This window comes from Taudactylus pleione, unplaced genomic scaffold (assembly GCF_031769625.1).
Source record: "Taudactylus pleione unplaced genomic scaffold, aTauple2 ptg000136l, whole genome shotgun sequence".
NCBI lineage: Eukaryota > Metazoa > Chordata > Amphibia > Anura > Myobatrachidae > Taudactylus > Taudactylus pleione.
In genome coordinates this window covers 7,286,502-7,358,590 of record NW_028284538.1, presented here as the reverse complement: position 1 = coordinate 7,358,590, position 72,089 = coordinate 7,286,502, and the positions used below count along the sequence as shown (strand labels likewise).

At 44.5% G+C, this 72,089-nt stretch overlaps 1 protein-coding gene and 1 pseudogene across 1 annotated transcript; both read right to left on the bottom strand.

Annotated features, from left to right (window-relative positions):
• Positions 1 to 43,964: 43,964 nt before the first annotated feature.
• Positions 43,965 to 59,352, bottom strand: LOC148522950 (membrane-spanning 4-domains subfamily A member 4D-like). Its single transcript, XM_088473589.1, has 6 exons — positions 59,013 to 59,352; positions 55,674 to 55,784; positions 54,379 to 54,435; positions 50,595 to 50,705; positions 47,369 to 47,491; positions 43,965 to 44,296 (listed from the first exon to the last, which is right to left on the bottom strand). Exons 1-6 carry the CDS (start codon positions 59,280 to 59,282, stop codon positions 44,144 to 44,146), a joined length of 825 nt encoding a protein of 274 aa, XP_088329715.1. The 5' UTR covers positions 59,283 to 59,352; the 3' UTR covers positions 43,965 to 44,143.
• A 10,290-nt stretch (positions 59,353 to 69,642) lies between these two features.
• On the bottom strand, positions 69,643 to 70,732 carry LOC148522949 (uncharacterized; annotated as a pseudogene).
• Positions 70,733 to 72,089: the final 1,357 nt, after the last annotated feature.

Sequence of the window (72,089 nt, the reverse complement as noted above, 5' to 3'; positions counted from 1 at the left end):
ACAAACAAAAAATACAATAAATAAGGAATGGCGGTGGTTCAGGGGGTAATTCACCATAAACAAAACTTAGCCATATATGGATAGACAAAATCTGCACATATACAGTATGAATATAAACACGCAAACAGTTGAACATAATCTCAATAGGGTAGTACTGAACGAACAGTCAGGCTATACATAGATATAGATACATATTATAATCCTTATAATATAACCTCAGCAAAATATAACTAAAACAAACCTCTATAGAGACATGAAAATAACAGGCAAATTTAGTTACAAAAACAAATAGCGAGATATCAATATTAAGTATCCATAATGGGGGGATTCCTCAAAAGTTGAGGGTCCACACCATGAAACCATAAAAACAATCCAACAGTAAACCTTCAGAGGGACTGAGGTTTCAGACGTCGGAGTGGAGGATTTGGAAGATGCAGGAACAGTAGACCATTCTGATGGAGGGGGTCGCTGAGTCGTTGTCTGTCGAGGTCTTTGGGGGAAGAGGGGCGGAGGGTGTAGGAGCAAGCTCTTCAGGTTTATACCCAGTGTTGGAAGAAGAGGTTGAGCCTCAAGGAGAGATCGAGCCACATGTAGCTGGTTTTGATGCCATATTAGAATGCGGAAGGGGTAACCCCAATGTTATGTTGTGGCAGCAAAGCAGGTTGGTGAGAGGTTTAAAGTCCCTACATTTAGCAAGAGTCAAGGGGGAAACATCCTGGAAAATCTGGAGAGTTGTATCCCTGAAGGTGACCGAAGGAAGCTTGCGGGCCTCCTCTCATTATAGTCTCTTTAGCTGTAAAGTAAAGCATACATAGAATAACATCTCGAGGGTGAGACGAAGATTGAGAGCGCGGTTTGAGTGCACGATGGACCCGATCGAGAAGCAGATGACTTTCCGGGTACAGGGAGATAGCTGCATAAAAACATAAACATAGAGCTCAAGATGGGGGAGTTTGACGTCTTCAGGAATACATCTGATGCATAAATTATGTCAGGTTCTGTTATCTTGGCCTTCTTGGAGCTGAGCAACATCATGGCATAGCTGTGCGAGGTTGGCATCATAAGACTGTTGGGATGTAGCCACCTCCTCGACTCCACGTTCCAGTTGGCCTGTTCTAGAACCAATAGTGGAGATTTCTGCTTGCATGGTATGGAGGCCCTGAACAAATTTTGTGACATCTTTGAGTTCCTTAAACAGGATAAGGAAATCTCTGCGAGCAATAGGAGAAAGCTCGTCTTCTTCTGAGTCTGAGTTAGAGTGGTCAGGAGCTGAATCTGGTGTGGCTTCCTTAGGGTAAGATAATGTGCTTATGTTTTGGGAGATATGGTGTGAGTTCACCTGCAGAAGATTTCTTCCCTCTAGACATTTGGGGACGTAGGGATACAAAAAAAAGGTAAAAGAATGTAAAAATCAAAAACTCCATGTTTACTTATTAGGGGTGGGAGGAGGTTTCAGTCAGTCAATATTGCAGCCACCCAGATGGGAATCCCAAATGTGAAGGCTCAAATCAGGTAGTATTGACAGCATGGAGTGTACAGGGCAGGGGCACACAATCAACTCAGGGTGACATAATAAAGTTGTGGCACCACAGGTCCCAGGAGTAACTGGAGAGGCAGAAGACAGGCAAGTACTTACTGTGATCTGTAGTAATGAATGGTCCAGAGGGTGCAGGGATGTCAGGGGCTCCAACTGTCAGCGTTCTGTAGCTGCCCAAGGTGACCAGCATACAAGGGGAGAGGCTAGCAGAAGAGAGGGAGCCCAGCTTCTATGTAGAAGAGGGAAGATCTCTGGCAATCCAGACAGCTAGCAGCAGAGGACCAGGAGGGAGGCAGCCAGAGCAGATGGGCCTGATGATGATTTGCCACTTCATCATCGGATGTCTACAGGGGTCCCTTAGGGGTATATGCTGCTATATCAGGGTCCCCAGCCAGCCAGTGAGGGGGCAGAAAGGTTGCGGCAAAGTCCAGTGGCAACCGAGTCAGTGCCGATCCATGGAGCACCAAAAACAAGGCCGGGGCTGCTGGAGGCGGTGTAGACCGCAGTGACTCCGGTGCCGTAAGTCACTCCCAGAGCTTGGACAAGGGTTCAGCAAAATCACAGGAGACCAGACAGGAGAAGAAGACCCACAAGGACAGTGGGAGTCAGCAGGAACAGGGCATATTAGAGGAGACTCCGGGGAGCAGCAGGGAAGAACACCCACCCTATTTGGCAGTTAGGCCATGCCCAGAAGGGGGCCATTTTAATACCAAAGTATGTCCGGGAAAAATACAGTATATTGAAGTAGGTTTTCCCTGGAAGTTATGGACATTTTAGCATGTATACTATAGCTGATATTTAACAAGAGATGTGCGCAGACCCCCATGTTTTAGTTTTGGTTTTGGCAAAACCACCCTCAAATGTTATGGTTTTGGCTTTTGCAAAACCACACTCAAGTGTTTTGGTTCAGATTCGGTTTTGATTTGAATTTCTTTAACATTATTTAAAAAAAGCTAAAATCGTGTAATATGGACATGTTTACACGCAATGTAAAACTCAAAATTTGCTTTTTAAATCCAAGTTCGGAACTTACCAGGACTCAGTCCGAATCGGAACCCCCAAAGTGATCCAAGCCTGGACTCGATTTGACTCGGAAACCCCAAAGTTTGAGTGGGTTCGGTTTTCAGGAAAACCAAATTGCACATCTCTACATTTAACTGTAGATTATGGAGTAATAATAGCAGTGGCATAAAAGTGTAGAAGACTTGGCATTATCCACGTTAGTTACGCGATCAGTAACGTGTGCCTACAGTGGGTGGACAGTCCAAGGTTAGATCATAGAGGTCACCACTAATTACTTCAATTAACCTGGATTCAAGTTGGATCACTGTGCTGCATGTTGAGACACTATCTGATGCTAGAAACTTTAAGGGACTGATTCAGAGTCACATGCTGCTGCGAACACTTTAGCTTCTTTTTCAGTAGTCGTGGCTTTATCATAATCCTAGTAAAAGCTTTTCTCCTCATATACAAGTGTTGGTCTGTATGTGCTAGAACTGGGACACCCACTTTGTGTGCCTTTAGACGTAACAATCCCACTAAGATTGTGGATCTCCATACATTTGAATAGCCACCTCCCAGTCACCACCTAGGAATGCCCAATACTTTCCTGAAATCATGCATCTCACTCATTACTGCACCTCTATACAAGGGATGAGCGGGTCCAGTTCTCACCCGAATTTTGGGGATCCGGGGCGATCCGAGCAACAGCTCAGATCTCCCTGCCTTCCCCAGATCCCCACTCCGAGGCAAAACATTGCGATCCACCACCAGCACCCATGCACTGCCGATACCATCAGGACCCCCACACTAAGGACACCGCTGGCACCCACACTCTGCCGACACTGCCGGCACCCTGCACTGAAGACACTGCGAGCACCCCTGCACTGCTGCTCCACGTACTGAGGAGACCGGCAATCCCACACTGCATTACCGCCCCCCCGCACTGCTGATACTGTCAGCAGACATGTACTGAGGACACTGCTGGCACCCCACTTTGCTGACACTATGCACTGAGGACACTGCCAGCACCCCTGCACTGCTGCCCCACACACTGAGGATATGATCAGTGGCTCCACACTGCAGACACTGCTGGCGCTCCCACACTGAGGACACCACTGGCACCCCTGCACTGCCAACACTGTCAGCACACGTGAACTGAGGACAACCCCCAGTTTTGCTGACACCCTGCACTGAGGACACTGCCAGCACCACCAAATGCCCCAAGTCCTGAGGACACCATCAGCAATCCGACACTGCCGGCACTCACACACTGAGGACACCCCCTGCACTACTGCTCCACGTATTGAGGACGCCGCCAGCAACCCCACACTGCTGCTACTCCCACACTGAGGGCATCTCAGCACAGCCGACCCAGTCAGCACTCCTGTACTGAGGACACCACAGGCACCCCCACTCTGCCAACACTGCCAGCACTATGCACTCAGGACACTGCCAGGACACCCACTCTACCAACACCTCCACACTGCCAACATTGATGGCACTTCCGCATTGAGGACACCACTGGCACCCTTGAATTGAGGACACTGCCAGCATCCCGCACTGCCAACACGGTTGTCACAGTAAGGCCGGGATGTACTAAAGGAAAAATGTAGTAGAAATCCAGTTTTCGGGGTTTTTTTCAAATTTCCATATGTACTAATCCCCGGCCGTACTTTTATCGGTGCAGAGGGTAATGCCAGACAAACGTGGCATTAACCTATAGAAGCCAATGGGCTTTGTACCGCACCCCACTCCTGATGCTTCGCCGCCCTGCTGTCGGCCAGCACTGGCCCCCACTCACCTGCTCTCCATTGTCACCGGCCCACGCTCCTACTGGGGCTTCCTCCTCAGGTGCCCAGAAGAAAGCTCCCGGGGCTTGGAAGGGGCGGAGTCCCACGGAGACCCCATCACCCAGCGTTGGCTGCTTCGCAAAGGGCAGCTCTTATCGCAAGAGCAGTCCTTTGCAATACTAATCACATATGTTAGTACATATGCGATTAGTAAGCTAGCGGTGACTGGTGCAATGGTCACCGCAACTTTAGTATATCCCGGCCTATGTGCACTCATGGTGTATCCAACCCACACTGTATAACACACTGTATCTGTGTTGGAACTTGGAAGCTGAACTGACACATGTTAGTGCCGCCCACTGCTTTCGCTTAGCTTAGTCAGCCATCTAGCTCTATGCAACCTTTTGGCCCTAAACTAGATGAAAAAAAAAAATCAATATTGTGAGGTGGGCAAAACTGATTGGAAATGATTTGAAAAAAATGTTATTGAGGTGAATAATACTGTAGGAACAAAAACAGACCCAAATTATGTGATTTTTGCTGTTTTTATCATTTAAAAAAAAATTAAAAATACAGATCCAAAACCAAAACACAAGATACGCAAGGGCGGTTTTGGCAAAACCAATCCAGATCCAAAACCAGAGGAGATAGAGATCCAAAATCAAAACACGGGTTTCGGTGCACATCTCTACTCTATACACACAATGTGGAATGCATGCATAGTGTGACTTTTCAGCCACTGTACTTAGATGCATGTGCAGGGCTGCCATCAGTAATTGTGGGGTCCAATACTGACAAAATAGGTAGGGCCCCCGCCCCCAAAGGTATGTGGCAGAGGTGGGCAGAGCTGTCGATAAATTTGGTGGAGCTATTTCGGGGTGGGCCATCAATTGGTTTAAAAGTTAAAAAATTCTCAAAGTTGGGGCTGTGGAGCCAGTTGTAAGTGAAGGCTGGTTGGACTAGGGGGCAAAGTGAAAGGAAAGCTGGCTGGACTGGTTGAGGGCAGAGCAGGAGGCTGGCTGGACTAGGGGGGTGCATGGAAAGCTGACTTGACTGGGGGAGGGGCAGGGCAGGTTACACAGGCTGGATGGACTAGGAGGGGGCACAGGGAAGGCTGGCTGGACTGCAAGGTGACAGTGCAGGGAAAGCTGGCTGGAATAGAGAGGGGGCACAGGGCAGGGTCAGCATAACTGGTTTATTCATTAAATGAACACCTGTGGATTTTCCTGAGAGAGTGGGGGCCTGGGTGGCAGCGCCGAGGTGCAGAATGCATGAGCGGTAGGCACTGGTAGGGAGCATCAGCACAGTGGCATTTGAAATATGGAGCTAGCCGCAAGCCAATCACAGCTCGTGGAATGGCAGCCAAACAGCCACTGTGGCCGCTGCTGATTAGCTGCTGTTTTGCGAGCTGTGATTGACTTGCTGCCCGGCAGCCGGCTCCATATTTCAAATGCAGCCGATGGTCTTTTTCCCTGCCAGTCAGTGGCGGAACTAGAGAGTGTTGTGCCCAGGTGCAAGAATATGTTTTGGGCCCCCCTATGCAGTTCCCCCAGTACTGCCCCATATACAGTGCCCCCAGTTGTGGTCCCCCTATGCAGTGCCCACAGTAGTGCCCCTTATACAGTGCCCCCAGAAGTGGTCCCCTCTATGCAGTGCCCCCAGTAGTAGTCCCCCATATGCAGTGCCCCCAGTAGTAGTCCCCTTTATACATTGCAACAGTAGTAGCCCTCTCATGCATTGCCCACAGTAGCAGTTCCCCTTATGCATTGCCCGCAGTAGTAGTCCCCACTATTCAGTGCCCCTAGTAGTAGTCCCACCTATGCAGTGCCCCCAATAGTAGTCCCAACTATGCAGTGCCCCCAGTAGTAGTCCCAACTGTGCAGTGCCCCCAGTAGCAATACCCCCCTATGCTGCATTGCCCCCAGTAGTAGTCCCCCCTATGTTGCATTGCCCTAGTAATAGTCATGCTATGCTGCATTCCCCCAGTAGTAGTCCCCACTATGTTGCATTGCCCCCAGTAGTAGTCTCCCTATGCTGCATTGCCCCCAGTAGTAATCCCGCCTATACTGCATTGCCCCCAGTAGTAATTCTCCCTATGCTTTGTTGCCCCCAGTAGTAATCCCCTCTATGCTGCATTGCATCCAGTAGTAATACCCCCTATGCAGTGATCCCCACGATACCATGCCCCCAGTAGTGCCCCCCCATACTGTGCCCCCAGTAGCAACTCCCCCTATACAGTGCTCCTAGTAGCGGTCACCCCCCTATACAGTGCCCCCAGTAGCACCCCCTTACACACACACACAAAGAAAAAAAAAAAAAAAAAAAAACTTTCCTGAATCCCCGCTCCTGCTGCAACCGCTGCTGTCCGCTCCTCCCATCCTGCTCTGCACTATGGGAGAGACGTCATGCTGCAGTTGAAAAACATGTTAAAAATGTGCGGTTTGGTTCTCCAGAAATCCAAATCTACCCGAATTTCATGAATTTGGACAGATCTTCCTGCGGTTCTGATCTTCCTACGGTTAGGAATTCTTAAATCTTAAATTTCGGGGTTTTGGCTTGCACAAATTACATGATTTTAGCGGTTTATAAAAACATTTTATTACATTTTTTTTTTCTTTTTAAAACCCCAGTTCCAAAACAAAAACAAAAACACTTGAGGGTGGTTTTTCAAAACCAAAACAAGATGAATCTGGATCCAATACCAAAACCATAACACGGGGTTCAGCGCACATCTCCAGTTTACGCACAGTGTTTGTTGATCTGTACATGCACAGGATATGTATTGCACACGTGCAGATCTGTCTGCAGTGATGGTCACACTGTCCCCTAAGCCGCAGCATGTCACCGTTTGGGGGCGGGATGTGGGTAGTGACATACATTGCTACAGAAAACAGGTGGGTGTTGGCCCTGTTTTCTGGGTGTGCTAATGCCAATAGCTGCATCCTTTTATGCAGCTTCACTGGCCCTGGCAGCATGAAAACATCGCCATCATCGGCAGTGTTGATGTTGGAAGCAAGTGGCTGACTTTTTCAGTCCGCAATTGCGTCCAGGTAGTTACCGCCGGGGAACGCAGAGTGAATTTGGACACAGAGAGGTGAAATTTCAGTGGGCATTACTGGGTGGTAACAGTGAGGTTGCTAGCCATACGTGGGCATGTTGCATTCAGCATCTGCAACTTCTTCCGCAGTCGCATTGATGTCGGTGGCCATGTTCAGACAGACATACTGCACCTCCATAGGGCTGGTGCAATGTTTAATGGTGCAACTGATGGTGGTTCTTAATTACATATCGGCGGATTAGGAGTCTCTGTATGAATTCCATTGGCTGCAGTAGTAGCATAAAGATGCAATCGCGCTGTGTAAAAAGCCACCTTTGAATCAGGCCCAGAATGATATGTCTCCCATTCATTCAAACGTAAAAAATATTGTCACACTGTAAGTGGTAGTGTAGTGTGTTATTTTTTTCTTATTCATAAAAAAATCTTGTGACACTAATTGGAAACTTCACAATTTTACGATTAAATAACACAAAGTTAGCAATAAAAAAATGCAACTTTTCACTTCTTACCTTAGTCAAGAATAAATGATTAGTCTACATGCCGACTACAAGACCACAACAAAGTGCTAAATAAAGTGCATAATATATTAAACATAATGACATCACAAACGCCTCAGCTGAGATTCACATAAACATTTTCAAAAGGTGAAAATAGAGGATATGGTTTAAAAAATGGAATAAAGCAGCTAAAACTGCATTATCTGATTATAGTGTCCCTACTCCCTACCCATGGCCCCTCTACCTGAATTTCAGCGTGTCAGAGGGGCAACTCCATGCAACCGTATTCCAGAGTGCAGCTGCTCCTCCTGTAGCCCAGGTCAGAAGATGTGTAGGGGGTGTGGTGATATGGACTAAAATGGAGCTCACATCCACTAATGTGGACAATGAATACCAAATATAACAGGGAGCGCAGCTGTAATTTATACACAACAATGGATGGGATGACAATATAGGCTTAGGTGCTGGTGTAATCTGGGGTGATGTATACATCATCTTCTTCACACAATATTAATTTCTCTGATGGAATCCACCATTACAGGTGCCTCTGTAATTTTTGCACATATTTGCCGGTAAAAGTCTTTCTCGTAGAATTTGTAGTTCATTTTGATGGACATCATCTTTTCCACATTTTGGGGAAGTAGTCTCATATGCCGATCACTGACAAGGTTCCCGGATGTACTGAAAACACAATGGAGGGTGGGCAGCTCAAGTAAGGCAAAACCAGTTTGTGCAAGGGCCTCCAAATTACCTTTTTTTCCTGCCAGTAGTCAAACGGACAGTCTGACATGCCTATTTGGATGCGATCATTAAACATTTTTAAATTGTTCTCAACCATTCTTTGAATTGTGACAGTCTTAGATGGAGTCACGGTAGAGGTGTCATTAATTGTAGGCAATTCTGACCCGACCAGATGTTAAAACTTGGTTGTGTTGACTCAATTGTATCACCAGTGGGTGTTTTGAAAGTTTAATTTTTCCTCAGCAGACGCACTTGCTGGAGAAACTGAAGGAGAAGCCATCGCTCCATCACGTGCCACTTGAGCTGAAAATTTGCTTATCAACAGCTCTTTATATCTCTTCAGATCTGTGTCCATTGGGAAGAAGAAACAACATTTTCATCCCTTCTGGGATGAAAATCCACTCCCAGCAGCATGCATGGCACTCAAGGATTCTCAAGAAAGACACAACATAAGACAAACATTAAATCTAACATCTTGCATTTGCTCTGTTCCGCTTGTCTATCTGTGCTGGTTAAGTGGACAGTGTGTACAATGGCAGTTTGAAGGCCACTAACTAGCTATGTTTTTTTTAATGTCCCTGTACAGGTTGGGAAAAGTTTCAAGTGGAATCTTTACAAAGGATTATTTAACAGTCCATTGTTTTGGGAAAGCACTCTTTCCACTCCTAGCAGCAGAAGCAGGTGCAGGATTCTCAAGAAAGACACAATGTAAGACTTCAAATCTGAAATCTTGCATTTGCTCTGTTCCGCTTGTCCATCTGTGCTGGTTAAGTGGACTGTGGGTACAATGTCCCTGTACAGGTTGGGAATCAAGTGGAATCTTTGCAAAAGATTATTTAACAGTCAATTGTTTTGGAAAGCACTGCTAAAAGTCTTACTGGTCCCCTTCTGGGATGAAAATCGACTCCCAGCAGCAGCAGGCATGGCACTCAAGGATGGATTCTTCTGGGGCAAGGACTGATGTAAATGAGTAAAATATTTTTGTAAATGCCTCCCCTTCACCCTTAAAAATTTACTTTGGAATCAAAAAATTAAAATCAACCCTATCTGTCCCTACCTTCAACTACATTCAAACTCCAACTCCCTCAGGCCTCTTGAATAATAAAAACATTTGTTTCCTAATGTGCCATGTTGGAAGTTGAACTTGGAGTTTGTGACGCCCACTGCTGCCGCTTAGCTTAGTCAGCCAGCTATCATGGTGCAAATTTTGGGCCTAAACAGGATGAAAACAATATTGTGAGCTTTGAGGTGGTCAAATTGACCGAAAATGAGTGGAAATTTTTTTTTTAGAAAAAATACAGATCTAAAACCACAAACAAAAAACAAAACACACAAGGGCAATTTTGGCAAAACCAATCCAGATTCAAAACAAGAGGAGATACAGATCCAAAACCAAAACACGGGGGTTGGCACACTTCTATAGTCACATAACATGGACAACTTTATTGTGTGTTACATCAACTAAATCTTTTTATGTTGACGTCAGAAGGAAAAATGACTAATGTAGTCTACAAGACAATCTTATTATCGCTGTAAATTCAACATTGCTTCCATGCAAAGCCGAGTTGGTCGCTAGTTTGTAATATTTCGCACCTATTAGGCATGTATCTCACACACTGAGGGGCATATTTACTAATGTGAGAGTTTTTAGAAATGGAGATGCTGCCTATAGTAACCATTCAGATTCTAGCTATTATCTTCTAGAAAGTGCTATTTAAATGTTAAGTACAATCCGCATGCTGAAGTCTTCCCTTTGAACTCTGCTAAGTGTGTGTGTTTTCTGTGTGTGGTAGACTCTTGTCAGTGTATGTGTGACCCCCATTTCAGTGACCACCTGTTAGTTGTGTTTGACCTCCATGTCATGTATGACCCCCCAGTTATGTGTGTGATCCAGTCCAGTGTGTGTAACCTCATTGTGCTGTGCAATCATTTACCTCATGCAGCAACCAGTCACAGCCAGTCTGTGGAGTGTGGGAAAGCAGCAGCCGGGCACAGCAGAGATTGGAGCTACCTGAACAGATGAGTTTTTCTGCCCCCCCCCGTGGAAATTTGCCTTGAAAAAAAACCTGCAACTATTTTTTTATCATTTGGATACCATTTGTATCAATAGCACACATTCCCATGGTAATCCAAAAATGGTTGTGAGGTCCATGTGACTTTTTCAGGTAAAACCTTGTGGCCAATTGGATATGTCTCAATGCTTGAAGTGTACCAGTATACCATAGTATGGTATATTGGCACTGCAAGCACTGAGCCGCCAACTGGAGAGGCACCTCCATTGCTATCTCTATATGCTGGGTGCTCTCTGAGATTTTTGTTACCAGCAGGTAAAGTACCAGTCAGCTTCCTCCCTGCAGCCGGAGGTTGGAGCTCACTCCTGATCTCCACCTTCCAGCTCCCACAGTGGGTGTTGCGGAGATGTCATGACATCTCTCCCACAGTGCCGAGCATGAGGAGCTATCAGATGGCGGCAGATGCAGGAGCGGTAAGTACTGATTTTCTGTGTGTGTCTGTATGTCATTATGTGTAAGGGAACCTACTAGTGTGAGCATTGCATAGGGGCACTACTACAAGGAGCACTACTACTGTGGGCAATGTATTGGGGCAAGTCCACAAGGGGCATTGCAACTGTAGGCAATGTATAGGGGACACTATTATTGTGGGCATTGTATGGGGGGCACTACTACTGTGGGTAATGTATAGGGGGCACTACTACAAGGAACACTGTTACTGTGGTCAAATTATAGTGGCACTACTACAAGGGACACTACTACTTTGGGCAATGTATGGGGCACTAGTAAAAGGAGCTCTACTACTGTGGTCAATGTATATTGGGCACTACCACAAGGGGCACTACTACTGTGGGCAATGTTTTTAGGGCACTACTAAAGTGGGTTATGTATAGGTTGCTGCTGGGCAGGGAATGGGATCTTAGAGTGGAGGCAGCCAGGGTTACGCACTGTGCATGTGCCAAAATCAGAAGGGGGCATCCAGGTCAGTGCAGCAGTGTGCAAAATGGCAGCGTAAGTGAGCGGGGGTGTGGTGGTGCAATTGCATCATTGTGGCCCCACCCCCCACTTTACAATGCTGATATTACTGACATTGTAAAGCTGGGGGTGGGACTACAATGACACAATTCGCATCAAATCCCCCCCCCCAGACTGCCCACTTTTACAGCTGCAGGCAGTCTCCCACTGCAGCCCAGCACACAGCAGCATATGCTGGGCTGCTGTGATGTAAGAGGGGGGCAAAGCCAGACCTGGGCACCCACCGAGCCACTCCAGCAAGCCCTGGCCCGGGTAATGGCGCCCTGCTAGGAGCACTACTACAGGGGACACTACTACAGGGAGCATTACTACTGGGGGCACTACTAATGGGGGCATTACCACTGGGGCACTACTAATGGAGGCACTGTATAAGGGGCACCATTCCTGGGGACTCTGCATAAGGGGCACCACTACTTCAGACACTGCATAAGGAGCACCACTACTGTGGGCTCTGCATAAGGGGCACTACCACAGTGGGCATTGCATAAGTGGCACTACTGCTATGGGCATTATGTGTAAGGTGCACGTTAGCTGTAGGCATTGTATAAGGAGCACTTCTACTGTGGGCGGTATGTTTATTAAACAAACACACATACATACATAGTTCAAGTCCCAGTAGCACTCATTAAAAGAGTCAATGAGGGAGTGCACGGTACATATGATAATGGTAGATAGCAGATACAAAGAACCAGCACATCCAGTAAATTAATGCAAAAAAATCTGTATTCAATAGCAGCAGAGAGCGGCAGCATGAGTGATAACAGTCACTGATAGAGTCCAACAAAGGTGAAGTATAACTTGATAATATACTTAATAGATACCAGGGTGGTCACCAAACTGTCAGTATGCATCTCACCGGACCCTAGAGCAGCAAGTCGAGATTAGGCTTGCTGCGCTAGGGTCAAGTGAGATGCATACTGACAGTTTGGTGACCACCCTGGTTTCTATTAAGTATATTATCAAGTTATACTTCACCTTTGTTGGACTCTATCAGTGACTGTTATCACTCATGCTGCCGCTCTCTGCTGCTATTGAATACAGATTTTTTTGCATTAATTTACTGGATGTGCTGGTTCTTCGTATCTGAGATATATATATATATATATATATATATTTATATATTGTGACACAGTCAGGATAGGGGTTCCCCTCCTGGGGTAGATGGACTCCCTCTTTACACACACAGCTGCTGTAGAAACAGGATACAAGTCAGGGGTTCTCAAACAAACTAGTCGGCACCAGTCTTTATTGTGCTAAATGAATATAAACATAAACAAAACATAAACATAAGTCCTAGCATGGCTGGGCACTAGCTACACAGCAGATTCCCTCTCTATAAAAATGGTAGAGCCTATTACCCTCACCATCAATAAAACATGTGCACAATACTTACAAGGATTATCACCAAGTGTCTCTGAACAGGCAAGTCTGCCTGCTCTCACAGGTGTGAGACACTCAGCCACAAACAAACCCAGCTTATATAAGCCATTACCAGCTGCAAGCCCTAATGAGCCGGTTACCAGGCTGGAAGGTCCAAAACCTGGAATGGCCTGTGGATGGAGCCCTCCCTCTCTTCACATCCACACCTGCAGGACCCAAACCAGCTTTTCTCTAAAGCCAACATTTCTAGTCTGTTTTTTTTCCCAAACAGACTTATCCTGGGGGTTTCAGAACACATATGATAGGAACCTAGGATATACATATAAGCCATTCCACACTTCTCCAGTGCTTCTATCAATATATATATATATATATATATATATATACATATATATATATATATATACATATATATATATATATATATACATATATATATATATATATATATATATATATATATATATATATACAGTATATAGCTAACATGTATATATTATATATAACAAACATATATACACAGTAACACATATGTACACATATATACACACTAACGCATACATACACATATATACACTCTAACACATACTGTACATTCACACTAACACATACAGACACATGCTGAAACACATACATACTTATTACTTACAGTTTACACTGCTGATGCACAGTAGGTTGCTAATGGGGGTGGACACCTCGCATCAATAGGCCCTGCCCCCTCCAAAATTATGTGATTTACTGTTGTATGGGGGCGGAGCTTGCCACATTGTGATCACAACCAGATGAGGGGATGGAAAATCAGTCCATGGGGGGGCTAGTGTAGGCTGTGCAGCGGTGTTAGGAGCAGACGCGGGCCCCCTCCCATTCTGCCAGTGTCTGACTCTAGCCCAAGACTCTAGTCCCAGCACTAGGACCACTTTAAGCACTGATAAACGTAATAAGCATTTAGAAAAAAGAAAGAGAAAATAGAAAGAGTAAAGCTATGCTATTCTTAACCATTGCCCCTCCATGTCTCTCCCTTTGCCCTCTCCATTTCTCTCTATTTGTCCTCCATGTCTCACAGTTACTTACCTTTAGTTGTGATCATCATGCCCTGTTTCTCCAGCCTTCTGACCCCTGTGTCTCTCCTGCCCCATATCTCTACTGCCCCATGTCACTTCATTCTCCTGCCCACCATGACTCCAGCATCCTGACCCCTGTTGCCCCCCTGTGTCACTCCAGCCCTGTCATTCCAGCCTCTTGCCCCTTGTGTCACTCCCACCTTTTGTCCCCTGTGTGACTCCAACTTGATGCCCTGTGTCACTTCAGCCTCCAGCCCACTGTGTCACTTCAGCCTCATGTTCCCTATGTCACTCCAGCCTCTTGTCACTCCATCCTCCTGCCCCCTGTGTAATTCCAACATCCTTCCCCCTGTGTCACTCCAGCCCAATGACTCTAGCCTCCTGTATCCTGTGTCACTTCAGCCTCATGCTTTGTGTCACTCCAGCCTGCTGCCACATGTCCTCCAGTCTGTTTCCCAGTGTCACTCCAGTCTCCTGCCCCCTGTCACTCCAGCCTTCTGCCCCCAGTGTCAGTCAAGCTGCCAAATCCCTGTGTCAGTCCAATCCCATCACTCCAGACTTCTGTTCTTTTTGTCACTCCAACCTTGTGCCCCTTGTGTCTCTACAGCCTCCTGACCCTTGTGTCTCACCAGCCTTCTGCACCTTGCATCACTCCAGTCTCATTACTCCAGCTTCCTGTACCCTATGTCACTCTAGCCTCCTGTCCCCTGTGTCACTCCAGCCCCATCACTCCAGACTCCAGTCCTCTGTGTCACTCCAGCCTCAGGCCCATTGTGTCTCTACAGCCCCTGCCCCCATCAGCTGCAGTCCCTAGATACCAGGTAGAGGTGTCCAAAATGCAGAGGAGTGGCTTCCCACTGGAAGCATGCTTTATTCTAATCACAGCACAGACTGGCAGCCCCAGGATGAAAAAACACCTCCACTTGGAACTGCCTGTCTTGTGTGTTTGGCAGTTAGTGCTTCACTGGCTAACTGGGGTTAGAAGATTTTACTGGTGGGCTTGAGCCCAGCACCCCCTAAGTAAAATCCCCACTGTTTAAATCCCTAAATGGTTTATGAAGGTTTGTGACCTCCAGCATACTCTATCACACAACTTATAAATTAACTATAACATTAATAAAAAAAGAACATGAGACATGAAGTATGGTGAAATGGTAATACTTTATTTATAAAAACAGAAAAAAATGTATACTTGTAGTGGCAAAAAAAGGACAGAGAGAATTAGAGCAAACTATCAGTCCACGCAATTATGCAATGATTGCCTCTGGTGCCTACAGTACAGTATATCAGCATAATTCCCACCTCTCCTTCAATTCATGCCCATGACATTCCATCTAGCAAATCTATGTCATTTACCCCCTTGTCCCCCTCTTCCCCCAGGTGGTATCAGTCAAGCCTTTACTGTGAAGGAGAGTATAACTGTTGCACTACTATGGTCACTGATCCTGCTAGGAAGCCAACTTTGTGTGAAAAATAATCTCTAACTTTGACACATGGTAAGAAAGAATCACCAGCAGAGGATGGAACCTACCTTGACAGTCGAGGCTAACAAAACTCACAATATATAGACCAACCTCTTTAGTCATACTTAAATTGGTCCTATAAACATAAATTCAGCAAATCATCTGCTAAAGACCACCATGAGTGGAGTGGCTTGATAGCTTGTGTGAGGATACAGACACTGAGCAGATGAAACCAAAGTGGTGGTTTATTTTTTCATGGTACACAGAAATAGATAATATGCAAGGACAAGAATTAAATACAGCGAATATGCAATATGCAGGTACAGTAGCAGTCCAGAAATAGCAAGTCCCGGCAGAGGATAAAGTTCCACAACAATTCCACGCAAAGCTAGAGACACGCACAGGACTTTCCAATATATACACAGAACCACAGATCCCACACAGCAGTGATAGCAGATTAGTCCATACAGGACTAGTGATGCATTCCACTAAGCACCTTGGCAGAGCTCACCCCTTAACCAAGGTCGGTGACTGCCCCTGCCCTCGGTGACCTCTATTAAAACCTTCCACTTTCCAATGGTGCTCATGACCACCCAGGGGAGTTGCACAGTTTTCTGATTGGTGTAGGTCACTTATCCTGTCACTTTCTCCTACCTCCCCAAGATATAATCTCCCTGATGAACACATGCTGGATTGGCTCTGTGCCGACTGCCAAAGTCCAGGGAGAAACAAAGGGAGGCAAATAGAAGTAACAATGACAGGGTAATTGGATTAAGTCCTGAGTGCCCCCTGCAGAGCTGGAATTTAACCCATGAGGTGATTTTTCTGTGACATTTTTCCACTTGTCTGGCTAGGTCAGCATAACAGATAGATAAAAAAGGCATATGGACAAGGGCTAAACATAAAGGCTAAAAAGTATTACACATTACATTTCCTCAAATTATTACAGTATATAATATACCTGCTAATGCAAAAGTTCAAGTTCTGTAAATGAACACACATATGGGAACATTTACCCAAGCAGATGGATAGGGGGAACAAAAGGGATAAAAAGTGAATTAATCGCTGCAGACAATGAAATGCTGCAGATACATTTTTACCACACATCTCATTTCCTCGCAGCTTGTCATTCCTTTTTTAATAACTTGTAGCATTGGGCAGAGTGGGAGTTGGTGGTGCACCTGGAGGCAAGGATGCTACTCATGGCTGTCCAGACCTATAGGCAACTGACCCTGTCATAAAGGGGCTGGCCCCAGCAGTGATATTTGGCAGACAGACAGCCCAGCTGTCATTGCAGAGTGTCCCACAAAGATTTTAACATCGCTTGATAAGGAAATCTTTTTCTTGCAGGACTAATAGCCTGATTCAGCACCGTATGCAATAGTGATATCGAACTCAGTCAAGTGATTGTTTGCCATTGCACATGTGTACAAGCCACACTGTACATGCACAGTGATCTCATTGTGAATACAGGTGCACAAAGGATTCCATCGCAAAGTGAGGGACAGGCTGTGAGCATTCGGGAGTAGTGACAGGAATGTGGTTAGAAAAACATAGAAGGGCCTGTCCGGTAGAACGCTGTTTTATGGGTGCACATAAATTAGCCACTGCAATTGTATATGCAGCTTGGACACCCACTGCTTGTGATGAGGCTTGCAGGTTCTGCGGCTGGTAAGATCTGCGGTAAATCCTACATGATGGGCCGATGTGCGTCGATGGTGCCGATATTTACGCAGAAGTGCAAAGTTTGACGGATGTGAGAAAGCAGCAGTGGACGTCTTTGCGCTGTCTGAGCTGTGGCAGTCATTAGCATATTTTTGCAGCTGCATTGCATGTAAATTCGCTGTGCAACCACAAATGAGATCAGTACTGAAGGAGGCCCTAAGTTTATAGTTCCCACGAAGACCTAGATTTCCACCTGACTTACAGAAACCGCTGCAAAACTGCAACCAAACCCCCGGGGTTTAGTATAGAATAGAAACTGCCACCAAACCCCCGGGGTTTAAAATAGAATAGAAACCGCCGTCAACCGCCGCTTAGTAAATTTTGCCCTGAGAGTTAAATTTAATCAGATGCTAGCAATTATCTTCTAGAAGGTGCTCGCTAAATATTAAGTAGAATCTGATTGGTTGCTATGGGCAACATCTCTTCTAAAACTCACTTCTAAAAACTCTCACTTTAGTAAATTTACCCCTAAGGAATAAGGATAGACCTTGCATATCTGAAGAAATACTAAATACATTCTTAGCATTTCTTTGCACATTTTGATTTATACAGTTTACTTTGGGCCTGATTCAGCAAGGATCACAACTGCGATTATGCATGCTATTGGCCGATTGTTGCGTTCTGCGTATGCATATGCATCGCAGTGCGCGAGCACGAACACGCCACTGCGATCAGGACTGTGATTGGAGTGACTACGCAGACCCATCGCAGAGTGATTGACAGGAAGTGCCGTGTGTGGGAGGTGATGGGGGGTGGTCGGCAAAAACCAGGCATGCCAGGGTGCATAAATTATCCTCTGCGATGGCAGTGAGCTCTCACTGCATACCGGAAGGTTAGCAATTTCTAAGTAAGGTCTGACCTTGTGCAAGTGTGCATGAGGCTCCAATGGTACTCGATGTACCCAATGGTTTTGCAGTCTTGCTAAACATTACAGATGTGTGTAAGGTAAGGTGGGCGCCCTTTTGTAGCGCTGTGATGGCATAGCGATCGCAATTGGTTAGCATATCATTGTAGCCGTATTGAATTAGGTCCTTTGTCCTTTAAAAAATGCTGCAATCGTTTAGCTACAAAATGATTGCATTTTGCATGATACTACAGCAGCTTTACATACTCAGTGTAGTGGCATGAGACATCATGTGAGTGGAATATAAATAAACACAGGAATGCTTTACGTCATTCTGAGAGCTAAAACCTGTATTTAAAAACTATATTTCTCTGCTTTAAATGTAACACTTCTGATCCGAATGACATTGACAATTAGGGGTGTGCACCAGCCACTTTTCGTGTTTTGTGTTTTGGTTTTGGATCTGGATCTCTCTTCGTGTTTTGGATCTGGATTGGTTTTGCCAAAACCACCCTTCCGTGTTTTGGGTTCTGGGTTTTGTGTTTTGGATCTGTATTTTTTTTTAAAAAAGCATAAAAATAGCTAAAATCACAGAATGTGTTGGTTTTTCTGCTCCTATGCTATTATTAACCTCAATAACCTTAATTTCCACTAATTTCCAGTCTATTCTGAACACCTCACACCTCACAATAGTGTTTTTATGTCCAAAAGGTTGCACCGAGGTAGCTAGATGACTATGCTAAGCGACACGAGTGGGCGGTACAAACACGTGGCCCATCTAGGAGTGATACTGCAGTGGCAGACAGGATGGCAGTTTGAAAAACTAGGCCCCAAACTGTACATAATGCAAAGAAAAAAAAGAGGTGCAAGATGAAATTGTCCTTGGGCCCTCCCACCCACCCTTATGTTGTATAAACAGGACATGCACACTTTAACAAAGCAATCATTTCAGCGCTAGGGTCTGCCACACGACTGTGGCTGAAATGATTGGTTCGTTTGGGCCCCCACAAAACAAGCTGGCAATTAATCTGTCCCTGCACAAACTGGCTCTACGGAGGCAAGATGTCGTCCTCATCCTCCTCATCCACCGATTCCTCACCCTCTTCAGTGTTGTGTACATCCTCATTCTCACAGAGTATTAAACCGTCCCCACTGGAATCCAACACCACAGGTCCCTCTGTACGTTCTGGAGGCTGGTCTCCCTGGAAGAGTTGATAATTCATTTTGATGAACATCATCTTCTCCACATTTTGTGGAAGCAACCTCCTATGCCTTTCGCAGACAAGGTTCCCGGCTGCACTAAACACTCTTTCGGAGTATACACTGGAGGGGGGACAACTCAGGTAAAATAGAGCCAGTTTGTACAGGGGCCTCCAAATTGCCTCTTTTTCCTGCCAGTACAGGTATGGACTGTCTGACATGCCTACTTGGATGCTGTCACCGATGTAATCCTCCACCATTCTGTCAATGGTGACAGTATCATATGTAGTGACAGTAGACATGTCAGAAATTGTTCCCAGGTCCTTCAGTCCAGACAAGATGTCCAAACTTGGTCCTGCCTGCCCTGCATCACTGCCAGCGGGTTGCTTAGGATACCTAAGTTTTTTCCTGGCAGCCCCAGTTGCGGGAGAAAATGAAGAAGGAGCTGTTGACGTGTCACGTTCCGCTTCAGCTGACAGTGTTTTCACCAGCAGGTCTTTGCACCTCTGCAGGCTTGTGTCAGCCAGAAAGAGAGACACCACATAGGCTTTAAACCTAGGATCGAGCACGGTGGCCAAAATGTAGTGGTCTGATTTCAACAGATTGACCACCCTGGAATCCTGACAAAGCGAATGAAGGGCTTCATCCACAAGTCCCACATGCTGAGCGGAATCGCTCCGTCTTAGCTCCTCCTTCACTTTCTCCAGCTGCTTCTGCAAAAGCCTGATGAGGGGATTGACCTGTCTCAAGCTGGCAGTGTCTGAACTGACTTCACGTGTGGCAAGTTAGAAGGGCTGGAGAACCTTGCACAACACGGAAATCATTCTCCACTGCGCTTGAGTCAGGTGCATACCCCCTCCTTTGCCTATGTCATAGGTGGATGTAGAGGCTTGAATGGCCTTTTGCTGCTCCTCCATCCTCTGAAGCATATAGAGGGTTGAGTTCCACTGCGTCACAACCTCTTGCCTCAGGTGATGGTTGGGCAGGTTCAAGAGTGTTTGCTGGCGCTCCAGTCTTCGGCACACAGTCGCTGAATGGCGAAAGTGGCCAGAAATTTTTCGTGCAACCCAAATCGTCTCCTGCACGCCCCTGTCGCTTTTCAGAAAATTCTGCACCACCAAGTTTATTGTGTGAGCAAAACATGGGATGTGCTGGAATTTCCCCGATGTAATGCCCGCACAATATTGGTGGTGTGGTCAGATATCACAAATCCCCAGGAGAGTCTAAGTGGGGTAAGCCACTGGGCGATGATTTCCCTCAGTTTCTCTAAGAGGTTGTCGACGGTGTGCCTCTTACTGAAACCGGTGATACACAGCGTAGCCTGCCTTGGAATGAGCTGGCGTTTCTGAGATGCTGCTACTGGTGACACTGCTGCTGTTGCTGCGTAAGGTGATAAATCTACCCAGTGGGCTGTCACAGTCATATAGTCCTTAGTCTGCCCTGTTCCACTTGTCCACATATCCGTGGTTAAGTGGACATTGGGTACAATGGCATTTTTCAGGACACTGAGGACACTTTTTCTGACGTTTCTGTACAGTCTCGGTATCGCCTGCCTAGTGAAGTGGAATCTAGACGGGATTTGGAACTGGGGACACACTACCTCCATCAATTGTTTAAATCCCACTGCACTAATGGCGGGTACCGGACGCACGTATAACACCAACATAGCAGTCAAGGCCTCAGTTATACGTTTTGCTTCAGGATGACTGCTGTCGTACTTCATCCTCCTCGCTAAGGACTGTTGGAGGGTGAATTGTTTAGTAAAAGTAGTGGTGTTCCAACTTCCTCTCTGGGATGATGAACGACTCCCAGCAGCAGCAACAGCAGCAGTGGCAGCAGGAGGCGTAGCAATGCAGGCTCCTCCGGAGCAATCCCGGATTGGAGAGTCAGTCATGCCAGTGACATGGCCTGCAGGACTACTTCCGATCCTGACTAAGGAGGAAATTGACGAGGAGGGACTTGACGGTGTGGTTTGCAGGCGCTTGGATACAACAGGACAATGGGATTTAGGTGTCCCTGGACTGCTTCCGGTCTTAGCCAAAGTTTCTGAGCTTGACAGTAACTTTTTATGAACGCGCTGCAGGTGCCGTATAAGGGAGGATGTTCCTTGGTGGTTAACGTCCCTACCCCTTCTTTTTTCACCTTTACATATGGTACATATGGCAAGACAGTTGTTGTCCGGATTTGGATAGAAATATTGCCAGACCAAAGAGGTGGAATGTTTGGTCTTCTGCCCAGGTATGACCGTGATGGGCTTTTTCATCCCACGGACAACAACTGTCTCCCCCGGAGACTGATTTAAACAAACCACATCACCATCAGAATCCTCCTCGCCAACTTCCTCCTCAGCGCCAGCTACACCAGTATCCTCATCCTGTTGTACTTCAACAGTGACATCTTCAATTTGCATATCAGCAAGTGGACTGTGGGTGCTCCTTTCAGCACTTGCAGGGGGCGTGCAAATGGTGGAAAGAGCCACCTCTTCCCGTCCAGTGCGGGGAAGGTCAGGCATCACAACCACCACCACACTTGGACTCTCCTTTGGGATTTGTGATATCTTCTTAGAACACACAGTTCTTCGCTGTGCTTTTGCCAGCTTAACTCTTTTGATTTTTTTAGTGGGAGGAGGGCTTCCATCGTCATGTGAAGCTGAACCACTAGTCATGAACATAGGGAAAGACCTTAGCCTTTCCTTGCCACTCCGTGTCATAAATGGTATATTAGCAAGTTTACGTTTCTCTTCAGATGATTTAAATGTTTTTTTCAAGGTCATTTTCCTGAACTTTGTCATTTGGGATTGTATGTGCCCTCTACTATGACATTGGGCATCGGCCTTGGCAGACGACGTTGATGGCATGTTATCGTCTATGTCATGACTAGTGGCAGCAGCTTCAGAACTAGGAGGAAGTGGTTCTTGATCTTTCCCTATTTTATTTTTATCGTAAAAAGTTTGGCCCTCTATTTATGTTATATTGATATATACGTGCGGCTAAGGTGCACACAAACACAGAAAATAATTTTTTATTTTTTTTGTAGACTAGTGCACTTTGTTGGTTACATCACCCTTTAAGAAATGAGCCAGCCGGCCCTTTACTTATGGGACACAGGCGCACGCTTACTTATGGGACACAGGCGCACGCTTGACGCTCCTCCTTTGTTGATGCACGTGCAGCCATAGTGCACACAATTCACAAACAGAGAAATTTTTTTTTAATTTTGTTTGGAGTCCCCTTTGGGGGTTACAGCACCCTTTAGCGGTCAATCCAGCCGGCCATTTATTTATGGGACACAGGCGCACGCTTGGCAATACTTTGTTGATGCACGTGTGGCAACTGCGCACACAATTCACAAACACAAAAAAATATATATTTTTATTTTGTTTGGAGGGCCCTTTGAGGGATACAGCACCCTTTAGCGGTCAATCCAGCCAGCCCTTTATTTATGGGACACAGGCGCACGCTTGGCACTACTTTGTTGATGCACGTGCAGCTACTGCGCACACAATTCACAAACACAAAAAAATATATATTTTTATTTTGTTTGGAGTGCCCTTTGGGGGTTACAGCACCCTTTAGTGGTCAATCCAGCCGGCCCTTTATTTATGGGACACAGGTGCACGCTTGGCACTACTTTGTTGATGCACGTGCGGCTACTGCGCACACAATTCACAAACACAAAAAAATATATTTTTTTATTTAGTTTGGAGTGCCCTTTGGGGGTTACAGCACCCTTTAGCAGTCAATCCAGCCGGCCCTTTATTTATGGGACACAGGCGCACGCTTGGCACTACTTTGTTGATGCACGTGCAGCTACTGCGCACACAATTCACAAACACAAAAAAGTATATTTTTTTATTTTGTTTGGAGTGCCCTTTGGGGGTTACAGCACCCTTTAGTGGTCAATCCAGCCGGCCCTTTATTTATGGGACACAGGCGCACACTTGGCACTACTTTGTTGATGCACGTGCAGCTACTGCGCACACAATTCACAAACACAAAAAAATATTTTTTTTATTTTGTTTGGAGTGCCCTTTGGGGGTTACAGCACCCTTTAACAGACAAGCCAGCTGGCCTTTTACTTATGGGACACAGGCGCACGCTTGGCGCTGCTCCTTTGTTGATGCACGTGCAGCCACAGTGCACACAATTCACAAACACAGAAAAAATATTTTTTTTTTGCACTTGGGGGGAGCACCCCTGATGGACAGAGCACCCCCTGGACAACACTACAGCACCCCTTTAGGACTGGGACACTGCACAGGACTTTGGAGTGGACACAGCCCCTATGGACAACTGACTGCACAACACAGTCCAGCCAGCCCCTATGGACTTTGAAGTAGTGGACACAGCCCCTATGGACAACAGCAGCACAGCACAACACTACTCTGCACTACACTACACTACACTACACTACACAGCCCAGTCAGCCCTAACTCCCACCCTCCCTCTTCACTGTCCACAGCCGAGTGAGAAAATGGTGCCGACGCGGGTACCTTATATAGGATCCAAAACCTGCGAGACCCGGAAGGCGGGATGATGACGTTTTGCCTCGATTTCAGATCCGAGTCAGGTGGGAAATGTCGAGCCTGACTCGGATCGGCCTCGGATCAGGGGGGGTTCGGATTTCAGAAATCCGAACCCGCTCACCCCTATTGAGAATGTAATATTTATACTTTTCCTTTATTATATTTTTTAATAGGTAGAATTTACTTCTGCTTGGTAACCTTTAATAAGATAGTGGTTGACTTCAAAGCTGGGCTCTTATTCGCAAGGTGCCGCCCTTGGAGTTCGGTAAGTGTCCAGTGGACTCGGGTACTGCCGGTTTATTTTTTTCTGAAGACGTGAATGCCAACATGGAACGAAGAGGACCAGAACCAAGGGGTAGGTGAGTATGGAATTTTTTTTTTACAAGTGTTGTGGATGCTACCAGACAAGTTGATTTGAATGGCTACAGGGATTATAGGTGAGTATGCGCGAGTGTGAATGTATTTTTTTATAAAATATATTTTCATTGTGTGTGTGTGTTTGTCCTGTGTGTATTTTAATACTTCTTTTGCTTGTGAACTAGAGGTACCAGTTGGCCCTTAATGCTCCGCATGCTGGTACTTGTGGTTTCCCAAGCATGGGGGAGGCTTACTGGGACCTCTAGTTCTTCTGGAAAAGACAATATTAATAATTATTTTTTTTTTTATAAACAATCAACCCAGCACCCACGGCCCAGGGGTGCTGTGAATTGTCCTGGGCTATCAGCCTAGGCCTGGGGTGCTGTGGCAATTCACCCCCGCTAGAAAGAGTTTGGTGCTGGTTATGGACAATACAGGGGGCGTCCTACTCATTTTGTCCCCTGTATTTCCAGAACCAGGACTGGCTCGCTGAGCCTGGGGCTGGTTGTTGATTATACAGGGGACACTACATTTTTCCCTCCTGCAGTTTCACAACCATGGCGGCTCAGAAAATCCCAAAGCTGGCTGTGCTTTTAGGGGGGAAACCAATGCTGTTTTTATTTTCTTTCACATTTTACTATTTTTTACACACAAAAGCCTTTACGGATCTTACTGATCTATGAAGGCTTCTGTATAACTTACGCCTTGTAATGAAAGTTGCATTACAAGGTCTGAGTTTTCATACAAGTAAACTCACACACACTCGAAAAATGTAATAGCGTTGAACTCACAAGTTCACTGGCTGTTACATTTGGCAAGTAGTGGGACAAACTCAGACCTTTAAATGTGCACAAAGGTCAGAGTTTGTTTCGCACAGAAAACTCAGACCCTATTACATCTCACCCCTGATGATGTTCTTTGCTGTGCTTAGTAATAACGCACACATGATGCAATACCACGCACCAACAGGGGAGTCAAGAAGGGGAATGAATACAAATGACAAATGACTTGTTTAAGTTATCTGGAAAGGGGACCAGGCCAGCTGTGCAGTGTGTCGCAGAGTAATTTTCATACCTTTTAAGTTTTTTGGATGGGTGTAGTCTCGTCCCCATGATTTCACCACGCCTTCCCCTTCATACTGGCCCATCATTTGTCACTATGGCCCTGATGCCTGATATCAGGCATTTGGCTAGATATAGCAAGATATACATACCTCCCAATTTTGGGAAGGATAGATAGTGACTTTCATGCCACGGTATACATTCTGTGCTTTATCATGCTGGGGGCTTGCCCAGTGCTCATCCATTTATGCTGGTGGCATGCACATATCATCTATTCACCTGCTGTGCTATGCAACCTTAAGGGGCTCATTCCACCTTGCCCACCTAACTGCTGCTGTCATCTTCCTCCAGAGGAGCCCAGGACCCAATTTGCAGATCTTTCATAGACCGGGTGGTGATTTACAACAGAAGGACCTTGCGGGCTAACATCCCAAATGTGGCTGTGGTATAGGGGTGGTGGATGATCTGGATGGAGGTTGTCAGGGTCTCACCCTGCAGTACTTGGTGCTCTCATTGGACTGGTCATCAGTGAGCAGGACATCCTTGTTCCAGCAAACTGCTGCCTCTTCACCTGGAGGATGTTTGTGACCCACCTGAATCTTTTTTTTCTGCTGGCCACATATTCAGATGGGGACCCTTTCCAGTCTGCAGATTTCACAGGGCAGTATTTATACTCTTTGCTTGACCCTGCACTGATTGTGAAGCCTCCAAACATTCACACATACTGTATATCATGTTTTGGGTTTGGTAAAACCACCTTCAAGTGTTTTGGTTCAGATTCTGTCTTGATTCGGTTTTGGATTCCTTTAAAATACATAAAAATCTATAAAAACAGTTAAAATTATGTAATTTGGACCTACCGTAAGTAATATTGAGTGTAATGGTGCTTAGGCACAAAATAAATAATATAGAAATAGTACTCCCCTTTTTATCCAGTTGTCTTATATCACAAGATGGGTTCGTATATCAGAGTACATAAAAGAGAAAAAAACACAACAACCAATTGTGTAATCCTGTTTATTAATGGTACTATTAGAGTAAAAAGATTAAGGAATAATGATACCATAATCATCAAGCCCGCCAACAAAGGTGGTGGGGTGGTGGTTATGGACACTGTAAATTACAAAAAGGAAGTAATAAGACAATTGGAAGACAGATTCACATATATAAAGTTAAAAAATGAGGTAAAAGTGAAATTTTTAATCCCTGGACATCCAAAAGTACCAGTCATATATATACTCTCAAAGGTCCATAAGGACCCAGTGAATCCCCCTAGATGTCCTATCATACTGGGGATTGGATCAATGACAGCAAACCTCTCACAATATATAGGCTAGTATCTGCAATCTTTGGTGCCTAAAAATAGATCACATTTGAAAGACGCAGGAGATTTTTTTTAAAAAGTTAGAAAATACTTTTGGATGGAGAGCGCAGACACTAGCTCTCTATATACTATCATGAAGGCAGTCGTTAAATGTTTGGATCAACAGAAATGCAGAGTGAATTACAGGAATTAATTATAAAAGGAAATGCTTATATCCTGCAACATAATTAAGTTTGGCACTAGTTTTACTCCAAGTTATGCCAATATTTCCATGGGACAATGGGAAGAAAATAATGTTTGGCACAAAAACCCATTTGGATCAAACCTTGTGTCCTGGTCACACTATATAGATGACATTTGTTTCATATGGAAGGGTGATGAATCAACTTTGTAAAACTTCTGTGAGTTCCTGAATAACTGTAACATTATATTGTCATTTGACAAGAGTAGAACATCTATTAACTTTCTAGTTGTTACAGTCTATGTGGAAGATAAAGAAATCCGTATGAGAAACTATGGCAAGGAAACAGACTCAAGATTGTACATTACGGCTGAGAGTTGCCATCATGTAAATTGGTTAAACTCAATACCAGGGGGCCAATATAAATGGCTCAAACAAAATTGTACAGATGTAGAAGTGTTTAAAGAACAAGCCACAGAAATTAAAAATGTATCCTTATCATGGAAAGGGTCAGGGAGAAGTTGGCACAGTGTTCACTGAAAGACGTTCCCTGTATGATGTATGACACATTCTCGGAATCCAAAAGGACTCTTGACCTATGAACATTAAGCTGCAGCCCTGGACATTAGCATAGGAGCAATGAGAATTAAGGAATGTCACTTTAAATTCTCGAAGAAGTAGATCGGGAGTATCGATTACCTGGTGACACGGTATACTTATGATTATTGTAATCAGCTATTCTATATAAGGTGACTGGTGTAATGAGTTGATTTAAGCATTCAATTTTGAAGCTCAAGCATGCTGACGCTGCGATGATAGCTGCTGATGTCATTGCTGATTTATTATGCTTTTGCTGAAAATATATAAAGAAGAAACTTATCTTTTGCCTCTTGCATGTTGTACCATTTTGATAATACTAACTGCTCAAATTACAGGACTGTTTTCCTCTTGAACACTGATATTTAATTGTTTGCTAAGATTTTGGCAAATAGGCTAAATGACATTTTACCCTCAGTGATTGATCCAGAACAATGGGATTCGTCCCTCAGAACCAGGGCTTGGACAATACACATAGGACAGCCCAACTTATTCACTGCATCTACTGCTTGTACTTGCCTTCAGTGATTCTAGTTCTTAATATAGAGAAAGCCTTTGACCTGGTTTCCTGCCATTCCTGTTCTCTACCCTTGAGGCAAAATAAAAAGACAATTTTGCACTGTTGTAAATGCACCTAAATTACAGTTACTGTATTTAAAACACATAGATAAAATGTCAAGTTAAAAACATATTCACAGTAACAGATACTTAGGGGCAGATGTATCAAGCTCTAGAAAGTGATAAAGTGGATAAATGAAGAACCAATTAGCTCCTAACTGTCATTTTTCAAAGAAAGCCTGAGGGGTCTATTTACTAAGCAGTGTTAGGAGACAGAGTGAAAAGTGATAAGAAAGTAATAAGGTGCCAGCCAATCATCTCCCAACTGTCATTTTTCAAACACATCCTGTGAGATGGCAGTTAGGAGCTGATTGGCTGGCACCTTATTACTTTGTTATCACTCTTCACTCTGTCTCCTAACACTGCTTAGTAAATAGACTATAATAAGCAGAGTGGTCCACGCTCCAGATTCTAGTGGGTGAGTGTGATGGATGTGCGGGGGAGGGGAGGGGGGAGTGGGGGTTGGGGGTAGGCTAAGGACAAAAAATGAGGGGTATGGTGGTGCTGCACGTGGAACAGGAGTACCGGATCCTGTCGGATTAAGCTGGAGGAAGGGGGTACACGTGCACTCCTAGGTGTATATGTGTGTGGAGGGGGAATGTGGAGTGGGTGGGGGGGAAGAAAAGGGGGGGGAAACGACTGGGGAGGGCGGGATTTGGGGAGGTTTAATGTTGCGGGGGATGGCGTGTGCCGGTGTGTGACTGCAGTGTGGGTTGGTGTATGGTGTGCAATGAAGAGCCAGACACTAGAAATTGAATTCATCCTGTTTATTGGTGAGACACAATGCTCCCCAGGTGGTTCCGTTAGTGGGATTGGGGATGGGAAGCGGGTTCCATTGTCTCCTGGTCAGGAAGTTGGTGGACCCTTTTTGGGGGCTCCTTGCCGTGCGGCCCTTACTTCTGCACGTCCCCTTTGCTGGACCTATGGTCTCAGTCTTAGTGGACCAGGGTGTGTGTTAATGCCAAGGAAGTCCCGTACAGTGACAGTGGCGGCGTCCCGCACTGGTTGTAATGTTACCTACCGGTAGATGTGCTGTCCCTGGTTGGTGCACAGTTGTTATGTTCTCCGGTGTAGGTCCGGTGGTTGTTGGCACCCTGCGAGCCCACAGGGTGTTCCCGGACGAGCGCCCGTCACTGCTCCGAGGGTTGGGATGATGCGGCGGTCCGCGTTTGTAGTTCTGTCCCACCTTGCCGTGGGGTTGATGATGATCACCAATGGTGTGATGATGCAGTAATCTGTGCGGGGGTGTGTATTCTCCAATGTGTTTCGGCCTTAAGCCTTCTTCAAGGAGTAACTGATATATGGACTGAGGAGTGATATATAGGTGGAGGGTGGGTGTGTGGGCGTTCCCAGTGGATTGTGTAACCTACCGGAGCTGAAGGTGCTAATCAGAATGGGATGCAGGTGGGTAGGAGGGGGCAGTGTAGGTGATTGACACGTGAATTGGCTAATCAGTGAGTACATGTGGCTACTCTGCGTGCGGGGGTGTGTGTGTTTGGGCGCGGAGTTAACGCCGCGTGGTGATAGTCGGGCTGCTGGGCAGCAAGCGTTGCCATGGGAGCGTTGGGTCTCCCTCTGACGTCACTTCCCATGTGCGCGCTTTGTCCTAATACATAAAGGCCTGGTGGGTCATGTGGTCCGGGGGTGTGGTGTGCCACATGACGCATGCATACAGATATCCCCCTGCGTCGTTGTGTCACGTGGTGTGGTGCAGCCTATCAGGGAGGGGATTCCCGGTGGCGATACTGTTCACCATGGTGACGCTTTCTATGTCGGGAATGGGACTGAAGCGGGCGCTGGGTGCGGGGTGTGCGATCTGCGCCTATGATGGCGGAACCTTAATGTACATGAACGCTAACACTGAAAAAATTAAATAAACTTTATGAACTTTAATAAGTATTAAATGGTTGGTACGTATTGCTAGGGACCATGAGGTGGGTGTATGGAGATGCTGATCCTTTACTCATGTGTAGTTGGCAGCCCAATTAGAAGTGCAGTAATGGTGGGTGCGCGTGCGGTGGGGTCTGATGTTGGGGATGTTTCAGCACTGATGTTCAGTGTCGACTTAATATAAAAGTTTGTTGTGAGGGGTGGGTTATAACATTATGATGCAGTTAGTGGGGGGGCAATGTACTGGAAGTGTCCTATGTTAGTTGGTGTGGGGATTGCTGCATGATGTGATCTGTCATCATGTGGGTGCCTGTGTCACTTGTTAACTCGTTAAATGATATGTGTGGAGTGGTGGTGTAGTGGTGTTGGGTGCACACAATGTTGGTATGGTGGGATGTGGGTTGCATATGTGGGTCACTATTGTAGTGTCGTGGTGTGAGTGCATTGTTTATAAAATATGTGAGATGGGGTCACAGTAGTCGACCTCTTGCCTAGTGAAGTGATTGGGTGGTCTAGGGTCAGTGGTAGGATATGGGTGTGTTGTTGGATCTGGGGCCTGTCCTTACGGGTTGAGTCTAATGGGCTATCACTGATTTGATTTCATTGTCAAAGTTCAGGCCTTTTGGTGCGAACGTTTGCATGGTGAAGATACATTTGAGTTCTTCTTTATTGAGTCTTTTCAGTAATTTGCCTCTCCAATTCTTGTTAAGTGCTTTGATGCCTATAAAGGTCATGCCTTTTGTGTTGCTGGCGTGTTTTTCTTGGAAGTGCAGAGGGATGTTGTGGGTATCCTTCTTGTTTTTTATGCCTCTGATGTGTTCTGTGATTCTTGTTTTAAGGGGTCTGATAGTACGCCCTATATACTGATGGTTGCATGGACATTGAAGCATGTATATCACGTGACTGGTGTTACATGTTATGTGTTCTCGGATACTATAGATGTTTCCTGTTTGTGATGAAGAAAATGTGGTGCCCTAGTGTTCGGCAGTTGGTACATGTTCTGCAATGGTAGTAACCTTTCTTCAGGGGTTCGTGATGTATGGTGATTTGTGTCAGCGAGGTTGGAGGTATGTGGTTACGAACTAGTTTGTCTTTGATGTTTGGGGCTTTGTGATAAAGTACCTTCGGGTGCATGGGGAGTACCGTGGCCAGTGTTTCATCCTTAAGCAGTAGATTCCAATGTTTGTTGATTACCTGTTTTATCTTAGTGGAACTGGTGTTGTATTGCATTATGAAAGGTATCTCATCCGTGTGTTGTTTTTTGTCAGACTTATAGTGTAGTAGGGGTGAGCGTCCCTCGTTGCCTATTTTGTTCAGGGTATCTTGGAGTGTTTTGCTATCGTACTTCTTGGCTATGAACTGCTCCTTCATTTGGTTCCCTTGTTCGTAGTAGTCTGTTAATTTAGTGCAGTTTCGTCTGATGCATTTGAATTGGCTGTTGGGTATGTTTTGGAGCCAGTTTGGGTGATGTCCACTTTCTGACAGAATGAAACTGTTGACGTCTACTGGTTTGTGAAAGGTCTTGGTGTGTATTTTGTGTTCGTCGATGAAGATATGCAGGTCCAGAAAGTTGACGTCTGTTTTACTGTATTGTGTTGTGAAGTTCAGATGTCTGTCATTGTCACTGATGTGGGCTAGGAAGTCTGTAAGGGTGTTGAGCGGTCCTTGCCATATGCAAAATACGAAGTCTATATACCTCGTCCATAGGACCAGATTCTTCCCGAAGTTATGCCCTGACCAGATGTGAGAGTCCTCCCATCTGCTCATGAAAAGATTGGCATAACTGGGGGCGAATCTGGTTCCCATGGCAGTCCCTGTCACTTGCTGGAAGAAGTTGTTGTCAAACCAGAAGTAGTTGTGTTGTAAAATAAAGTCTATTCCGTGGAGTATGAATTGGGTTTGTGATGGATCTAATGTCGGGTCTTGATTAAGGAAGTATTGAATGCTGTCCAGGCCTTGTGTGTGGTTAATGACGGTGTACAGTGATGTGACGTCGCTGGTCAGAAGCCAGTAATCGTCCTTCCACTCTACCTTGTTGAGGATTTGGAGTATCTTTGTTGTGTCCTGTATGTATGACTGTTGTTTTTTGACGTACGGTTGTAGAAAGTGGTCTAGGTATCGGGAAAGGTTTGCGGTCATGGAGTTGATGCCCGACACTATTGGTCTGCCAGGGGGGTTGGTGGTGTTCTTGTGTATTTTGGGGAGGTAGTAAAATACTGGGATCACGGGGTGTGGGTTGTATATGAAGTCAAATTCCTTTTTGGTTAGGATCCCTGCTGAAAGTCCCGATTGTAAGATGGTGAGTAGTTCGTTATTGTAGGTTTTGGTTGGGTCTTGTGCAAGCATCTTGTATGTTTGTGTGTCTGACAGTAGTCATTGTGCCTCTGTAGTGTAGTCTGCTTAGTTAAGGATGACTAACCCCCCTCCCTTGTCCGCTGGTTTGATGACAAGATGGTTATTTGCTTGTAGTTGTTGTAATGCCTTTTGTTCATTCCGAGTGAGGTTTTTGATGGTTTTCCTATTTGGTGTAGCTATTTTATTAATGTCTTCCATGACTAATGTCTCAAAGGTGTGGACCAGGTGTCCCTTGAGGTGGCTGGGGTAAAATTGGGAGGATGGTTTGAGTGTGGAGTGTTTAAATTTGTCTGCTTCTGTGGGTTGCTTGATGGCCGGTTGAGATAGGTAGTATTTTTTGAGGGTGAGTCTCCTAACAAATCGTTGAAGATCCAGGTATACCTCGAATTTGTTCAACTGTGTGTGAGGTGCATATTTGAGACCTTTCGTAAGTAGTGATGTGTCATCTTTGGATAGGTTGTGCTTACTGAGATTGAAAATGCCTGTAGAGGTTGGTGCTGTGTTCTCTGGCTGGGACTTGCATGTCTTCAGTTTGTCTCCTCCCCTACATCCTCGTCTTGTTTTTTGAGTTTTCTTTTTTGCCTCATAGGTGTTGGGTTTTCTGATGTTGTTTGGCAGGTGAGGTGGCCTGCCTCTAGGTCTAAAAAATGTGTTGCCCATTGGGTGGAGTGTTGGGAATTGGATATCTTGTGTCCTATTGCCGTGGTTGAAGGGGCCGGATCTGGGTGTGTAACTGGTTGCGTATTGTTGCATGTGTAATTCCCTCTTATGGGGTTGATCCACCCTTGCTCAAGTGAAAGTCTGGCTAGGTTGGCGTACTGTGAGCTGTCTGTGTCCTCCTCAATGTCATGTATACTAAATGAGATGTTAGAGCTTGTGACTGAGCTTGAAGGTGAAATGGGGTCTGGTAGTGGGGTTGGGGGGATCGGTGTGGTTGTTGATGTGTTCTTCACTCTGTGTATCTTGGTCATGTATTGCTGGTATGTCAGTTGGAGTTTTGTATATATAGGTAATTCCTGAGTGGTTGTGGTATACAGGTTGAGTCTCCCATATCCGAAATTCTAAAAACCGAAATATTCCAAAAACCGGAATATTTCGGAGCAGCAGTGACGTCATGACGTGACCCGACGTCATGATGTCACTAGTGTCAATGGCCAATGACTAGAAGGTGGGTGTGGCTTCAGAGTCATTTTCTCACCAGAAAATATGAGTCTTCTTCTCCTCCACATGCCGGATCTCCACCACGGTACACTCCAGACAGCACGTCACTCACCGGATCCCCGCGACATCAGACGGACATCCTCGCAGTGACCTCCAGTGACACCTGAAGCACCCGCCGGACCCAATGCACTCGCTGGAAATCCAGTGACAAGCGCCGGACCCCCTGCAGCCTCCTGTTACACAAGCAGCGGCTCCCGCCGGAAATCCCTCTGACACTCGCCAGAGCCCCTGCAGCATACGTCCAGCCTCCTGTTACACCTGCACCACAGGCTGGACCCACTGCAGCACCCGCTGGACCCCCCCGTGACTCCCGCTAGGCCTCCCGTGACACTCCCAGACTCACACAGCAACCTGGCCTCAGGTATTCTGAAAACCGAAAAAACCCAATATCCGAAATGCTCCTGGTCCCGAGCATTTTGGATATGGGAGACTCAAGCTGTACTTGGTATTCTTCAGGGGAAACTTGGTTCTGGTTCCTTTCTTATTGTGTCCAGTCGTTGTTGCATGGGTTTGTGTTTTTACTTCTATTGGTTGTTTGGTTCCTGTCCTTGTCACGTATTATCTTAGACTTTTTACGTTCTATGATGTTTTCCTCTACTTTATTAATTTTGTTCCTAGTAATTGCGACAAGGTTCTTGAATTCTACTTCTTCCTTGTATGGTTCTAGGGAGGTGTCCAGTTTATCGATATCCTTTTCTAGTGTTTTCAGTTCCAGTTTGTGTGTGTCATTGATCAACCTAACAAATCTCTTAGAGCAGTCATGAAGAATGTTGTTCCATTGGTTCATGAATAATGTATTGTCGGTGCTGTGTGAAGGTGATTTGTGTATCAGAAGGCCCTTGGGAATGATGTCATGGTTGTAGTACCATTCTAGGATTTGGGTGTCCCACCAGATTTTCGATTCTCTGGTTATCAGTTGCTCTAATTTGAGATAGGTGTTACAGAATGTGTCGCTGCTGTGTTGTAGTGATGTCCTCTGTTCTAATTCTTGTATGAGTGTATGTGCCCTATCTATCCTATTGGTTCTAAAATCGAAAAGGCCCATGTGTCAGTGTTTGGAGCTAGTGTATTTGTGACAGTGCAAGGTTTCATCGTGTTGTACTATTTTGAACCTGTGTCATTGTCGTCTATGGTTGTTTGCGTGTTCCCACTTTCGTTGGTGCTGCGGATCGTGGTACAAGGTGTGTTCTATAATAAGCAGAGTGGTCCATGCTCCAGATTCTAGTGGGTGAGTGTAATGGATGTGCGAGGGAGGGAGGAGGGGGGGTTGGCTAAGGACAAAAAATTAGGGGTATGGTGGTGCTGCACGTGGAACAGGAGTACCGGATCCTGTCGGATTAAGCTGGAGGAAGGGGGTAACCCCTGAGTGTCTGGTCGACAATCACTTTCCAATGTATCACTTTCTAGAGCTTAATACATCTGCCCCTTAATGTCGCTTAATTGTTCTTAGCCAATCACCGTGAGTGTGTACCTTGTAACATAAATTATAACATTCCGTCAGATGGTCATTGGATCACTGGAAACAAATTGTATACACTTGCACTTGAATAATTGATTAATATGTAGACAATGTCACTGAACATGCTGCTGCATACTAATTCATTATACTCCTGCAGCTTCATGTTGTAGTGGATATTAAAAATATAGATTAAATAAATCCCAATTCCATAGTAGGTCTTATTGGAAGTTCATTTAATTGTGCCTAAAAAATGTTCCTGGTAATTTTCCAAGGCTGAGTGCAAGTTGCAAGTCTCTTCCGGGAGCTGCATTTGTGAACATTCGGCAACTGTTTAAATCACTCCTGTTCCAGAGAACTTCTGTAGCGGTAGCAGCCGTCAGCAGCTGGGATCACACCTTTTGAATTAAAAATACTTTTGGCGCAGCTGAGTGGCATGGGACCTGGCATACCGGGAAGGACTATTTTGAGTGACAGAAGTAACAGTAAGAAAGAACACATCTGTAAGTGTTAATTCTTAAGGTATAAGTGAGTGAAGACACTGGACTCCCCCAATTGTTTCCCCAATTATGTCCATATTAATAATATCACAGATTCTTGGATAGTCATGGACTTGCTCCTGATGAAGGTGCTGGAAAGCATGGAAACGCGTTGAGCTTTAAATGACTACAACATTCAATCACAGGAGAACACAGCCACCGCTGCACCACAGACACTATCGTAGAGAGTGCCCATCATCGCAGCCGCCACCAGAAAAGTGCGGACAACACTGCAGGTCCAGTTGGCATTTTTGGACCAATTGCCTGACTACCAATACCCCCCCCTTCACGGGGGGGAGGGGTCTCTATCTACCTGCATATCCTGGGGCATTAAGTTTTATTGGCAGGCGATGCATATACAGCACAAGGTACCATTTGGTTATAGCTCGGATGTACACAGCTTTTTGAAAGGAGACACTGAATATTACCTACATAGTAAAGGAGACATTCACAGCACCGATTACCATATCAACTTAGATCCCACATGGGCTAATAGAAAATTGTTTTTTTTGTGTATTTTTACACTATTAAATTACTAATACAACTCTGTGGGACTAAGCAGTGAAAGTGTGGAATAGGTGGACCAGTGGAGAAGTTGCCCACAGCTCCTACCTATTATTTTATAGACTGTACTTGTTAAATGTTACTCAAAGCTGATTGGTTGCTATGGGCAACTTCCCCACTGGTCCAATTCTTCACGCTTTTCACTGCGAATGCACAGCCAATTGATTTTCAAACTCTTGGATAGTTCCGACTCAGGCCCTGTATTCCAAGCACCAGATTGCATTGTAAATCATTGTCCAAAATCACAGCTTATATCTAGGCATGACATAGAAGGTTTTCTCATTAATCTGTGTAATGAAAAAGCGGTAATTGCTGACATTCTGTTTTCAATAATTTATTGAAGTTTTACTGATACAGGACTTTGTTCAGAGTTCTACGCTAATCCCGCCATGACTGCGACTTTTTACTAAGCTGCTATGCGAAAATCTGCAAATGATACAGCTGCCAGGAGACATATTGAGACACCGACCTGAAACTTTGCAAATACAAGATCCTGCGTGGAAAGTTGCAGCATCTTTGTAAAATGTTGCAGCATCTGATGCAGATCAGTCTGTCATCAACCTTCTGAGTAAGCCTATGGCTACTAAGGATGGATAACAGAACAAAGGCACCAGTGAAGCTGAATACAAAGCTGTAGTTGCTGGATCCGACACTCCTATAAAAAAGTTGCAACACGTCCGCGGTTTTCTAACCACCCCTCGGTTACCACCTATGACCGCCCACAAATGGCCCATACAGTAACTGTCAATCACTCTGCATCTAAATCCTCAACACGAGCAACATCACAGAGGCACCGGAACTCATGTGCCAACTGTGTAAACATCGGAATAATCAAGCCAACAGTCCTTTGGTAATGCTCTTCGTGCTCTGCTATAGGAATTGCCAGACAGTTTTGGTTTTGTCACTGAATATTAAGGGTCATTCAGGACCAGAATAACAATGGGGCAGATGGAGCTACATATACAGTATGCCACATAAAAATAGGCCCATCATTATGACAGCATGATAGTCACCAGCAGGCCACATAGTCGCCCATAAATCAAAATTTATTTATTTATTATTTATTTTTTATTAAATTTAGTTTCTATTTTCCTCACAAAATTATGCAATTTTTATTTTTTTACAATTTTAGGGAAACATTAGGGCTAAAAGTGTAAAAGTGTACATACCCACACGGAACTGGCCACACCCACACATCACAGGTCACACCCACACTGCACTGGTCACACCCACATGGCACTGGTCACACCCACACATCACTGGTCACACCCACACAGCAATGGTCATAGCTCCTCCACTTCTCATAATAGGCCCTTGAACATTTTTAGTCCCAGGCTCTTATGGCCCTTAACCCAGCCCTGGGGTCATTCTGCAGAATTTGAAACCAAGGTGCAATTATTTATTTATTTATTTTTTAACAATTGTGCTGGAAAACACTTATTCATACTGAAAAAACTGTACTCTCTCTTGTGATGTTTGTGGATTAATAGATCTACAGTAAAAAGGTCAAGAATTTCTAGATAGACACCAGATACAGTCAATAGGTCGACTGGGACAAAAGGCCGACAGGGACAAAAGGGTGACACACTAAAAGTCAACATGTAAGAAGAACATCGACAGGTACAAATGGTTGACATGAACAAAAGGTCGACACAAAATTGGTCGACGCATGATTTTTTTGTTTTCTAGCCCTAATCTTCACCCTAACCCTTCCCTTGGTGTCTAACTCTAACCCTCCCTCCTGGTGCCTAACCCTAACAGTCGGGGTAGGTGCCTGACCCTAACCATCCCTTCTAGTGCCTAACCCTCTGGTAAGTGCCTAATCCTAACCCACCCTCCTAGTGTCTAACCCTAACCTGCCCTTCTAGTGCCTAACCCTAACCCTATGGTAAGTGCCTAACCCTAACACACCCTCCTAGCGCCTAACTCTAACCCTCCAGTAAGTGCCTAACTCTAAACCTAACCCTACAAAAAAATAAAAAAACATGTGTCAACCATTTTTTGTGTCGACCATTTTTTTGTGTCGACCATTTGTTCATGTTGACCATTTGTACCTGTCGACCTTTGTCACTGTCGACCTATTGACTGTCTAACATCTGGTGTTTACCTAGACATTGCCAACATTTTTACTGTAAATTTATCAACAGGATACCCTTGTGGTTAGCTTTATATTTGCACCTTAACAAGAAAAAAGAATTGCGTGCAAATGTATAGTTTGCATTAAATATATTTATGGTATACAATTTATCTGAAAATGATAAAACAATAAGCCTAAAACACTAAGTAACAATAACAATATTAAAAGGACATATGGGCATATGTAAAGATATAAAAATAATAATGTGATCACCCACAAAAAGAAATGTCAATAAATGTGATGCCACCATCGATGATAGACCTCTTAATCAATTTTCCACATAATAATGTCTGATCTGTTATCCAGAACACCAAAAGTGTGTATTGTAACAGTGTAACTTAGAGTGGAGGGTCTCACAATTAGAGATGTGCGTGGACCCCCGTGTTTTGCCTTTGGTTCTGATTAGGGATGTGCAGGCTCGGATTAGTTCGGATTTTCCCGGCAAATTCAGATTTTTCCCACCAAAAATTGGGTCTGAGAAAGAGGCCAAACGTCATCTTTCATGGACAAACATAATCTTTCATGGACTTTTGTCCAGTAATGATGTTGTTTGTCCATGAAAGATGACGTTTTGCCTCTTTCTGAGACCCAATTTTTGTCGGGAAAAATCTGAATTTGGCGGGAAAAATACGAACTAATCCGAGCCTGCACATCCCTAGTTCTAATTCATCATCATGTTTTGGCAAAACCACTCTCATGTATTTTGTTTCGGATTTGGGGCCTGATTCAGTGATGAACAGAATTGGTGAGCGGCACATCAGCGGCTGTGCCGTTTCGTCCATCTAAAATAAAAATGCAGCAGCACCTGTCTAGGAAACCAACACCTCCTTACTGCATCTGCCATCACAGCGCTGTGACTGAAGTCACAGCCTGGGATCACCATTGCAGGTTGTGATGGGCTACGGTAGCTGAAGCTTAATGCAGGCTGACCAGGTCCTGGCAGCTGCGAGGCCAGGAAATATGCTTCCACCAACACAGACCCTGGCCTCGTCAATCCAGAGAGGTGACATGCCCCCAATTTTCAGGAAAGCAGGCCGTTCCCACCCCTGCACCGCCCCCAAACGCTTCTGACTGCAATCAGGTCCTGCACATGTAGTTACCATCGAAGATGTGCGCTATCCAATGTGTTAGCGTACATCTCTGAATCAGCCCCTTTGTTTTGATTTGGTCTTGAATTCTTTAAATATCAATTATTAAAAACTGATTAAAAAAATCTCTAAAAACAGCTACTGTAAAATAATGTAATCTGGACATGTTTGGACAAATTTACACACAATCCAAAACACGAGTTCGGTGTTTAATTCTGAGTTCCGAACTGACAGCAGACCAAAGCCGGGAGTTTGTTCGACTCAGAACACCAAAGTTATTGCGAACTGGGACTTGATTTGACAGGGAACCCCCACGTTTGGGTGTGTTCATTGTGCATGAATATAAATTGCACAGAGAAATCCATCACAGAGTGACAGTGGGGGTGCTGATGGGGGAGTGGCCGTTAAAACACAGACGTGCCTGTCCGTTTGAACTCTGTTGCTTGGGTATGCATAAATTAGCCACTGCGATTGCATATGCAGCTTGAGAGCCCACTGCGTGTGAAGAGACTTGCAGTGTCTGCGGCTGGTCAGACCTGGTGTAAATTCTGCATGACTGGCCGATGGTACCAATGTTTATGCAGGTAAGCGATGTCATATGCATGTGAGAAGGCAGCAGTGGGTGTCTTTATGCCGGCTGTGCTTTGGCAGGAATTAGCATATTTTTGCAGCTGTGTTCCATGCAAAATCACATCTGTGATCACATTAGCGATCACTGCTTAATCTGGCCCATTCAGTGGTAATACTGTGATAGCATAGGGTTACTCAGATGCTCATTGTGTAACCGATGTTCCTGATATATCATCTTTTGTACTTAAGCAGTGGATCTGACATACATCATTAGCATATTTTCGCAAGTGATTGCAACTGCGTCCGCCTGTAAATACTTAAGGCATTTTCAACAGTCACTTACATGACCCATTGCTCAATATTACTCCCTCCTTCCCTCCCCTGCAGTTTATCTAAAAAACTAAATAACAAGAATCATTTTTTTTTTTTTACACAGATCCAGGGAGGGATACATCAAGCACCACATTAGGAATTCGATGCAACCTGCCACTGATTGCATGCATTGCGGAGTTTACTAACCCAGTATGCATGTAAATTAAAGCAAAGAACAGCTCTCCCGATAAGAGCTTTCCTCTGCGGAGTGGGGACTTTCGGTTTTATGTCCTGGGAGTCCTTCTGCTCATTTGCGTCCATCAGCCAGCGCATGTATGAGCTGCAGGGGACTCTGGGAGGGTTCCTATTGGATCCCTCTCAGGGAGGTCTTCAAAAAGAAGCCCATAGGTCATACAGTACTTCCCAACTCTCCCTTATTGTCAGAAAATTCCCCGAAATAGTATCAATCTCCTTGACTCCCTGAATAGTCTAGTAATCTCCCCGATTATGAAGCTGTTATATATATGTTTTTTAAAAAACAGAGATATATATACATTCAAATGGGATCATTAGTATCATCTCCCTGCATTGATTATAAAGCACAATGATCCCTATGGCTACATGATTTTCTGAAAAGTATCATCGTGTATTCAGTAACAAGTAGATCTTACTAAGGGGTCTATTCATGATTATTACATCCTCAGATGGCGAATCTATACACAGGAGAGAGACAGAAAGTTGAGATTTCCATTCTTTATGAATTGCACTCACAACACAAAAGTATGTTAAAGCGATTCATACACAAAGTGGGGGTTACCGCTGGAGAAAGAATATCCTTCTCCACGGTAACCCCCTCTGTGAGTCGCCGAAAGCAGTGAAAAGCCCTGTTTTCAGCTAAACAGGACTTTTCACTGCTTTATGAATAGACCTCTAACTGCTTTAGGGCTTGTTTACATTTGGATGTAAGTCAGGTTTAGGACACGCCTCTCAGATGTAGCAGTACACGCCCACTTTACCGCCATGCTCATAGGTGTTATTTTCACAGTCTCTCTGAAATGCTTTTTCACAAGTAGGCAAGTATGCCATAGGTTTTTATTACGTAACTCCATCTGGAAAGTTTCACTTCTCGGAGCTTGGTGCATATGGGGAATGTGGTAAAATCTCAGAAAACCATTTTTGCAGATGATGCATCCTGCCCTCAGACTCAGTCGCACACAGATATACAAATGTTGCACATTACATTGATCAGTGTAATCTAGCGAAGTAGTTTTGTCACTTCCAGTTGTTTTATTCAAGCAAACAAGATGCACATTTTGAGTGAGAAAGATGCTTGGTGCGGCTAATTATTCTGGGACCTGGTGCGCCGAGACTGGTTATTTGCCGGGACTTCAGCGGCAATATATGAGGATACATCAGTAATATTTTCTCCCCAGAAGCCTAATGGGTGGCTGCAATCAGGCCCGGATTAAGGGCCACATGGACCTGGGGCTGAAAATGTTCAAGGCCTATACTGTGAAGGGGAGGAGCTGTAACAGGTGGTGTTTGGGTGTGCCAGAGCAAAGTGTGTGTGTACACTCCATATACTAGCACCCTACTGTCTCCCTAAATACATAAAAATAGAAAAAATGTATAATTTTGTGAAAAAAATTAGACTATTTTAATACTTTCATTTATTAGTCATTCTAGCACCTGTTACAACCTGTGCAGTTCCTCTTTCCTGCCTGGGGTGTCACTCTCTGCTCTGGTGCTTCTAGCACACAATAAGCTGTATCTCAGCAGTTTGTTGCATCAGCTGAGTGTGCTAGAAGCACCAGCGCAAACACTAATTTATGGATGACTGTTTATCCAGCTAGGCAGCTGGTCATCATTATGCTGATAATGGGCCTATTTTTATGTGAGGCCTGGAGTTGTAGCTCCATCCGCCCCCTATTAAGCTGGCCCTGGTTGCAATATAAGGGGCCCCAGCTAACATCTTGCCTAGGACACTAAATTAGTCGGGACAGGCTCTTTTTTTCATGTTTATGCTCCATATAAATAAATATTAATATTTCTCTGTTCTAGTGCTGTAGTTGACTTGCCAGTTGCCACATGGCAACCAAAAGTTTGAGTGTATTGTGTGACATTTCTGGTGGATTTTTGTGTTTTTCTAAAATTTTTGGGGTATTTTCAAAGAATGCTGAATTTACACAAGCATTTACGGTGATAATACGAGTGAATATGGTGGTGTATTATATGCCTGCACATAGCATATGTCAGTTGGAAGAGGTGATAAGATATTGGGGGCTAGGGATGCAAGAAAATTCTGATACATCCCACCCTTATTCGCCTGCATGCTGAATTTTGATTGCCTGTGTGCAGCATTACTTACCTTCCGGGGCAGCTGTTTTCGGCTAGTCAGGTCCCATGTGACCCAGTTTGCACTGAGCGTCTTTTCAACGTCTTTTTCGCTCGAATGTGCATCTTAGTCTCAATGCAACAAAACTGCTTCATGAGACTGCGCTGATTCATGTGATATGTAATACTGGTACAGCTGCATTTTTTTTCAAGTTTTGTTGTGCTTCATCTGTGACTTTGAGCCTTATTTAAAGATGGACGCAAAAGGCGATAATGCATGCGATTGATCGATTGTGATACGTGACATGCATATAAGCCGCACTGCGTGTGCACAACAACTACAGACGCACAGAGGAATCCATCGCAGAGTGAGTGACAGGCTGTCAGCGTTTGGGAGTGGTGACGGGAAGAGTGGTCTTAGAAACGCAAGCGGGCCTTTCCGTTTAAATGCCATTACATGGGCGTGCATAAATTAGCCACAGTGATTCCATACGCAGCCTGATAGCTCTCTGTGTGCGAGGAGACTGGCAGTGTTTGCATGTGTTAGAAGAGCTCCCAAGGCTACAGCGGTCAGACCTGCCGCAAAGGTAAGATGGCCAACGATGTGCGTCGATCTTACCGATATTTATGCAGGTATGCATCATCGCACGCAGTTAAGAAGACCGCAGTGGGCGTCCTTATGCTTGGGTAAGCTTGGTGACTATTAGTGAATTTTCACCGCTGCATTATTTATGAAAATGCAGCTAAAATCGCATTACCGCCTGAATCAGGCCCTTTGTGCATATTTAAAATTGATTTCTGTGCAGATAAAGTCACAGCCTGCCATCTCTGGTACAGATTGAGTGGTGTTCACTGCATCTGCAATGCCAATAAGACTTAAATTTAAAGCAAAAGTTGCTAAACTATACCACCCGGTGTGGCGCACTTGCGCCAGTCGTCTTGCGCCGTATTGCATATTGAGGATAGATGTATGAGGACACGTCAGCCAATGGGCTGGCCATACCCTTTTAGCAATATATGCTTTTATAATATGGACCTAAGCCATTTTTTTTCCCAGTCTGACATGGTACAGTATTCCAACAATTCAAGGAAATAACCAAACTTCTGAAATGCCAAGATATACTGTACATGAGACTGCAATGGGAGGAATCCCACCACTGCATGTAAACAGGTCCAAATTACATGATGTATCAAATTTTTTTAATCGATTTTTAAGGAATCCAAAACCAAACCAAAACCGAATCCGAACCAACATACTTAAGGGTCGTTTTACCAAAACAAAAACACGATGATGATTTAGGGGTCTATTTACTAAGCAGTGTTAGGAGACAGAGTGAAAAGTGATAAGAAAGTGATAAGGTGCCAGCCAATCAGCTTCCAACTGTCATCTCACAGGCTGTGTTTGAAAAATGACAGTTGGGAGCTGACTGGCTGGCACCTTATCACTTTCTTATCACTTTTCACTCTGTCTCCTAACACTGCTTAGTAATTAGACCCCATAGAACCAAAACCAAAACAGAGGGGTCCGCACACATCTCTAATTCGTACATCATACATGATTAATGTTGCAAAACTAATATATTATATATTATTTGTTTTATAAGCATTATTAATAAAAGTGTTTTATCATGTGAAAAATAAGGTATGTTTTACATGAATTTTGTTTTTGTTAATCTATTGGTCTAGTTTTTTCTTCTCCTTCGACCACGTAAGGTGGTGGAGGTGGTGGTGGTACTTGTTGCGGTTGAAGAAAAGGTGGAGCTGTCGCTGAAAATACCGAAGGCGGCATTGAAATCACAACATCATTCTGTATCACAAACACCTGTAATGGGGAGAGAAAACAGTAAAAACCAAAATAATAAAATCAACAGAGTCTGTACTTCTACATAAACAAATCAAGCATATCAACAACACTATATAATAAATCAATAGCGGGAGGCACTAGGGTGAGGGTTAGGAATCGGATGAGGGCTTAATTTAAAAAACAAAAACGTCGACCATTTTTCTGTCGACCATTAGTGTTTCAACCATTTAGCAGTCGACCTTTTTTCCCTGTTGACCTTTTGAACATGGTGACCTATTGCCTGTCAACTATCTGGTGTCAACCTATTAACTGTTGAACTAGACACTGTCAATCTATTATATCACACCACCTTAACAACAGGCTGGAAGCTTTAATGATTTGAATAATCAAAATATGCAAAAAAAAATTTGCCAGATACACACAAATTTGCAGTAGAATATTGTTAGTGCAGATAGCAAACGTCTTTATATGTTGTACTAATAGAAAAAAAAATAAAACGGAGTGTTACCCCCAACCCCCAAAAGTTAGTGACCCAGTGCTGGTTGTGCAAAATACAGGGGACTAATGACGTAGGGTTCCCCTGTATTTAAGCACAACCAGCACCAGGCTGTGGAAATACAGAAAATATCATCATGATGCATCTTCTGTCTTCTGGCCAGGAAAAGTGATGACAAATTGTTTGTTGTTCATGAAATCGTTCATCGTGCGTACACACGAAACAATGTGTACTAAATCGTGAAAGACAGGTCGAGATCTTTCTGCATGTTGAAGAGATCAAAGACCAGCGGCAACACGCATCGCATTGTTATCATGCCCACACACGGACAGTGGCCCTGATTCAGAGCCGGACGCTCTGACAGAGTGCTCGCTCTGAATCATGGCTGGCCTTCTTGTTTTTTAGAGCGGCCTCCTGGTCGCTCGTATAGGGGTGGGTGACCACCCACAGATATAGCAAACGGCCAGGAAGATGGTCGCGATGGTCAAGACCATCTTGACCATTGAGCTTGCGACGAGACCCTTGTGGTAGGGTCTCCTTGCCGCAAGCCCCAGAGAATTTCGGCTCTAACACTCGTGATGTCAGTGGGGCCGGCCCCAGACGGAGGCGTTCACATGGGAATGCCTTCGTTTGGGCAGCGACTCCACCGGCCCGCCCACCAAAGGGGGCGTGCTGTCACTGAACATCGACAGCACGCCCCCTTTGGTCGGAGACCCAGAGCGGGTATGAATCTTGTGCATGTGCGCACTGGACCACCATCGACCCGCGAGCGAGCGGGTATGAATCAGGCCCAGTGTTTGAACGATTTGTTGTTCCAATCATTTGAAAATATCATTTAAAAAATCGTACAGTGTGTAGGGGCCATATGCTGTATTTGTGGCCTATAAGCATACCTCTCAACTGTCCCGTTTCTGGTGGGACAGTCCTGCAATTCAGGTACTATCCCACCCGCGGGCCATAGTGTCCCGAGGTGGGGGGAAGTTGGGAGAAATCAATATCAGCACTGCTTAGCAGAGCAGCAGGTGAATAGATGCAGTGCGCATGCCCCCTTTATGGATAGGCCACACCCCTTTTTGAGACGAGGCTGTACCAACCACTGAGTCACCAATGTTGGGAGGTATGTATATGCAATAGCAGCCAGTATTTACTCTGCATGCAACATAATAAATGTTTTTTGCTTTGCTCCCATGTAACAGCCTCTCTATATGTTACCAACTTGGTATTATACTCCGCATGTTGCTCTTGTTACAAGCCTCCTTGTGCCATATGCTGCTTTCTAAACCTCTACAGGCTTTATGAACTGAAAAGAATTGTATCTGCTAATTAGAACAGTCACAGATTGAGCTGGAAACACGCTCCCATGCACCAGGGACATGTAGCCATGGACACATTTGGATATCTGGAACAAGATGACATCTAAGTTTCCACCTGTTTGTTACTATCATGTATTCCTGATGACCTAATCTGGGTTTCCCCTGAACCCCAGCAATAACACTTAAAATAGACACAGATTAATGTGTATGATTAAATATTATCTGTACAGCTCTGAGTAATACAGTTGCACAATATAAAGAGGTCTATTTCCTAAGCCTTGGATGGCGATAAGTGAACGGAGATAAAGTACCAGCCAATCAGCTCCTAACTGTCATGTCACAGGTGTTTGAAAAATAACAATTAGGAGCTGGTTGGTTTATACTTCAACTCCGTCCACTTTATCTCCCTCCAAGGCTTAGTAAATAGACCCCTATGATACTGTATGAAAATTTTAAAAAAATAAAAATATCTAACACTGGATCACATTGTTGGGCCTATTCATCAAAGTGCCCCATGTGCCCGCTGTTAATTATGTGCCTGACTTGCAGCAAGTTGCAGCTGCTGATACAATGGTAGGGACCCAAGCTTAAGTATTGTATTCCCAGCTGGGCCATTCATATCCAAGCCCACCACTGAACATATCAACAGTACTGTAAGTCAATAATTGATCTAATAAGACCTTTTTTTAAATGAACTTTCTGTATTATTGACTTTAACATTTACTTATATTGCAGCATATTCAGTTGCGTTTACATACTTTAGCTAAGGAGTCTATGTACAATGGGATCTATTTACTAAGCCTTGAATGGAGATAAAGTAAACGGGGATAAAGTACAAGCCAATCAGCTCCTAACTGCCATGTCACAGGCTGCGTTTGAAAAAATGACTAGCTGGTTAGCTGGTACTTTATCTATATCCAAGGTTTAGTACATAGACCCCTCAGTCTTGGAGAGAGATAAAGTGAACGTAGATAAAGTACCAACCAATCAACTCCTAGCTGTAATTTTACAAACACAGCCTGTAAGTGACAGGTGCTGATTGGTTGGTACTTTATCTCTCTCCACTTTATATCTCTCCAAGACTTAGTATATAGACCCCCTAGTCTGTTGACAGGTATGCATGATCAATCTGTAAAAGAATTATAAAACCATTGGACAGATTCCTAACCCATCTTTCATTGATAAGAATTTTCAATATATAAAGCTTTTTAATTCTTATTGCTAGCTCATTCAGCTTAGAGGGGACACAGAGAACAAGAGGTATGTTTGGCTGCCTCTTACCTGAGGAACAACTGAAGATGCATGATTTAGAGACCGGCACCCAAAGACAGACACGGAAACCGACGAGCAGAATAGCAGAAGATTTGTCAGAAGAAGAATAGAGGCAAAAACATATCCACCAACCTATAGAAAGGAGTGGACCATTATTTTCAGTCATTAGACTTTACTGAGGTAAATGTTTGCACTCAAATAAATTCAATGAATGATTGAGAGATAAAAATGATGTTTGGACAGAGATCATCCGTACAGTATTACTAAAGTTTGCTGATTCCAGGGTTGGAATAAAACTGCTTTCCCAAAGAGTAGGCATAGCATTCAGGGGTCTATGTACTAAGTAGTGTTAAGAGACAGAGTGAAAAGTGATAAGAAAGTGATAAGGTGCCAGCCAATCAGCTCCCAACTGTCATTTTTCAAACACAGCCTGTGAGATGACAGTTGGGAGCTGATTGGCTGGCACCTTATCACTTTCTTATCACTTTTCACTCTGTCTCCTAATACTGCTTAGTAAATAGACCCCTCAAAGTGGTCACAGTAAAAAATACACACATTAGAGCAGTTCATTTGGTGCTATAAATAATTGACCTTTCATTTATTTTGTGAACTTTTCATTTGGGCAATAATTGTTCTAGCAGCATTATTTTGGATGCCTAAACTGAATGTCTATACCTAGACTGTGATGCCTTATCCCAGGTCATAAATCAAATCCACAACTCCACTTCAGGATCCATAATCGCCAACTCACATCAGTAATACATACTTTAATAACTTGGAGCTCCCATAATCATAGCCAAAATAAACTGGTACCCAAGAGTCTTAGGGCCAGATTCAATTAGAGGCGAAAAGTCACGTTTGGCGAAAAGCATTCGCTGATGCAAGCTTTTCGCCACATACCAGCGTATCGAGCTATTCACTTCTCGGACGTTTTTGCATGTGCAAGTACTTCATATGTAAAAACAGGCGGAAAAATATCACCACCCAGAGGCAGGAGAAAAATGCCTAAAAATGTGGGAACTTGGTTTAGAACCCTTTGGACACCCCAATGACTAATTAGGCAAAAACATTTTTAAAAACTATCTAAATTTACATTTGGGTGAAAATATAAAAAGTGTTTGAAAATGGGTATAAAATACTTGGTGTGGTATTTTGGGGTGCTGTTTGAATGGGTATATGTTTTTAGGTTTGCAGGTGGTTGCAGCAGGTGTTTTTTAAAAAGTTTTAAAATGCACTTTAATGAAAAAAAAATACTAGTACCTATTTTAATGTATCCCCAAAATAAATACAATGATTAATTTGACCATAAATAATTTTAAAAATAATTAGTCCACACTTATGCAAATATGCATATAACAACCATTTGACTCTATTTAAGAACCCAAAATACTATTAGGGCTATTAATACACTTCTATAATGATTTCCAGGATCAGTTAGGCTTTTTATGGGGTACAGACTGATTTCCCCCAAAATATGCTGTCCTTTTCCGCTAGTTTCACCATTCGCTGTTTTGCAATTGTATAGGGCGAAAAGCGGGTGCGCGCATTGTGAAAGTAGGCAAAAACTTTGCGTCCCAACAGGCGAATGAGTCAAAAAGATTGCAGCGGCGATTGCTTTTCACCGGCCGCGACTTTTCACCTCTAATTGGATCCGGCCCTTAGGGGTAAATTTACTAAGAGATTGCCCCAATATAAACACACACAGCATCGCAGGTACATGGTGGCTTTTGCCAGTTGTAACACTCAAAATTTACCAAGCATCGTGTTTTGCTGAATCGTGTTTTTCGATGGTGTATGTGATCGTGTTTTCTACCCATGTTCCCTGTATTTCCCTATAGATTCTAAGCTTGTAAGCAGGGCCTTCCTACCTATATATCTGTCTGTTATTACCTAGTTTTGTTGTAGTAATGTTTCCAATTGTAAAGCGCAACAGAATATCCTGCGCTACATAAGAAACTGTTAATAAATAAATAAATAAATAATTCCCGCAGTCAAACATTCCCAAACACACAGCCTGCACATGTCAGTGAGATACGTTCAGGTTACATGTGTGTATTGTGTTAAAAAAAAATGTAAAAAAAAAACGGTGTGGGGTCCCCCCTCCTGAGCATAACCAGACCTGGGCTCTTTAAAACAGCCCTGGTTCAAAATATATGGGGAAAAAATGTGTAGGGGTCCCCCTTTATGTAATGAACCAGGACTGGGCTCCACTAGGCTAGGTGTAATGCCGCAGCAAGGGTACCCTTTCACCAGGTCACGCTGCCAAAGCATTACCACCACAAACTAGTCAGCCCAGGCTGGGAATCTCAAGGGGAGGTGGGGACCCCCCATTAAAGGCCCCCCCTCTCCTGAGCACCCCATGCCTGAGCTGAAACCTGAGGCTCTTACCCATGCACCCGTGGGCGGTGGGTGCATGGGTAATAGTGATAATAATAATAGTGTAATATTGTTTTTTACAGTGAGACTACCGGTCCTATGGGCGTTTCTGGGTGGCAACTCTATAGCAACAATGCAAACATGTACAAGAGAGTCATTTTGTGGTTGTGTTGGGTGTATCATGGGCGTGTTGCCAGAGATGCGTTCTAATCTGAGTCAGGCGTATGCACAGTGGATGCCAAATGCAGATGGATCTCATGCTCCTTGTATGTGGTAAGTGTAAGTAGAGATTATAGCGATGATGGCTGCTATTGTTTTCTCATTTTAAGTGTTCCTGAAAAGTGCAACCCATATCAGATATAGCCAGGATCAGGCTGGCCCACAGGGGCACAGGGGAAATTCCCGGTGGGCCCCACTGCCTTAGAGGTCAGGATCCAGAGTGTGCACTGAAATTATACATTGTTACTCACTTTTAGAGAGGCAGTTACCTGATGGAGCAGGACCACTGAGGACCATGGGTCGTTCAGTACTGAGGTCCCCTATAACATGTAATGTACTTCAATGTGGTATCACCACAGTCACCATCTTGGGCAATGCATTGGTGTTCTCAATCTGGTGCATGCACTATCAGTATTCACTGCATATATTTATAAAGGGGCCCAGACCATTCATACTCCAGTTGTTAGTGTAAATCTCTGTGGTGGGTGGCCACACCCTCTCTGGTAGCCGGATACACCCCTTAAGCATGGGCCACTAACATTGAATTCTCCCGTTGGGCCCTTCATGCCCCAGTCTGACACTCAGTAGTTTCTTTTAGGAAAAACAATATCAAATAAGAAAAACATGGGCTTAAACTTACCATGCTATGGAGATGAAAGCACCTTATGATGTGCAGATCCACACAGGTCAGTATCAGTCCAACAATACTGAATATTGCTGTTATAATGCTCATGGCCAGGGATCCTTTGACCTGTACAGATACAAAGAACAGTAATGTACCCAAAAAGATGTCATTGTCTTCATTAACATACTGAACCTCTCTATATTGGACTGATTCTTAATCTAGACAGGGGCCGTAACCACATCATGGGGTACATTGCCCCTGGTGGGCATTTTTGTTTCCAGGAAAGTATAAAAAAAAAAATTAATTATATTGTAATAAATGAGGCCTGTAAGGGGAGGTGCAGGTCATGTCCTGAAAATGTCCAGCCAGCGGCCATAGATGCAAAACGGGTTGAGGTGATCCTGGGCCTGACCTGCACCTTTTGACATCTGACACCTGAATTGTGATCTGGTTGAACAGATAGGTTATATTACCTTTTTTAATGATGTGATTATATTGTTCATTAAATGTGTGTTTTAAACAAATTACACTATTGGGACCATTTATTTCCATTTTTCAAACAAACTTGGGGTGGCATTGTGGATGTCTGGATTTATTTGATTACTAGTTGGGATACCCGTCATTGCCCGGGCTGGAGAATGGAGCTTAAAGTACATCTGCAGACTTAATTTATTACATTGGAGAGCATGGCATATGAAAATGTGCTTGGAGGACATTAGTAACTATCAGTGCTGGTGCAGTGTGACAGTTGATCCTCCAACTCACTGCTCCTCCTTTGGAGCTCTGCCTGCCCCCCACTGGTACATATCAGCCTGTGCATTCAGATCAGTACAGTGTTAGAAAATGGAAGGCATCCTGAGTGAACTTGCTTAAACAAAAATTTAAAAACAGAGACTCCACGGCCTACCTGGTGGGCAACATGTAGACCTCTATGGCCCTGACAAACTTCAAACATAGCCTAAAACCTAATGTGGATCAAACCACACTATTATGCAATAATTGATGGAGCTAGGTACAAAACTCTGGGCCTGATTCAGACCCGCTCGTGAGCGCTATGCGCTCGCAAGTGGGTCGAAGGTGGCCCAGTGCGCATGCGCACGATGGAGCCGGCTCCGTCATGCACATGCATGAGACCCAGATAGTGACGGGCAAGCCGTTTCTCCGGGTCTCGCTACAAAGGGTAACTCAACATCGACAGCACACCCCCTTTGGTGGGCGGGCCGGGGGCGTGGTTGCCCAGACGGAGGCATGCCCATGGGAATGCCTACCGTCTGGGGCCGGCCCCACTGACATCACAAGTGATGTCACAAGTGATGTCAGTGGGAGTGCTTTCAGCTCTGTTAGAGCTGAAAGCACTCTGGGGCTTGCGGAAACGATACCCTACCACAAGGGTCTCGTCTCAAGCCCGATGGTCGCGATGGTCTTGACCATCGCGACCATCTTCCTGGCTGCTCGCTATAGCTGTGGGTGGACACCCACAGCTATGCGAGCAGCCAGGAGGTCGCTCTGAAAAACAAGAAGGACGGCCCTGATTCAGAGCGAGCGCTCTGTCAGAGCGTCCAGCTCTGAATCAAGCCCTATGTACGTACATAAAGGACATACAGGCAGACGAACACACACACTGTCTCGCTTATTATACAGATATGTTACATTATACATTACATTACATTAATGTATACATTATTGTATTCCCAGGGCTATGATGTATTCACTATATTGCACAGGTTCTCAAACTTGGTTCTCAGGACCCCAAACAGTGCATGTTTTTCAGGTTTCCTCACATAATCACAAGTGAAATAATTAGTTCCACCTGTGGAACTTTTAAAATGTGTCAGTGAATAATAAATACACCTGTGCACCTGCTGGGTGACCTGGAAAACGTGACCTGTGTGGGGCCCTGAGGACCGAGTTTGAGAATCACTGCATTGCTGTTATCAATCTGCTACATTAGCATGCATGTACTATGAGTGTTTACTATATATTTTTAAACTGACCAAGCCCATGCACTCTCTATTGGTTAGTCAAGCCTTGGATGTGGCTGGCCACACCCCCTCAGATGGCTAACCACCCCTTAAGCATAGGTTCCTACCACTGCAAACCCTCAATGGGTTCTTCATGTTACAGCCCAACATGACTGGGGAGAAGGTTAGCAAATTATAACACATAGGGCCGTATTCAATTAGTTTTGCATCCACGATAAAGTTCCGCCAGCCCGACTTTTTTTGCCAACATCGCATGTTTGGATGCAAAAACTTTTTCGTGCACGCCCCCGCTATTCACCGTATTCAATTCCAAACCATGTGAAAACGGCAAGCGCCAAATGTAGAACAGGTGAAAAGTGCTGTCAGAATTGGGGAAATGAGCCTGAACTCCCCAAAAAGATGTACTAACATTGGGGATCAATGTAGATGTGCCCGAATAGCTCTAGCAAAACTATTTGGGGTACTTAAGTTGTTTCAATAGCTTCTTATTAGTGTCTTTGCACTAGTGGTGAAGAATGGCATTATGCAGTATTTTTTTGTGAAAATAAGTAGTCCTGTCAAATTTGGGGTTCTTGAAAATAGGTGCTAGCATATTTTAAATTCTCTAAAGTAAAGTTTAAAAACTTAAAAAACGCACCTTTAGCAAGAACCTGCAACCCTAAAAACACCAGACCCATCCTTGCAGACCCCTAAGAAGTCTATTTCGCTACTTTTTATGCTTGTACCCCAACTTTGTACTTTTTCACCCCAAAATGAAAGTACTTTTTTGGGGTGTTCTTAGGTTGTTTCCTCTGATTTATTTACACAGTTATCCTTTGGTGGACTGTCCCAAGGGATCTGAGTGGTTTCCCCACATTTGCACCCCAAAATAAAAATTTTGCAGTTCTATTCAGCTGCTATTCAGAGGCGAATCTTTTTTGCCTATTACAGTACATTGCATTGACTTTCCGCGTAGGCGACAACCATCTGGAATTGAATACAGCGATAAGTTCCGACCACGCGAATAGCCTTCATCGGCAAAATTTTTTCACAGAAAACGGCTTTTCACGTCTAATTGTATACGGGCCCTGATTCAGAGCCGTACGCTCTGACAGAGCACTCGCTCTGAATCAGGGCCAGGCTATTTTTTTTTTTAACGGCCTCTTGGCCGCTCGCATAGCTGTGGGTGACCACCCACAGCTATAGCGAGCGGCCAGGAAGATGGTCGCGATGGTCAAGACCATCGGGCTTGCGACGAGACCCTTGTGGTATGGTCTCGTTGCCACAAGCCCTAGAGGGCTTTCGGCTCCAGACGGTAGGCGTTCCCAAGGGAAAACCTCCGTCAGGGCAGCCACGCCACCAGCCTGCCCACCAAAGGGGGCGTGCTGTCAATGTTGAATGTTCTTTGGTACAAGACCCGGTGCGACGGCTTGCCCGTTGCTATCCGGGTCTCGCGCATGCGCACGATGGAGCCGGCTCCGTCGTGCGCATGCGCACTGGGCCACCATCGACCCACTTGCGAGCACTCGCGAGCAGGTCTGAATCAGGCCCACGGGCCATAGGTGGTAGGACAGCTTTTAGAAACATCTAAAAAATACATTTCTGGACATACAGTACCATTGAGTGTTTGTAATATAACTGAATCCATTACTTATACAATAAATGTATCAGATAAAAGAAGGACACTTAGATTATTTCAGGATCTGTAAGAAATGCTCATATGCTCAGTTGACCAAAATTGCACCTTTACCAAGGACATGTACAAGTGTGAACACAGTAAATGCCATGTTATAGGCATATTACAGAAAAAATCCAAAAACTTCTCAATGAAAACTCACCAGGCAGATGTTGGGTTTAGCTTTAGCTGCTATTGTCAGGGATCCCGCAATAATATACTGAAAAACACGTCATACACATCATTTGTTAAACATATTTACCAATGACAGTGCTAAGCATCAAACAACACTACATTTCTCCTACTGCCTTCTATCTATAATAAGATTGTATTATATATTTTTTTTAATATGCCATCAATAACATAAATTCACTGTAACTCATTTTAACCACTCAAAGGCCCTCATTCAGACCCGGTCGCAAGCGCTGAGCTCTCGCAAGCGGGTCGATGTTAAGGCCCAGCGCACGCGCAGCGGCCACACTGCGTGTGCTCAAGCCCCAGAGCGAGAGAGAAATTCTCTCGCTCTGGAGCTCACTACAAAAGGGGCGGCTGTCGATGTTGATTGACAGCTCGCCCCGTTCTGTGGGCGGGGCGGGGTGGTTCCTACCGGAACGTCTGCCGTTTTGTTGGTGGCCGCACTAACATCAGCAGTGATATCAGTGGGGAGCTTCCTGCTCGATCAGAGCATCAAGCTCCCTGGGGCTTGCGGTTGCCGAGACCCAACCTTAGGGTCTCGTCACAAGCCCCGATGATCGCGATGGTCTTGACCATCGCGACCATCAACCTGGTCAGTCACTAAAGCTGTGGGTGTTAACCCACAGCTTAGCTAGCGACCTGGAGGCCGCACTTGAAATGTGAAGCGGCCGCCCTCATTCAGAGAGAGCACTCGCTTCTTGCGACTGCCTCTGAATGAGGGCCAAAGACCCATATATAATAGCCTGCGATTTGTGGGCAACGTTGAGATAGGCACTAGATTTAAAGTTGTAATTAGTTTTAAGGCATATTACATTTGTGTTTTTATTTGACTAACCAGATTTGTCGCTATTGGATACATAATTATTTTCTCAATGCTATTCAAATCTTAATAGTTCTTACTTAAAAGAACTAAATAAGTAATTGTCATGGACTAAAAGTTAAATACACAGCTACACCCCCAGTCACTGACTTTGAGCAATAAATAGCAAGTGATATTAGATGAACAGTTCCATTCCCAGGCCTCTACATATTATATACAAAGAATTAGGTGTTATAAATGCAAATTAGGAACAGTAAAAAAAATGGGAAATGAGTTTAAGGATACTGCAATCTGAAACAAATATATATATATATATATATCTATATATATATTTTAAATCATTGACATAATAACATGTATGTTTGGTTTGCACACAGAATAAAATCAATGCTAACAGCAATGATTTCCCAGAACAATTTATGTAAGTAGGTTTCAGAACTTACAATTATTGGCCCCCAAAATGGGATTCCACTGGGAAAAGAAATGGAAAACGTAGTGAAAAATAAAGCAATCCCAAGAGCAACCTGCACGATGGCCGCCACAATCAGCACAATCTAAAAGCAATAAAGGGTGACAATTAGTTTTCCCATTAATTTGTATATTTTTTGTTATGCTGTATACTGTACCTAATGCATACATGGTTTACTTTAGTCTGCAGTGAACACACAGTGATAAACATACACTTTAACATTTACATTACAATATAATGCACAACTAAGGCTGTACAACTAAGGCTGTAGAGAGCCTGGCCGGGCCTGGGTAATTGCAAGGTCTGTTACCCCAAGTCCATGCATTAGCATCCTTTACAATAGACCTGGGTACCTACAAGGAACAGGTTCAAGGGATCAGAGAGCCAAGACTGATAGTGAATGTTCACCTTTTTGCAGACAGAGGGTCCAACACTATTTTATTTTGGACTCAAAAGTTAACAATACTGGTTGTAAGGGTAAACATTCAACCGATGTAGTTACATAAAAACAGTACTTTGCAGTATAAAACAGCTTGTAAGTAATAGACTAACTACAGGAAAAGGGTGTGAATCATTAGATCAACAATAAAAATGTAGACAGCATGTATAGGTCAACACCAAATGGTCTACAGGGGCAAAAGGTCGACAGGTACAATAGGTCAACACACCAAAGGTTGACATGGATGTAGGTCAACAGGTACAAAAGAATGGCACGGTTAAAAGGTCGATGTGGGATTGGTTGACACAAAAATGGTCCACTTTGTTTTGTTTTCTAACCTTAATCTTCACCCTAACTCTAACCCTTTCTTAATGCCTAACCAGAAACTTGTCCCTCCTAGTGCCTAACCCTAGCCATCGGGGTAAGGTCCTAACCCTCCCTCCTAGTGCCTAGGTAGGCAATTACCCTCCAGTAAGTGCCTTACCCTAGCCTTCCCTCCTAGTGCCTAACCCTAAAAAACAAATGTTGACCATTTTTTGTATCAACGATTCCCATGTCGACATTTTGTACCTGTCAACCTTTTGTGTGTTGAAATTTTGTCCCTGTCGACCTATTGACTGTCGATTATCTGGTGTTGACCTATTGCTTGTCAACCTTTTTACTGTCAACCTTTCATCTGCAACCCTCAAAGATACATGAGTTATATAAATTTTTCACCATGGGTGGTAGTCAGATAGGGGCCCTTATAAGCTTTTGCTATGGGGCCTTCAAGTACCTTGTTACTGTCAGGAAGTATGTCCTAAAATTGTAATGTGGTAAGGTTCCCCCCACTGCAACTTAAACCATTTGTAGTCAGAAGTGATCAGATGATTATGTGCAAACTGGAAATCAACTTCCGGTCACATGACGTAACTACATGACTTCCGTTCATATGGATGTATACACTGCCTTGAAAAGGAACCTTGTTGCTGCTCGAAAAAATGCGCCAGTCTTCTACTTCTATGCATCTACCTCTGTTTGGGCCACACCAGAGTCGTGAGTTAGACATTTATAGTACATCCGGAGATACTTTTCATGCACCTTCACTCTGACTTTATTTGTACAATTGGTACGGGTCCATTTTGTTCTGTTATGCATTTTTAATGCCATATGCTTTAGTTTTATGCTCTTTTACCTTCGTTCTTGTGAGCTCATGTTATAACCTTCAATAAAATAGCTGAAGTTATCATTGGTAATGCACCGTTTCTCTCTTGTTTCTTTATATATTTGATTCACACCATCACTGTGTGATGTGGGGAGGATGAGGAGATTTTAGGGGGAAATATTGGGACTGAGAATCGCGTAATTTACACCGTCCCCTACTCACTGCCTTTTCCCTGTGGTGGGACAAGGCCTAGTGACGTATACAGTCTGACTCCGCCCCCTGAATATGTCAACAGAATCTCATCCCTGACTATAGATCTTCCCGAGGAGAAGATCTATAGTCAGCAAGTATGAGCAACACATTGATGCCATAACAAACATCAAAATTGTTTTGTGTACACTAAACTTGATTACTGAACAGTGATTCATTTGAGAGAGCAACCAGCAGCTATATAATTACTAGATGTGCTATGTTAAACACACTGAGGATGATTTTCTAACTTGCTTTCATTAGTCTAAGGGGCGTGTTAAATTTGGAGCGAAAAGTCCTTTGCCAGGCTTTTCGCCATCATCGCTGGTTTCAGGTGCTAAAAAGTATCGTGCGTGTGCCCGCGTATACCCGTATTCAATTTGAAATCTGTGAAAACCGGACACGGCGGGCTCGAAATCAGCGAAAAGTCCTGTCATTTTTGGGGAAATCAGCCTGACACCCCCCAAAAGATGCTCTGACATGGGGGTTAACTTTGGGTACCCCCGAATAGGCCTGCTAAAGTTACGTGGGGTCTTTAAACGGTTTTAAAAGCAGCTGTTTTGTGTATTTTAGAAGGTGGTGAAGAATAGCATTTTGCTACTTTTTTTGGCTAAATAACTAGTCCCATGAAATTTGGGGTACATGAAAATGAGTACTAGCAAATTTTTAAGTTGCTTATTTGTAGTTTTAAAAAACGTGATAAATCCACCTACCGCAACTACCTGCAATCAAAAAAACACCTTGGTCATACTTGGGGACCCCCTGAGTCTATTTAGCTAGTTTTAAACTTTGTCCCCCAACTTTCTTTTTTTTTCACCCCCAAAACGAAATTGCTTTTTTGGGGTGTCCTAAGGTACTTTTTTTTTAAAATGTTGATACAGATTACCTTTAGGGGACTGTCCAAGGGGTGCAGGGTGGTTTTTGGAAGTCTGCACTCCAAAACACCAATTCTGCACTTTTTCTCACCACCTATTCCGAGTCTTAGGTGATACTTTTTCGCCGGGTCTGATGCATTGACTTATCGCACCGACGAAAAGTCAGACAAATTGTATACGGGGAACAGTGGAATCGGCAAAAATGATGTCATCGGCGAAAAAGTTTCGCCGAGAACGGCTTTTCGCTCCAAATTGAATACGTCCCTAAGTCGCAGGTTCTCAAACTCGGCCCTCAGGACCCCAAACAGTGCATGTTTTCCATCTCTCCTCACAGAATCACAAATTAAATAATTAGCTCCACCTGTGAATCTGTTAAAATGTGTCAGTGAGTAATGAATACACCTGTGCACCTGCTGGGTGCCCGGGTGCCCTGGCAAAAGTGAACTGTGTTGGGTCCTGAGGACCAAGTTTGAGAACCACTGGTCTAAGTCATGCTGGATGGATGTATTGCTATTGGATATTTGTTGCTATGGGTTACTGCATCTCTGCACCATGGAAGGAAATCTTCCCACTGTTCTAGAAACAAAACACAAACAATCCACTCACCCCGAGAGCCTTTGGTTTGCCCTTTAGAAAAGCCTGGTAAAAGGCTGCGGATTCTGTAATTTGGGGGATGACAGTAGCAAGACTCCACTGTGGTGCAACCGTAGGGACCTTCCACATCTGAGCAGCAGCGGGGGCATTATATCCTGGAGGCACAGCCTGCACATTAAACTGTACAGGGATGTTATGTGCACTGAAGTGAGGAGCATCAGGAGGTACATTACTGGATAAAGCTTCATAGCTGTGTGAGCTGACTTCATTCACCGAGGACATGGTGGAAACTCACAGGAAAAGAAAGACGCACCTAAAAATGTACAATGATCAGCCGTGTGTAATAAGATCACCTGCGCTATGTCACAATGAAATAAGAAATGCCCATAATACAGCCGTAAGTCATTTGTTGTTTTCCTACATCCAATTAACATTAAATATCGTTTCCCAGGGGATCTATTACCAAGCACAAGAAGCATTAACCAGCTGCAACTATTCAGTCATGCATTACGTTTTCTTAGAAACTGAAAGGAATTATTAACTCTTACACCTTGTGCTGAACTCAACTCATTTCTTAACATGATGTAAAATGTATAGCATACTGAAATCTATAATAACCAATCAGATATAGGGGTAGATGTTTCAAGCAAAAATGAGAAGTTCACCAGTGGAGAAGTTGCCCATAGCAACAGGTTTAAGGTAGCAATTATCAAGTACATTCTATAAAATGATAGGTAGAATCTGATTGGTTGTTATGGGCAACTTCACTCTTTTCACTGTTTGATACAAAAATCTCTTTAATCAGTAGTGTAATCCAGCATAGACTAATGAAAGCTAACTCATGATTGGCTGCACCGTTTTGTCAGTTTGCATGGACTATCTAGATCCTCCTACAGTTTTAGTGATGAAGAGTTTTATAAGAATACAAACTTCAAGCTTCTCTTCCCAGTCAACCTTGACGTATGTTTTAGCATGTATGTATCTAAATTCCCCTACACACTACACAATATCTTTAATGATTTGGCCGTTTCCGACACATCAGAACAACAAATCGTTAAAATATGTGCAGTGTGTATGCACTACATCGTGTAGTGCGCGCTGCCATGGGTTCGTCAACCTCATTACAGCATTTAAGATCAGACGTTATGGTTGACGATCCCATGCAGCGCTATGTGGGGGGGCGGCATATCTGGTGGTCGGATACCGGATCGCCCAGTGTGTACGGTCCGTCCAATATGTCGGCCTGTCGGCAGCCGGGTCGTGTGTCGCATCGCTGAGTACGTCATTTAGTGTGTACCCAGCTTTACACACAGAGAATACAAAATGAAAATTACCAAATGGAACTGATCACAAAATGAGAAACTTTTTTTGGTAAAGGGATGGAAGATCTAGAGTGTCTTAATAGACTGTGAAAAGATTGACACCAGGTGGTCGACATGCAAGTGGTCGACATGGTCAAAAGACTGACAATTAAAAGGTCGACCTGGACTAAGGGACAGGGTCAAATGGTCGACATGGTCAAACGGTCTACACAAATGGTCGACACATAAAATGTCTGTAGTTTTAAATACCAGCAGCAGTTACATAAACAGTGCTGCAAGAAACAGCAAGAGTGGATGCTACAGTATATTGATCCATTTGTTCTTGTTAAATGGGGCCATTGGAGTTTTGTTATACGTTCAGTGTCATTGTCACTAATCCAGGGAGAAACTGGAAGAAAAATCAGTTGTTAAGTTGTCAGGGCGAGTGATGACACGATTTACTATAAATAAGTTACTGGTGGCCCCACCTACTGCAAACATAATGCAATGATTTATATGTTGCCAGTGCAAAGCCAGGGCCGTAGAGACCCCGGCCGGGCCCAGGTAAAGGAGGGGGTGTGGCCCAATCATGGGAGGCATGGCCACACCCCCTTGACAAAAAAATAAAGACTAAATCACTTTGGCAGCGTCACGTAGGCGCTAAGCAGTGGGGGGGGGGCGATCAGTGTGATTGCTCCCACCCACAGCCATAGGAGACTGCTCCAGACAAGCTGTGTGCTGAGCTGCTGTGAGGGAAAGGGGGGGCGACGCCAGAACCGGGTCTCTCTAGCAAGCCCGGGTAAACTGTATCCGCTCCCCCCCCTCTCGACGCCCATGTGCAAAGCCACAATGATGCATCACACCCTGCCCCTCCCACTTGGAGTTTCATTTTCCCTGATCCCTCAGAGGCGGTGAAAAGTGGGTAAGTATAGAATACACAGGGGTAGCCAAAGGCATATTTTGCCATGGACCTGCTATTTTTATTATTAACCGAATAAAGTGTGTTTTTGTGCTGCTATGGTCGGCACTTTTTCTGAGTGGTATGAAGATATGTACTGTAAAATTGCCAGTCCTCTTTCCTGCTCAGTTGGCACAGCTGCACTATTTCTGCACGTCTTTCTGGAGCAGAATCCCAGTAGGGTGCTGTTTTGTATTGGTCTAGAGCAGTGGTGGCCAAACTCAGTTCTCGAGAGCTACCAACAGTTCACGTTTTCCAGGTCTCCTCACAGAATTACAAGTGAAATAGTTAGCTCCACCTATGGATCTTTCAAAATGTGTCAGTGAGTAATGACTACACTGTGCACCTGCTGGGTGACCTGGAAAACGTGAACTGTTGGTAGATCTCGAGGACAGAGTTTGGCCACTCCTGATCTAGAGTGTGCAGTGTTTGATTTTGACACAATACATGTTACAGGATGTAGTAATGAGCCCGGCGGCCTCATGGTCTTAATCCCGACAGCAGAAACCCAGAAAGGGAGTTAACATAGGCATCGAAATACAGACCCCTATGTTAATCCCAACGTTGGAACACCGAGGACGCCATCCCGAACTAAGGTAAATCTATGGCGCCCTTAGCATTAGACTTGGGGGGGTTAGAATTAGGGACTCTACTGGTGTTAGGCTTAGGTTTTGGGGGGGAGATTAGGGTTAGGCACCCCTAGGAGGGAGGGTTAGGGTTAGGCACCACCGGGGGGGGGGATAGGGTTAGGTACCCCCCGGGAGGGTTAGGTTTAGGGTGCGGGGAGTGGGGGTTAGGTTTAGGCACCCCTGGGGGGAGGTTAAGGTTAGGCACCAGGGGAGGAGGTTAGGGTTAGGCACCACTAATGGAGGGTTAGGGTTAGGGGGGGACAGAGGAGGGTTAGGGTACTTACCTGCCCCAGTCGGGATCTCCTCCTATTGGGCATCTGCTGTCAGGATTTGAACCGCCAGCATTTCATTCTCATTCCCATGTTACAACTGTAGGGCCTCTAAAATGAGGGTTTTGGCAGTGAGGCCATGCCCCCTACCCCACTAAGTCATGTCCCCTTCTTGTCGGCGTCTGGCTGTGCCACGAGCACAACATCTCTCCCCACCTCTACCCACACTGGGTGTCACCTCACAGAGGGCAGCCACTGTTCGGAACTCATGATTTTAGCTGTTTTTATCAATATTTTATAGATATTTTAGGAATCCAATTCCGAACCAATATATCTAGGCTATTCAGAGTAGCATGAATGTCAGCCAGGTCCCTGCTTGTGGCCGGTGTTTCTGGGCAGTATCCGGGCATTTGCACGACATAAAGATCTGGAAATTTCATAGACCAAGCTGAATACAGGTGGAAATCTACAGTAATTTCAAGCACGTGACTTGGATTCTTTGCATATGGCCTGCTAGATTTAGTTTCTTAGAAACCTGCCAGTGGATTTTGGAGTGTGGGAGGAAACCAGAGTAAACCCACATAATCAAAAGACGAACATAGAACTCCACACAGCGAGTGTCCTTGTCGGGTGAAAATTATGAGACATTTGAAGGGACAGATGGTTCATATGTACATGATATTTCTCTTGTCATGCTACAATATATACCTATACTTCTGCAACCCTAAGAAAAAATTCTAATGTTTACCAGAATGTCACAACATTTGTACTTATTTTGCTTGTGCAGTGGGGCATTCCGCACCCTTTCTGCTACCCGAGGTGGCACGACAATACACTGCACCTTTTTCCTTCTCTCATCATGTTAAATAGCAATGGGACAGAGACATGCTGGGAACCATGCGATGGATACCATTCCCTTCTATTGGTTATGGGCAGTAAGAGTCATTTGAAAAGCAATGCACTGAGCTGTACTCTCACTTTGCTAAGAATACAGTTGGAAATTAATTGGAGTGAGTGGCTTATTTATTTTAGCTAGTCCAAAATTCTCTTGGTCCAATCAGAAAACATATGAAAGAATCCTGGACTGCACACCCTGAATATATATAATAGGCACAATTTTAGGTAAGTCCTACAAGTTATATACTGTAACACTAGTAATAGGTAAATCCTACAAATTATATACCGTAGTGCAACTTTGGGTTGATTTTGGGGGTGTGGGTTCCCTGGATTGCTTTGGTTGGTCTGCTTCAGGGCATCACATTATAACACATTCTTCCTTTTTTGCACATTTTTAACACTTTACTGTTTGTTTTTAATATATTTGTATTTTCACTTCTATCCTATATATGCAGCTGTAGCTGCTCTTACCTTTCACACTTTACCTTTCTCATTAGAGCGATGCCCTGGGGTGGCTCGGCTGAGCTGTTTTGGGGATGTCCTGTGCTCTGGATTTGAACCCTAGTATGTTAGGGACTTACCCTACACAGGTTACCTGGATATGGTGGGTAGGCCCATAACCATGGCCATGATTATGATAAAAACATTTATTTATTGCAAAATTTTATTGCAAAATGTATTTATATATATATTAGGGGTGTGCACCGGCTACTTTTCGTGTTTTGGTTTTGGATCTGGATCTTTCTTCATGTTTTGGATGTGGATTGGTTTTGCCAAAACCACCCTTCCGTGTTTTGGATCTGTATTTTTTTGGAAAAAAGCATAAAAACAGCTAAAATCACAGAATTTGTGGGTTTTTCTGTTCTTATACTATTATTAACCTCAATAACATTAATTTCCACTCATATCCAGTCTATTCTGAACACCTCACACGTCACAATATTGTTTTTAGGCCAAAAGGTTGCACCGAGGTAGCTGGATGACTATGCTAAGCGACACAAATGGGCGGCACAAACACGTGGCCCATCTAGGAGTGACACTGCAGTGGCAGACAGGATGGCAATTTGAAAAACTAGGCCCCAAACAGTACATAATGCAAAGAAAAAAAAGAGGTGCAAGATGGAATTGTCCTTGGGCCCTACCACCCACCCTTATGTTGTATAAACAGGACATGCACACTTTAACAAACCAATCATTTCAGCACCAGGGTCTGCCACACAACTGTGGCTGAAATTATTGGTTCGTTTGGGCTCCCACAAAACAAGCTGGCAATTAATCTGTCTCTGCACAAACTGGCTCTACGGAGGCAAGATGTCGTCCTCATCCTCCTCATCCACTGATTCCTCACCCTCTTCATTGTTATGTACATCCTCATCCTCACAGAGTATTAATTCATCCTCGCTGGAATCCACCACCACAGGTCCCACTGTACATTCTGGAGGCTGGTCTCCCTGGAAGAATTAATTTTGATGAACATCATCTTCTCCACATTTTGTGGAAGCAACCTCCTACGCCTTTTGCTGACAAGGTTCCCGGCTGCGCTAAACACTCTTTCGGAGTACACACTGGAGGGGGGGCAACTTAGGTAAAATAAAGCCAGTTTGTACAGGGGCCTCCAAATTGCCTCTTTTTCCTGCCAGTACAGGTACGGACTGTCTGACATGCCTACTTGGATGCTGTCACCGATGTAATCCACCACCATTCTGTCAATGGTGACACTATCATATGCATATGGCGCTCCAGTCTTCGGCACGCAGTCACTGAATGGCGAAAGTGGCCAGAAATTTTTCGGGCCACCCAAAGCGTCTCCTGCACGCCCCTGTCGCTTTTCAGAAAATTCTGCACCACCAAGTTTATTGTGTGAGCAAAACATGGGACGAGCTGGAATTTGCCCAGATGTAATGCCCGCACAATATTGGTGGCGTTGTCAGATATCACAAATCCCCAGGAGAGTCTAAGTGGGGTAAGCCACTGGGCGATGATTTCCCTCAGTTTCTCTAAGAGGTTGTCGGCGGTGTGCCTCTTACTGAAACCGGTGATACACAGCGTAGCCTGCCTTGTAACGAGCTGGCGTTTCTGAGATGCTGCTACTGGTGACGCTGCTGCTGTTGCTGCGTAAGGTGATTCATCTACCCAGTGGGCTGTCACAGTCATATAGTCCTTAGTCTGCCCTGTTCCACTTGTCCACATGTCCGTGGTTAAGTGGACATTGTGTACAACGGCATTTTTCAGGACACTGAGGACACTTTTTCTGACGTTTCTGTACAGTCTCGGTATCGCCTGCCTAGTGAAGTGGAATCTAGACGGGATTTGGAACCGGGGACACACTACCTCCATCAATTGTCTAAATCCCACTGCACTAATGGTGGATACCGGACGCACGTCTAACACCAACATAGCAGTCAAGGCCTCAGTTATACGTTTTGCTTCAGGATGACTGCTGTAGTACTTCATCCTCCTCGCTAAGGACTGTTGGAGGGTCAATTGTTTAGTAAAAGTAGTGGTGTTCCTACTTCCTCTCTGGGATGATGAACGACTCCAAGCAGCAACAGCAGCAGCGGCAGCAGTAGGCGTAGCAATGCAGGATCCTCCAGAGGAATCCCGGATAGGAGAGTCAGTCATGCCAGTGACATGGCCTGCAGGACTACTTCCGATCCTGACTAAGGAGGAAATTGACGAGGAGGGAGTTGACGGTGTGGTTTGCAGGCGCTTGGATACAACAGGACAACGGGATTTAGGTGTCTCTGGACTGCTTACAGTCTTAGCCAAAGTTTCTGAGCTTGACAGTAACTTTTTATGAACGCGCTGCAGGTGCCGTATAAGGGAGGATGTTCCTAGGTGGTTGACGTCCCTACCCCTACTTATTTCACCTTTACATATGGTACATATGGCAAGACAGTTGTTGTCCGGATTTGGATAGAAATATTGCCAGACCAAAGAGGTGGAATGTTTGGTCTTCTGCCCAGGCATGACCGTGATGGGCTTTTTCATCCCACGGACAACAACTGTCTCCCCCGGAGCCTGATTTAAACAAACCACATCACCATCAGAATCCTCCTCGCCAACTTCCTCCTCAGCGCCAGCTACACCAGTATCCTCATCCTGTTGTACTTCAACAGTGACATCTTCAATTTGCATATCAGCAAGTGGACTGTGGGTGCTCCTTTCAGCACTTGCAGGGGGCGTGCAAATGGTGGAAAGAGCCACCTCTTCCCGTCCAGTGCTGGGAAGGTCAGGCATCGCAACCACCACCACACTTGGACTCTCCTTGGGGATTTGTGATATCTTCTTAGAAAGCACAGTTCTTCGCTGTGCTTTTGCCAGCTTAACTCTTTTGATTTTTTTAGTGGGAGGAGGGCTTCCATCGTCATGTGAAGCTGAACCACTAGTCATGAACATACTAGGGATTGACCTTAGCCGTTCCTTGCCACTCCGTGTCGTAAATGGCATATTGGCAAGTTTACGTTTTTCTTCAGCTGATTTAAATGTCTTTTTCAAGGTCATTTTCCTGAACTTTGCCATTTGGGATTGTATGTGTCCTCTACTAAGACATTGGGCATCGGCCTTGGCAGACGACGTTGATGGCATGTTATTGTCTATGTCATGACTAGTGGCAGCAGCTTCAGCACTAGGAGGAAGTGGTTCTTGATCTTTCTCTATTTTATTTTTATCGGAGAAAGTTTGGTCCTCCATTTATGTTATATCAATTTGATATATACGTGCGGCTAAACACAGAAAATAATTTTTTTTTTGGTTTGGACTGGAGTGTACTTTCGGGGGTTACAGCACCCTTAACGGTCAAGCCAGCCGGCCCTTTATTTATGACACAGGCGCACGCTTGGCACTACTTTGTTGATGCACGTGCGGCTACTGCGCACACAATTCACAAACACAGAAAATAATTTTTTTTTGGTTTGGACTGGAGTGTACTTTCGGGGGTTACAGCACCCTTTAACGGTCAAGCCAGCCCTTTACTTATGACACAGGCGCACGCTTGGCACTACTTTGTTGATGCACGTGCGGCTACTGTGCACACAATTCACAAACACAGAAAATAATTTTTTTTTTGGTTTGGACTGGAGTGTACTTTGGGGGTTACAGCACCCTTTAACGGTCAAGCCAGCCGGCCCTTTACTTATGACACAGGCGCACGCTTGGCACTACTTTGTTGATGCACGTGCGGCTACTGCGCACACAATTCACAAACACAGAAAATAATTTTTTTTTGGGTTTGGACTGGAGAGTACTTTGGGGGTTACAGCACCCTTTAACAGTCAAGCCAGCCGGCCCTTTACTTATGACACAGGCGCACGCTTGGCACTACTTTGTTGATGAACGTGCAGCTACAGCGCACACAATTCACAAACACAGAAAATAATTTTTTTTTTGGTTTGAACTGGAGTGTACTTTCGGGGGTTACAGCACCTTTTAACGGTCAAGCCAGCCGGCCCTTTACTTATGACACAGGCGCACGCTTGGCACTACTTTGTTGATGCACATGCGGCTACTGCGCACACAATTCACAAACACAGAAAATAATTTTTTTTTTGGTTTGGACTGGAGTGTACTTTCAGGGGTTACAGCACCCTTAACAGTCAAGCCAGCCGGCCCTTTACTTATGACACAGGCGCACGCTTGGCACTACTTTGTTGATGCACGTGCAGCTACAGCGCACACAATTCACAAACACAGAAAATAATTTTTTTTTTGGTTTGAACTGGAGTGTACTTTCGGGGGTTACAGCACCTTTTAACGGTCAAGCCAGCCGGCCCTTTACTTATGACACAGGCGCACGCTTGGCACTACTTTGTTGATGCACATGCGGCTACTGCGCACACAATTCACAAACACAGAAAATAATTTTTTTTTTGGTTTGGACTGGAGTGTACTTTCAGGGGTTACAGCACCCTTAACGGTCAAGCCAGCCGGCCCTTTACTTATGACACAGGCGCACGCTTGGCACTACTTTGTTGATGCACGTGCGGCTACTGCGCACACAATTCACAAACACAGAAAATTATTTTTTTTTTGGTTTGGACTGGAGTGTACTTTGGGGGTTACAGCACCCTTTAACGGTCAAGCCAGCCGGCCCTTTACTTATGATACAGGCGCACGCTTGGCACTACTTTGTTGATGCACATGCGGCTACTGCGCACACAATTCACAAACACAGAAAATAATTTTTTTTTTGGTTTGGACTGGAGTGTACTTTCGGGGGTTACAGCACCCTTAACGGTCAAGCCAGCCGGCCCTTTACTTATGACACAGGCGCACGCTTGGCACTACTTTGTTGATGCACGTGCGGCTACTGCGCACACAATTCACAAACACAGAAAATTATTTTTTTTTTGGTTTGGACTGGAGTGTACTTTGGGGGTTACAGCACCCTTTAACGGTCAAGCCAGCCGGCCCTTTACTTATGACACAGGCGCACGCTTGGCACTACTTTGTTGATGCACGTGCGGCTACTGCGCACACAATTCACAAACACAGAAAATAATTTTTTTTTTGGTTTGGACTGGAGTGTACTTTCGGGGGATACAGCACCCTTAACGGTCAAGCCAGCCGGCCCTTTACTTATGACACAGGCGCACGCTTGGCACTACTTTGTTGATGCACGTGCGGCTACTGCGCACACAATTCACAAACACAGAAAATAATTTTTTTTGGGGTTTGGACTGGAGTGTACTTTCGGGGGTTACAGCACCCTTTAACGGTCAAGCCAGCCGGCCCTTTACTTATGACACAGGCGCACGCTTGGCACTACTTGGTTGATGCACGTGCGGCTACTGCGCACACAATTCACAAACACAGAAAATTATTATTTTTTTGGTTTGGACTGGAGTGTACTTTGGGGGTTACAGCACCCTTTAACGGTCAAGCCAGCCGGCCCTTTACTCATGACACAGGCGCACGCTTGTCACTACTTTGTTGATGCACGTGCGGCTACTGCGCACACAATTCACAAACACAGAAAATATATTATATTTTTAGCACTTGGGGGGAGCACCCCAGATGGACAGTGCACCCCCTGGACAACACTACAGCACCCCTTTAGGACTGGGACACTGCACAGGACTTTGGAGTGGACACAGCCCCTATGGAGAACTGACTGCACAACACAGTCCAGCCAGCCCCTATGGACTTTGAAGTAGTGGACACAGCCCCTATTAACAACAGCAGCACAGCACAACACAGCCAACCCCTATGGACTTTGAAGTAGTGGACAACAGCAGCACTACACTACACTACACTACACAGCCCTAACTCCCACCCTCCCTCTTCATTGTCCACAGCCGAGTGAGAAAATGGAGCCGACGCGGGTACCTTATATAGGATCCAAAACCCGCGAGACTCGGAAGGCGGGATGATGACGTTTTGCCTCGATTTCAGATCCGAGTCAGGCGGGAAAAGTCGAGCCTGACTCGGATCGGACTCGGATCGGGGGGGCTCGGGGGGGTTCGGATTTCTGAAATCCGAACCCGCTCACCCCTAATAGAAAGATAGACCAAATATACTATTAAGCAGGTCTTGGCTAAGTGTACATAATACATCTGCTTCTATAATGCACAGTCTCCGCAGCGAGACCTAAAAAAAGGCAGAGTATGTCAGGTGTTCATTTAAACCTCTTGGTTGAATACTATCAAGTCTGAAAATCCATTGTGTTTCCAATTGTAGTAATCTAATTCCTCTATCGCCTCCCCGAGGATCTTCTGGCACCTGATCAATAATAATGTATCTTAACATGGCAAGACTGTGTTTAGCTGCAACATAGTGGCGAGCAACTGGTTGGTCCACATCCTTATTATTAAGCGCTCCCCATATAGCAGACCGATGTAGTGCCATATGGTCTTTGAAAGGTCTAATAGTCTTTCCCACATAACATAATCCACAGGGGCACTTAATGAGGTACACTACATAGGCACTAGAGCATGTCAAAGGATGTTTGATGGAGATTTTATTCCCAGTATGTGGGTGATGAAAAATTTTTGTTTGTATCATTAAGCTGCACATGGTACAGCCAAGACATTTATAGCACCCCCCTGGTTTAGTCCTGGTATTAGGGGAAACCCTATTTGAAGATTGTCTGATCTCACTATCATATCTCTCAAGTTCTTTCTGCGTTTATAGCATCACATGATACTATAGTGTTTTAATTTTTTCAAATCTTTGTCCTGCTGAATCACAGGCCAGAGTGACTTGACAGACTGTTAAATTTCTTTATCCGCTGTGTTATATTCATGCACCCAAAATAGTCGATCCACATTTTTAGATGGTTTATTAGCTTTAGCCTGTAACAGTAAATTGCGCGGAATCTTATCCACTTTTTCTTTCGCTTCTCGAAGTACAGCATCAGAGTAACCTCTTTGTTTAAATTTATCCATCATATCTAGGAGGGAGGTTTCCAGTAGTTCTTCATAATTATAATTATAATTATTTTCACCCTTATAAGCTGAGAGAAGGGTAATCCTCATTTTAAGGCTGGTGGGTGATGACTCTAAGAAAGTAATAATTGATTTCTGTCCGTGTTTTTAATAAATAAAGACGTCTGGATCTGCTCATTCTGCTTATAGATGTTCACATCCAAAAAGTGGACTTGTTCTAAACTCATGTCAAAAGTAAATTGTATGGGGCAATCACAGCTATTGATGTATTTCATATGTTCTTCAAATGCCATCTTGGTACCTGTCCAGAGCAGGAGGATATCATCTATATAGCGCGTATAGAAAATATACTACTCATCATGTCAGAGGAGAAAAATAACTCCTTTTCCACAAAAAACATATATGCATTAGCGTACGAGGGTGTGACGTTCGAACCCATCGCACACCCCATACGCTGTATGTACAAATCTACATTAAATATAAAAAAAATTCTATGAAGAACCAAGTGGAGAAGATTGAGATAGAAATCAAGATCAGGGGCCTGATATGCAGTGTTCGATTCCAACAGATGTTGCAACACAATGTCTCTACCATCAGATAAAAGATGATCCCAGAGGTGGTGACAGAAATCGGATGCTTCTACAGAGGGAAGCTTACTGGATAGACACTTTGCAAACAGTGCAACCCTCCGGTCTGAATGAAACATTGTCTCTAACGTGTTTCGTATAATTTCTGAGCTCATCATCTTGTGACATTCTCTCATTTGAAATTTCATTTGCATTTTGTTCTTTATATTATAGCATCATATGCCCACATTAGTTATCTAGATCCTCCTATTTCTTATATAGATTCATATAGCCCTTTTAAAATACACTATGGGGGCTAGGGCATTTTCCCTTTTGTGATATTTATCCATCATTCGGAACATTTCCACCACGTTATACATGATATATTATGTATTTATACCTTTTACAGGTATTATCATTGTTCTGATTGAGGTGTTCGTTACCAGTGTCTTGATTTCCTCTTATACTTTGTCTCCCTCTAATTGTGACCGCATTATTTTGTTATTTGTCTAGCTGTCATGGTGATGGTATCACTGTTCTGCCATGCCCCCTAGTGAGTCACCGACCGCCGGCGTCGCGCACGCCAATGACATTATCGGGACTCCGATGGGACAGTGTGGTAAGTACACATGCTAAGGTATGTATATATGTGTCATTTTTCTTGTATTTATTCAGTCTTGATAAAAGAGCTAAGAGCTCTGAAACGATTGCGGATTCTTTTTCGCCTGTCCTGAAGTTTCATCCAGAATAGCGTCCTACACGCGCTATATTGATGACTTGTTCATTTTTTGGAGGGGTCCTAAGGTGGACCATATCAATTTAATTGAACAGCATAATTTGAGTCAATCACCGGTTAAACTTACCTTTAATATTAGTGATGTACAGATCCATTATTTGGATGTTTTGATATCTATTAACTTAGTCAGGGTTACAACTAGTTTGTTTTCTAAAACTACGGATAGGAATAATTTGCTTCATAATGATAGTTGTCATCCAGCCGCACTAAAGCGAGGATTGCCATACTTGCAACTATTGCGTGTCTGAGTTGGCGGAATGTCAAAAGGACGCAATGATACAGACATTT

Coding starts and splice junctions, on each gene's coding strand:
- LOC148522950 (XM_088473589.1), bottom strand. CDS start 59,282: ATGTCCTCGGTGAATGAAGTCAGCTCACACAGCTATGAAGCTTTATCC. Junction 54,436..55,673: donor CATTTTGGGGGCCAATAATT/GTAAGTTCTGAA, acceptor CGTGTTTTTCAG/TATATTATTGCGGGATCCCT. Junction 50,706..54,378: donor CTAAACCCAACATCTGCCTG/GTGAGTTTTCAT, acceptor GTATCTGTACAG/GTCAAAGGATCCCTGGCCAT.